This window comes from Xenopus laevis, chromosome 9_10S, assembly GCF_017654675.1.
Source record: "Xenopus laevis strain J_2021 chromosome 9_10S, Xenopus_laevis_v10.1, whole genome shotgun sequence".
Taxonomy (NCBI): Eukaryota; Metazoa; Chordata; class Amphibia; order Anura; family Pipidae; genus Xenopus; species Xenopus laevis.
In genome coordinates this window covers 44,375,456-44,447,544 of record NC_054388.1, presented here as the reverse complement: position 1 = coordinate 44,447,544, position 72,089 = coordinate 44,375,456, and the positions used below count along the sequence as shown (strand labels likewise).

The window sequence follows — 72,089 nt, the reverse complement described above, 5'->3', positions numbered from 1 at the left end:
ATTGTTGCCCCGCAGAAGAGGCGATTAGTCACCAGGAGACTAAATCTCCCTGAATCTGCCCTTCTGCCCTTAGCCTTACTATTGTTTTTCCAGAAATGGCCAGGTCTGGGTTACTTTTCTTCTTAGCACCATGTCACCACGCTTGGATGACCTCTGTGCCGGCCCGGGGTAAGTGCATGGTATAGTATGCTCCTGCTAGTTTCTGTACTGTACATGTGCAAGTGCAAAGGATGCTGGGGCAGAGGAAAAGTATGGTGGCATTAAGAAGAATGGTGACCTGGATTGGTGCATTTTTAGAAGAAGAGGAGCATCAGAAGAAGAGGAGCATATTGTGATATTCAAGAGAACCAGCACTCACATGTATAAAATATTCTCATTTATTTCTGTTGCATCAATGTCCTTTGTCCAATGTCCAGGACATTGATGCAACAGAAATAAATGAGAATATTTTATACATGGGAGTGCTGGTTCTCTTGAATATCACGTTATATATATCCTAAACCTTGCACCCCGGCTATACAAGCCATAACAGTGTGCCTTGGAGTGCGGATACTCACTGGACAGTGATATATATATATATATATATATATATATATATATATATATTTATTGAAGTACACTGTCAGGACCCTAGTGGTCTTTCTGTGCTCCAAGACCTCCCAGAAGCCACTGGGTGTGCTCCTGTCACTCAAGTGACTCCCATATTTGAAACCTCTTAATGCAGAATTGCATAATTAATAACATCTGCTGACTGTTGTGTATTTCTGGTGTTGTTAGGGTACCAACACCAGGGTACAAAAAAAATAACTGAAACTAGATAGCAGAGCAGAGGCACATATAGGGAAGTTAATCAATGATTTTTTGCCATGTTGTGCATATGCCCTGTGATATTGCTGAATGCTATTTGCTTTTGATGATATTGCCCCGAGGCTTTGACCAAATGGACACCTTTATATTGGATTCTGCATGCATTCCTCATTCTGATTGAATAGATCAGTAGCATATGTTCAAAATCATTTTTTATTTGCATTACGTTCTGTCTTTTAAGAAGTGGTTAGAACTACTTCTCAATTTAAACAGAGCAGTGTTAGTTGGAATCTATCTAGAGGGGGAATTTGAATGAAAACCAGAAGAAACATTCTAAGATTCCAAGTCGTTTCTGTAGGGATGCTCCAAGTCCATCACTGGTGTTGGACAAATACTGACTACTCCACAAAAGCTCCATATTTTGCATAGGTTTGTCAAATGTAATATAGTCCTTTGACATCAATAGTTTGGATTCAGTTAAAGGATTCTAAATCAAATCCAACACTTGAATTTCTTAACTCTAAACTGAATGTAAAGCATCTTTTAAAATACTATAATAACATAGATAGGCTTGCCACCTATGCCTAAAGGAATCAGTGGGCAGTGAGATAGAGAGGAAAGAGTCGCCATGGTCTAGATTCCCAACCTTTTTTTACCCATGAGCACATTCAAATGTTGGAGAGCAACATAAGCATGCAAAAAGTTGGATGGGTGCCTGTATCGGCTATTTGGTAGCCCCCATGTGGACTGGCAGGAGGTTCTGTTTGGCAGTACACTTGGTTTTTATGCAACCAAAACTTGCCCACAAGCCAGGAATTGAAAAGTAAGCATCTGCTATGAGGCCACTGAGAGCAACATCCAAGGGGTTGGTGAGCAAAATGTTGCTCACAAGCCACTGGTCTAGATGGATTAGGGGGTGATGTTGGGTGGATCAGGGGCAGGATCAAACAGATCAAGGTATGTGCTACTGGAGAGGGGACTGGGAAATATTAGTGTTCTAATGTGGCAGGCTAGGCCTGTGACTGAGCATAACTAGCATAAGTAGGATAGCTATGGATGGAGTGAATGGACCTACAGTATATTCATATTCTTAGTCCTCACTCAGCGATACATATACTGCGGTTCCCTGTTAGGTCCGTTGATGTGATGTTTGTCTGTTCATGAATAGTATTTTAGTTGTGAATTTTTTTTAAAGAAATACAAAAGGCCACTTTCCTTCCAGGGGGGGGGGGCACATGATGCAAGCAGAGACAGTTCTGGGCCTTATACCACCTGATGCTAGTAAATAGAGTACAATTGCTTTTTATGCTAGAAGAGCCAAATTTCCAGCTAAAAGAAAACAATATTTGGCTTTTTGGGACCCTATTAATGTGCTGAGACAGTATCCTCTTTGCTCCTTGTCAGGAATGGCTCTGGGTGCAGGAGAGCCTTGTCCTTACCACCTGACCTATCTCCTATTCGTTTTTTTTTTTTTTAAAATCTGGTGTGAGGTGTTAAGCATAGCTACTGTATATGCAGGATACAATTGCTAAGTGAGTGAGCACTAAGGGGTGCAATGAGGATAATGCATTAGCACATTAACAGGGGCACCAAACACTCACTCCTGGCAACTGTTAGATTTGTTTTCTTTTAGCTGGCTCAGGGGCAGCAGCATAACTATTGGGGATCAGTAATAGGGCCAGAAAGAACCTGTGACTCCTGCCCCATTACAGGCCATGATCCCTATTCCAGCCGGGGGTACCTGTGTGTAAGGGTGGGTGAAAGCCTGTTGGTCCAGGCGTAATTAAATACCTTCTATGTCCCTTTTAAAAGATCCTCATGAATGTACAAGTATATGGACTCTCGTGTGGATGTACCTGTAAAATGCAGAACTAGGTTTGTGTTTAAATGTCTATTAGCGTAGAGCAATAATATCACCCCTTATTTGCTCCCCTTCACATCTGAGCTGAACCAACACAGAAATGTCTGTATTACAAGAAACATTGCATTTCTGGCACAGAGAAAAAAACTAATGGAAAGAGAAATAAAGAAGTAAAATCCCAGATCTTTTTGAGAATCCATTCTATTTTATCAAACATCTGGATCTCCAGTAGAGTTAAGAGATGTTCTGCAGAACTTCTACCATTCAGCTGTATGAGAAAGGGCCCCGGGAGACCCCCTAGCACCCCAAGCTATTTCCGCCCCCTTCTCCAAGATAGTACGGTTATCTGTTTTCTCTCAGCCATCACCAGCACTGACAGCTCCCAGGCAGCTGTACCACAGAAAATTTACTGGACAATTAAAAGTGTGAACTCCCAAGCATCGCACTGAGAGGTGGAGACAAAAGTCATTGCGTGTGGAATGCAAATAGAAGTAACAGTTTTACTGCTGTTTAAACAACTGATTTTCTGTTCATTTGAGCACATGTTGGAGGTGGTGAGGGGGTTCACCATAGTCTTAGATGCTGAAAAACTCTCACCGGGTTCCTCCCCCCACCCGTCTCTGTTAAATTCGATTTTCTCATTAAGCATGGACGGATTCCTGTACAATATTTATGATGCCCCATTAAACAAGAGTAAAGTTCAATAACAAACCGTTAACTGTGGTTCGGATAATATCAACAAACGGATCAGGCGGTGTTTGTATGGGAGAACATGGCACAAAGAAGTTGTACTACATTACACTTGGCCCACAAAAATAAAGTTCTATGAAAATTAATAGAGCCAGCCCTTTTGGTTAACTTCTTGATTTGGAGAAGGATACCCTTCCCCAAAATTCCTTCACTATCAAGAATTGTGTAACCAATGAGATAACATTTTTTAAAAAATAACTTGGCACCAAGGCCCTCCCTTACAAGTTAAAAAGAAACATTGGGGCCCCAGAGAATATTTTTTTAAAAAATATTGGTGGCAGGGGCCTATAGAGTATTAAAATAATACGTTGATGGCCAGGGGTTTGATAAAATAAAAAAACATATTGGTGTTTAGTAGAAACTGAACTCGTGGCTTCAGGACTTCAACTTCGGCTCCTTTCGTGGCTTCAGGACATCAACTTCGGCTTCTTTCATAGCTTCAGGTCCTTTTGCCGCTTTGGGACTTCAACTTCGGCTCCTTTCGTGGCTTTGGGCGGCTTCGGGATTTCAACTTCGGCTCCTTTCGTGGCTTTAGGCTGCTTTGGGACTTCAACTTTGGCTCCTTTTGTGGCTTTGGGTCTTTTTGGACCTTCAGGACTTCGTTTCTACAGGACTTTGGCTATTTGGGACTTCGGCAGGTGTGGCACGGCTTCGACGCTGTCAAGGGGGGCCTGGCTATTTAGAAAAGTGCAGCACAGCCAGGCCCTGTGGCACCCCAATATATATATATATATATATATATATAAATATATATTAATATGCTGTAAACAAGCCAGGTCTGCTGCTTGACAAATACTGTATAATCTATAACACAGCACCATTGAGGAAAAAACCTTTTTAAATAGCCTTTATTGAATACATGGCTTTTGATCTGTAGCAATTGTTACTAACGGTGCCGTGTTATACATTGAAGTGTGACGATCCAGTTGGTTAGTTGACCACGAGACACGTGCACCGGTTTGTTGGAAGATTGGTGCTGACTAAAAAATACTGCAGATAAAATCTACTGTATATTCATGTAGCCTGGCAATGTAATATATTGAATGTTTTGTACAATATAGTACATAAATTAAGCAGAAAGAAATATACAGGCCTAATCTTCTAATCATTTTAACAACACCTAAGCATGCAAACTGCTCATAATGAATTTATCATAGCTAAACATCATTTAATTAAAAAAAACAAAAACAACTAGACCATTTTGATCCTTTATAATTACTGGTAATTTCTAGAAAATGACTGCCTTTTTGCTGACATTTTTTCTGCCCTCCAGTTTCAGTGTATGTTTTCTGTTCTCTTGCAATTCCCTAGAGAAGAATAATGGGATTCCAAGATCATCGTTTTTATGTGCAGTAAAGTTTTGTGGCCTTGCTACATATATGCTAATATAAAAGACCTGGCACATGTATCAGTTTTGGTAATTCTGCCCCTTGCTCTTTTTTTCAATACAGAAAATGCCACTGGCTATTTAGATTTTAAATTCTCAAAATGCTACAATTGCCTTTAGCTTAATTCTCATTTTAGATTTAAGGCCCCTTTTGCTTGGCATGTCATAAAACATGGGTACAGAATGCTAATGCCATAGATTCTGCCTGGTTTGCTTGGCAAGGTTAAATGGGTGGTTCACCTGTAAGTTAACTTTTAGTATGCAATTGGTCTTCATTGTTTTTTATTTTAGAGTTATTTGCCTTCCTTTTCTACATCTTTCCAGCTTTCAAATGGGATGGGAGGGGGGTGTGACTGACCTGGCACCCAAGAATTTATGCCCTGTGAGGCTAAAAAGTTATTGTTATTTTTTATGACATTTGTGGTATCCGTTATCCACAAGGCCGTCATCCAGAAAGATCAGAATTATGGAAATGCCATCTCCAATACACTCTATTTTATCCAAATAATCCAATTTTTTTTAATTACTTCCTTTTTTTCTTCTGTAATAATAAAATAATATCTTTTATTTGACCTAAGCTATATTTAATCCTTATTGGAAGCAAAACCAGCCAATTGGGTTTATTTAGGGTCACATTTACTTAGCTGGAGTGAAGGATTAGAATGAAAAATACTTCGAATTTCGAAGTTTTTTTTTGGCTACTTCGACCATCGAATTGGCTACTTCGACCTTCGACTACGACTTCGAATCGAACGATTCGAACTAAAAATCGATCGACTATTTGACCATTCGATAGTTAAAGTACTGTCTCTTTAAAAAAAACTTCGACCACCTACTTCGCCACCTAAAACCTACCGAGCACAATGTAAGCCTATGTGGAAGGTCCCCATAGGCTTTCCTAGCAATTTCTGATCGAAGGAAAATCGATTTAATCGATCGATATTCGAAGTCGAAGGATTTAACTTCGATGGTCGAATATCGAGGGTTAATTAACCCTCGATCTTCGACCCATAGTAAATGTGCCCCTACATGTTTAAATGATTTTCTAGTAGACTTAAAGTATGAAGATCTACCAGCACACCTGGTTTTTCCACCCATATAATAATATTGCTATCGCCTGAAAAGCACTTCTTCAAAATGTATAATATATAACATATATATATAATTTGTAGCCTTACAAATACATTTTGCTATGCAGTGTGTATCTACAGATCAGATGGACTATCACAGATTTTCTCTATTAATACTGGTGTTGCCAGTCATTATGTCTTCTTGAAGACAGACTCAATGCAAGTATCAGGTGGCAAATACGAATATGGAATAGGGAGTTGTAAATAACGAGATATGTAGTCACCTGCTTAAACATATATCTCTTTTGCCATGGAGAAATGCTTTAATTTCAATCCCCTGCAAGGGGAGATCTGTACATTTCATCTGAGAGAAGGCAATACATTTGGTTACATTATCTGAGCTGCCACCATAAACAGTAAGAATACCCCCAAAACCCATAGATTCACATAATAAATTAAGATATAGTTTATTGTGTACACCTTTGCATATGTTTACTAAATGAGTGTTGGAACTGCCAGATTCAGGCATTTCCTGATAGCAACAGCAGCAGTATAATCTATGACCACAAGAGGCACTATTGCATTTGCAATCCGGCTCTTGTGGGCCCCCCACCGACCCAGATCTGCACCCAGATCCCATATCCTTCTTCCTGCCGTGGCCTCCCTTTTTGGGTGGTTGCCCAAAAAGGGCAACCAGAAAGAAGCTGATTGGTGTAGGGCCAGATGTTTAGGGGCCCCATAAGGGGACTGTAGCAGTTTCACTATATGTTCATGAAAAATGTTTTATTTAAAATATTGAGGGGGGGGGGACTAAAAATATTTTACTGTGGAGCCCATTACCTTCAGTTATACCAGTATCAAGCAAGGCATAAGCCCTTATGTACAATTGTTGGCCTGGGGCCCAAACTTTGAGATCAGTCTGATTTGACCCACAATTTGCATGGCCAAATAAGGCAAATATCCATTCATATTCATTTGTTGACCTCACAAAACTATAGTGGTTCTTTAAGTGTATAGCCTCCCATAACACAACAAGAGTTACAGTTCAGTTATATACTTACTTTTATACAGGACAGTAAATAGCCTTGCTATAAAGGTTTCTGTATAAAAGATCTGAAATAAACTGACCATAATTTCACTACCCGGGTCAAACTGGGCTGGCAGGACACAGGGAAAAAATCTGATGGGGCCCCGGCTCTTGTGGGCCACGCCGGCCAAGATCCCAGTTCCGGTGGCTTTTTTCCTGTCGAGACCTCCCTTTTTTCGGGCAGTCGCGAAAAAAACAGTACGTGCATGCGCACAAGTGCAATGGCTCGGCGGTGCAGCAGAGGGGGGGCTGGGACAGCACCCCGGTGGGCCCCCGGGCCCTCCAGGCCAACCCTGCTGATACAAATACATTAAAAAAAATATGAAAAATTACAAAAATATGTCCTAGAGAAACCAGAAGAATGAACTGAACGGAAATTGAGTTAAATATCCACGTCTGTAGTTCAAAGTAACACAGAGATGAAGAATAATAGAAAAGCAAATAGTCTTAGTTTCTTGTGTTTTTGCTATAAAGCAAAACATTCACAGATGATGCCTAATAAGAATTATCAGCAGGCCTGGGCACAAAAATAAGGATCATGATGGAATTCCCAGGAGTTAGTGTGAATGGGAATGTCATCTTCAAGTGTTAAAAGGAAATCACCTAAAAGTGCTCCAGTTCCTTTTTCAGGTGAGGAAGTAGGAGAATGAACGAGCAGCCTTGCGGATCCTTTGCTTCAGCAGGACAAAAGAACAGGTGTTTCTCATCTCTTTAATGCTACAGAGAAAGAAAAGAGAGAAAGTCAAGCATTTTGTCTTCAAACGCAGTGCAATTGATAGGTGGCTGTTGACAATGCCAGAAATGGGGGTGAAAAAGCATGGGGGAAGGTTCTGCTGAGCTAAAAAGTTGATATAAAGGATTGTGCTGAATGGCAAAATATGGCTTCTCACTTTAGGGCGCAACACTAAACAAGGGAGGCATTGTATGCAGCATCCATACACAAAAACAATCCCTTCTGGTTTAGGAATAGTGTGCAGCACATTGAGCTTGGATCTCAGTCCAGCTCTTCACTCAACATTCTGGCACTGTGATAGAGTTGACCTGATTTTCCAGTTATGGATACCCGCTGCCACTATAAGTGAACCTCTCGATGTTTAGAGCCTGACTAGCAACCTTGTCCTTCAAACGGAACTGTCTATATTTTTCACTTTTTATATAAACTTATATTCTTGTGGTGAGGTTGCTAAAAAAAATCAAAAACAGAACTTTGCCTGTTGTGAAATCCAGGTGATAAATCTATTGTGTTGATCTAGTGTTTCGCCACTCCAGACCAATGACTGGATTACCTATGGGACCCATCTGATGCCCAGATGGTCTTACTCCGAATAGATTTTCTGTATTTCACATCAGTATCTAGCCCAACACTAATGATCTATATATTAGGAAACTCATTACTTTGAACATACGTTTCCAGCTACAGGTAAATGCTTAAAGGAACAGTAACACCAAAAAATAAAAGCATTTTAAAGTAATAAAAATATAATGCACTGTATTGGTAAAAGTTATGTGTTTGCTTCAGAAAGACTACTATAGTTTATATAAATAGGCTGCTGTGTAGCCATGGGGGCAGTCATTTAGGCTAAAAAAGAAGAAAAGGCGCCGGCTACACAGCAGATAACAGATAAGCTCTGTAATAGAATATAATGGTATTCTGCAGAAAGCATCTGTTATCTGCCATGTAACCTGAGCCTTGAATGGCTACTAGTGATGGGCGAATTTATTCGCCAGGCACGAGTTGGCTACCTACACTGCAGCTTGTTTATATAAACTATAGTAGAGTTTCTGAACCAAACACACCAGTTGTACCAGTGAAGCGCAACAGTACATTATATTTTAATTACTTTAAAGGTATTACTGTTCCTTTAATAATAGCTGGGTGAGTAATAAAATTGGTCTGTGTTGGATTAATTAACTACCAGTGTAAGCCTGTCTGTATTCTGGACCATTTGACAGCGATATAGCCCAAGATAGATTGACACTTAAGCCATTTTGCTATTATTTAGACACAACTCCCTAGTACTAGGGTTGTCACCTTCTCTGGAAAAAAATACAGCCTTCCTATATATTTATCTTTTTCACCCATTAATGACATTGGGATCAACCATAATTTTTACCGGCCAGGCCTGAAAAATACCAGCCAGATGGCAACCCTAGTGCCCACCTATTTTTACAATATGTTAGCAAGTCGGGGATTATACCAGTAAATATCGATAGGGCTGCCATCTTTTCAATAGCTTAACTCCGGGCATGGGGCAGGGGGGTTGACGGCAGGGGCAGGTGGGTGACAACAGGGAGGGTGCCATCAGGGGGCAGGGTTATGATGTGGTGATCAGTGATTGACTGATCACCATGTCATAAACTTCAATGTCCTGTCCTGGACAGCCCTTCCAAAAACCGGGCTGTCTGGGTGAAAACTGAACAGGTGGCAACTCTACATATCGAAGAGGCAGAGGGCTCAATTACCAAAGCTGCACTAAATGCAAAGCATAAAATTCTCAAAATGGAAGTGACAATGAAGCTAACTGATGCCTACATGGCAGAACAAGGCCATAAAAAGATTGCACAATTTTTTCAGCTCACAGTTTTCATGGGAAGTGTGGAAGGCAAGGCCAGAGCTAGAGAACCACCTGTGTGCAGGCCAAAAGGCAAAACCTCATATGAGTGCAAATGAGGTGCAAGAAGGTATGGCTGGTCCAGGAACAAACGTAAAAAAACATGCAGAAGAGGAGCCTTTTTAGAACAAGTGCTATGGGCTGATAAATTAAAAATGGAACTCTTTGGACACAATCACAAAAGGTTTGAGAAAGAAAAAGAGCAGCATTTGATTTAAAAAAAAACCCTTGCCAACTGTTACATATGGGGGTGGATGCTTTGGAGTTGTGCAGCAGCAGGTTGGACTGGGCTGTGCAAGCAGGGGTTCTTCGCCAATGAGGCAAGTTGAGGCTGTCGCCTCAGGCGGCAGCGCCCCACTTGGTACCAGGGGCAGCAAAAATGCTGCTCCTGGTACTTTAAGAGCGAATTTCTGGGGGAGGGGGGACAGCAGCAACTGCTGCTGCCTCAGGCAGCGGAGGGGCCAGGATCGCCCCTGTGTGCAAGGCTCATCCAGGATACTAACCCAGGGGCCCCATAACCTCTATAGGGTCCCCACCGGCTGCCTTCTCCCCTGGGTGTACCGTTCATATACTTACTTTATCCATGATCAGGGGAGGGAGGGCAGCGACTGCAGCTAAAGCTCTTTTTGTGGCCCCGTTTACTTCCCCAATCGCTTACAAGGGAATATAGAGAATATTTCTGCTTTATGTTTTACGGGATTGCCGACTTATATACATTTTTGGTATAGGCTAGACAGCAACATTCTAAGACAATGATTCTTGTAGGTTTCTGACTATATTATTTTGATTTGTAGCTTTGAGGCTCGCAGCTGTTGGTAGGTGTTAATTACCCTAGCATGGATGGTAGATTGGAGAGGACCTGAAAAAGAATAACATTTGTGAATAACAGTAAAACTAAAATGTGTAGCATTAAGTCACCTGGTTTAGTGACCCCCTGGCAACCAGAATGCATTTACAGCTTCCTAATGGAAAGAGGCAGAATAAGGAGACTAAGAAATGAACACCATACAAAGTATATAATGAGGAACAACTAAAAGTTCCTTAGAACAGGTTAATTTGTAACACACTAAAGGTTAAGTTGAACTTTCCCTTTATTTTCTGCAGTAAAAAATATACTTGCTGTAATGTTTATCTCCCATAGACTCCATTTTAATCAAATAATTCACATTTTAAAAAATGATTTCCTTATCCTATGTAATAATAAAACATTACCTTGTACCTGATCCCAACTGAGATATTATTCTATTGTGCAGTGCTAGAAATATGCTGGTGCTTTATAAAATGCATTGTAAAAGAATAAAAATAGTATAATCTTTTGAGTTAATCACTTCTTGTTAGCGAGAGGGATAGCAGATTTATCAACACTGATATTTAAGGGCAGAGACACACGCTAAAATTCCGGTGAGATTAGTCGCCCAGCGACAAATCTCCTCTTATCCGGGCGACTCATATCCACGAAAAGCCTTCCTGTTGGCTAAAATGTAAACCGCAGACGGGATGGCACTTCTTTCTGCAAAGTTGCCCGAACTTGCCTCACGAGGAAACTTTGGGTGACTCAGAAAACTAAAGCTGGCCATAGATGTTGAGATTTTTAAAAGATCAGATCCTGATCGTGAGACCAATATCTTCTCAGAACGATCGTACGATCGTACGAATTTACCATCAACTAAAAAGACCAATTTGGCAGGAAAACAAAGGGGAGCTGCCTGCTTGGCCCTGCAAACATAGAGAGATTGCACTGGGGCCGACAAAGATTTTTTGACCTGGCTGATCAATTTCCCGACAGATGTCGGCTGAAAAATCGTAAGATGTACGATCGTTCGAATCCCACTAACCGCACGATAATTTCGAAGGATTGGTCGGACTTCCCTAAAATCGGTCGTTCGGCAAGAAGAATCGTCGCGTCTATGGGGAGCTTAAGTGTTCCGAATGCCATTCTGTTGGTGATTTACATTCTAGCCGGCATTAAAAGGCACAAAGACTTCTGTGGTCAAAACAATGCAATTCTGTACATAAACTCTCTTGCCCCATTATATAATAATATTGTTTGTATTAAGGCAGTACACAAGCTACTCACATCCAGCAAATTAGTGGATAAATATGACTTAATATGAAGATCAGAGGCTCAGCCATTTATCAGTAGCCTTATTATAGTTGACAGTGAGTTGTTAAAGCTTGTTAATTATTGTTAATTCCAATCTGAGTTCTGAGAAATTTACTGGATTTTCATGTACGAAGTTACAGAAGTAAATAAATTTGGGTTTTTAGCCTTGTGCTTTGTGGGTCATTCATCCCAGTGACTCTTCGATCTGTTTGTCTGTTTGGAGATTGTGATAGGATCAAGGCCAAATGTTGTAACACCACCATGCCCAACAGTAGCGTAACTAGAGATTACTGGGCCCCATAGCAAATTATTTTTCAGTCCCCCAAAATGTCTAGAGGTTGACCAGTTTTACCAATATTTATTGAAATTGTATGTAAATTAGGGCCTCATGGGGTCCCTATACCTCCTGGGGGAGGTCTGTTTCATCTGTTGTTACACCCCTGCCAACAACCCCACACAACAACAATCTATCTACAGTGGCTGCAGGTATATTTAGTTATACTCATATTATTCTCATCATCATTCATAATTCATCGTTATACATCATTCATAAAGTCATAGGCAGCAGCAGATGACTTCAGCTGGGGGGGCCAGGACGAGGAGCAATGGAGGCGCGCTTCGCGCGCCGCAAATTTTTTGCCCACGCCCCCTTTTAGCCACTCCCCTTTGACTCCCGTGTGTTTTGACTGAATTTTCAGGGAATTTCAATTTTAATTTCACATTTCAGGAAATTTCATGTATAAATACCCCCAGACTGAATGGCACAGTGGAAATTTAATGTGACCTGTGGCATAGACCCTACCCCTCACAAATGACACACATAGGCCTTTAAGGATTAACAGCATGTGTGCCCATCACTGTGGCACTGAAAGGGTAAACAGCAGTAGGGCAGCAAAACATCAAAATGCATGCCTAGCGATCCTATGAGCAGCAATGAGGAAGCAGCAACTTCCCAGCAGTTACATTCATTGCACATCATTCACAGCTCCCACCGAATGATGTGCAATGAATGTAACTTCTGGGAAGTTGCGGCTTCCCCATTGTGCTTATTGGATTGCTAGGCTAAAGGCTAGCCTAGCAGCTCTATTTGCACAACAACTCCCAACATCAGGCAGCCTGTAATTAATGGTGATGGAAGTAGGGACTTGTAGTCCTCCAAGAGCTGAGGACAAAATGACCGAGTACCAGTGGCAATGGTACCCTCCCCCGCCCTTTGATTGTCCTAAGCCCACTATTGAATGCACTCATGAAGCAGCTGGGCACCGAGCGGTGGGGGGCTCACTCATGCTGACAGGTGTCGCAACTTGCACCTGTGTCACCATGGCATCATCTTCTGCAAATGTGCAGCCGCAGCCAGAGCCAGCTCACTGCGGTCGTTCCATCGATGAGGCACATGGAAAAGGTGAAGGCAGGGCCAGTCTTAACAACTGCGGGGCCCAATTGGAACCATTTTGGTGGGGCCCCCTAAATGGAGTTTTGCCATCTGGCACAGGGTTCCTGTCCCATGATTATTACTCACTACATTTCACTAATTTTATTTCTAGAGTTCAACTGCATACAAAACGCAGGAATTTATTTTATATGTGCATTTTTAAAGATTTATCCTCAAACCTTCCTGTTGTATGGTAAATAGTACAGGGGAATACCTATGCTGGCATGGTTTTCTGTTATCTCTCTGTACAGACTATGAGCAAACTTAGGGGGCTGTTCCTGCTGAATTGTGCTTAGTACAGGGAATACCTATGCTACCATATTTTTATGGGATCTCTCTGTACAGACTATGAGCAAACTTAGGGACTGTTCCTGCTGAATTGTGCTTAGTACAGAGGAATACCTATGCTGCCATAGTTTTATGGGATCTCTCTGTACAGACTATGAGCAAACTTAGGGACTGTTCCTGCTGAATTGTGCTTAGTACAGGGAATACCTATGCTGCCATAGTTTTATGGGATCTCTCTGTACAGACTATGAGCAAACTTAGGGACTGTTCCTGCTGAATTGTGCTTAGTACAGGGAATACCTATGCTGCCATAGTTTTATGGGATCTCTCTGTACAGACTATGAGCAAACTTAGGGACTGTTCCTGCTGAATTGTGCTTAGTACAGGGAATACTTATGCTGCCATAGTTTTATGGGATCTCTCTGTACAGACTATGAGCAAACTTAGGGGCTGTTCCTGCTGAATTGTGCTTAGTACAGAGGAATACCTATGCTGCCACAGTTTTATGGGATCTCTCTGTACAGACTATGAGCAAACTTAGGGGCTGTTCCTGCTGAATTGTGCCTTTGACCATGTCCACTATAGGAAAAATATTGAATATATAGATAGCTAAACGTTTCTTTTTAATAATACTATTTATTTTATAAAAGACACATTTGCAATTCCATGTATAATACCCCAGAACTTAAAGGATGAATTCCATGAATTTGATGTTTGATGCGGGAGGAAGTCAATTGCAAGATTTTGCTATGGTGTGGGCCCCATGGGCACGGGGACAGATTGGGCCCAATAGGTCTCATTAGCCTAAGACCGGCACTAGGCAGAAGGAAGGTGCAGCAAGTCCAGCTGTCTGTGATCTCTCCCTCCCCTAACACACGCCCCCTCCCATCTTCCGGCTAAACACACACACACGGGAAACCTCTGCAGCATATAATTAAATCTTTAGCAATACATCACGTGTCTGTCTGTACGGAGTTTATTGGAGACGGAGCAGCAGGCAGAATGTCTTCATCCACGCAGAGCCGCACACCAGATCCTCTCTCTCAGCAATCAGTGTGTAAGCGCAGGATCAGCCTATTTGCGCCTAAACGTTTTGGCGACATTATGCAAATAGGCTGAACGCGATTGGCCAGTTTTAGTCATGAGAGCTTTCGGCTTTTTCAGCCCCAAAATAAATGATAATGGCGTCGGGTTTTGGCGCAAGTATTTTGAAAAAGGCTGCTCAAGCTGTTATAAGCAGAATTCTAAAAAAAAAAAAAAATCCAGGAGAATTTTTTTTGGGGAGGCCGTGGCCCCTGTGGCCCCCCTGGTTCTGCTGCCTATGCATAAAGTTACATACAGATATGTTTATTCTAATAGAACCTTGATAGTTTGAGCTGGATTTTGGCTTTGATCTTAGATTCACTTTTATGCACCCCTGCATCACTTTGGTGGCTCTCCACAAGTTCTCTCACTGGGGCAAATTCACTAACCTGCGGAAATTCGCCAGCGACTCCAGCTCACATCGGCGCACTTTGCCAGGCGAAAATTCGCCAGGACAACGCTAATTCACTAAAATGAGAAGTTGCGTCCAGGGCGCCGAACGATGGCGAAGTTTTGCTATCGTTAATTCGGCAAGCAAATCGAAGTTTTCGCTAGCATTGGCTAATTTGCATACTGCGGGAAGTTAAATTTCAATGGACGTATATGTTGCAGCAAATACATTACACTACACAAGCCCAGGGAACCATAATAGAATAAAATAGAGTTGTAATATTGCCCTACACATGAGCCCAGTGTATAGTTTAGGTGCCATATGTTAGGAAATGTAGGGGGAAGCCGGGTACCCTAAAAAATTTACGATCTTTTGCAGCCTATCACCCTGAAAAACTGAAGTCGCAAATGTGTTTTGGGAACAATTTTCAACTATTTGGAACTCCTATCTACTCTATTGCACTTCGCCTGGTCTGAGGTGGCGAAGGCAAGTCTGGCGCAAGAGGTAACGTTCATTAAAATCCGCATCTTAGTGAATTTGCGTAGTTACGTCCATTCGCTAGAGCGAAAATTCGCATGGCATTAGAGTGTGAAGTAGCACTGCAGTCTATCTCCTTCGCTAGCAAATTCATGCCGGCGCCCATTAGTAACTCGACGAAGTGCCAAAATGACGTCACGCTGGCGAATTTTCGCTAACTTTAGTCACTTCGCCCTTTAGTGAATTCCCCCCCCCTCTCTCTCTTTTGCTATATACTGTATATACACCTTGCTGTGTAGAGTATAAGGATATCAGAAGTCACTGAGGTTGGTCATGTAAAGAATGGCTTTATACTTATATTTTAAGTCTCCAAACTGACTTCTATCATCCTCATATTTTACAACAGGGGATACGTAATTTTTTTAAAAAAATATTACACAGGTTTACATGAGTCATATGACATATATTGCATCACGATACACCAATTATTATAACCAATGACATCACTAATCATTGTGTATAAATATACATTTGACAGTATCTTTGTGGCTCTTGTTAGAGATTGTTGTTGCCTTACTTACATCATCAAACTGCAATTGAGCTGCAACCCCAGGGTCCTCTTGCCACCTCAAGGGCCAACCCTCCCCTTCCAATATTCGCCTCATGTCTGCACCGCATAGTGTACCTTTCACCACCTTCCTCCTGCGGCTGTGATTGGGCGAGAGGGGGTGGCCCTGGACTAGGGAGCATATACAGACTAGGGAGCATATACAGAGTCCTAGGTGAATGGCTGCATGTCCCACTGCCCCAGTCTGTACCTGCTTATTTAGAAATAAAATAGTTCATCTAATTATCAAGAGGCTTCTAAACCCCCAAGATATGCATGCTCAGCCATTATGCCCCTTTTATGATATGATCTGATTTTTTGGCCCTTGGGAGACAGAACATAAATGGCAGTGGTATCAAGGAGCCAATGGGTAACAGCTTCTGTGGCACCAAGGCACAAATGCATTTGAAATGTATATCAGTAAACTTATGAGCTAATTGTGATCTTCACATAATTATGGCCAGACATAGAAAAGGTCATTTAACAAGACCCCCTAAGACCCACCAAGGGGCATAAAACGAATGCCAGTTTAGTGCTCATGAGAAAAGTACTGCACTCTGCCCCTCCCAATGGACTAAAATCAGTAGCAGATGGCTGTGCTGATGGGCACAAGGTGGCCCTGGTGCATACAGTAAGAATTGGGCTCCTTTGCACCCTTTATTGTTGGTAGTAAAACATGTTATATTGAGGATGTTGTGTAGTAATGGGTGGAGCTTTAGCATCACATATTTTAACCAATTCAGTTTCCTCAGTTTCAGTTAAATAAGACATTTCTAGGAAAATGTTACTCTAAAACAGAGGCTGAAAATGAGTATGGTATCAAGAAAAGGCTGGCGTTTGGTGAACCATTTCTTTATAGCGACAGAGGCAAAATTACATGGAATTGGTTTTTTTTTGTCTTTGTGTGTTTTAACACATTTACTCAAGAGAGCAGTAGCAGCAACTGAGTAATGAGTCTTCTGTGGAACAGCAAAGAAGACATGGGGCTTTATTATGATTAATGGAAACTTAACAAATCCTGACCATTTTTAATGAATGTGATGTATATTTAGGGTTGCCACTTTTGATCTCCCACAGGTCTGAAAAGGGGGACAGAGCACATGAGGTTGTGGGCTGCTTTGATGACACAGTGGGGCAGGACAATGAAGTTTCATGGCAGTAGGTGACAACATGGGGCAATAATGTAGCAGAAAACAAAATTCACTGGCACGCGGAGGTAGTGCAGCAGCAAAATCCCTTGTTTCAGGGTTACGTCCCCTTTGTCAAGCGTGGTACCATATCACAGCTATGAATACACTCAGTAGTACAGGCGCACAGTACCAAATGCAGAACCTCATCAAAAACATCAAAAACTTTTTTTTTAAAAATTCATCACTATACAACAAAAAAAAAGGCGACCATCCATCCTGCGGCGCTCGATGTCTCCTCCCTGGCTTCCCTCTCTCCTCCAGCTCATGCCGCTCTCAGACGTGGCCACACTGACACTGCGGATCCAGGGACTGAGCCAACAGACTCTCCTCCCAGGCCAGGCTGAACCTGTCACTGCCCAGCGATCATCCCGATTGAATTGCCAGTGAATTTAAAATGTGACAAATCATAAGCGCAGTTCTTAGGCCATATGTGATTTATGATCAAGTCTCTAGTCTAATCACAAGTATAGGTAACAACTCGGCGCAGTCATTATTTCCTTACTAAATATTTTCATTCTCCGTTGCATAGATTGGCAGCGCCTGATAAATGCAGAACTAGCCCAGAAGCAGCTCTTTGGGAATTATACTGCTTATTCTGTATAGAAACATTTAATGGTTTGGCATTATTACTGCGGACTGGAGCCCGAGGTGGTGGAGGAGTTGGGCAGGGACAGGTTCAGCCCAGCCCGGGTGGAGAGGCTGTTGGCTCAGTCCCTGGATCTGCAGTGTCAGTGTGGCCACGTCTGAGAGCGGCATGAGCTGGAGGAGAGAGGGAAGCCAGGGAGGAGAAATTGATCGACGCATTATGGATGGTCGCCCTGTTGCCTTTTCTGAAGAGGAGGGGAAGTGGACTTTCTGTAAGTTATTTCTTAATAAAGGCTTTGCTATTTTAAAGTTTAATATGTCTTGGTGTTTTTTTTAATTTTACTGGTCATTTAAGCAGTTTTAGGTGAGCAGCCGAACTCTCAATCTGTTGCTTTAAATTTCTCTCCAAGACAGACATTTTACTCAGAAAGTCAGTGATGATGCCAGTTTGTAGTCTCCCCATGACTCTGACCTGCGCCTGTTCCCAGTTGTACTTCTTTGTCCTCACTAGATTTAGTGGCAGGTTCCTGTGGCAAAGCATCGATGCTTGACTCCTTGCTCAGTGCACTTTTAGCAGCTTCCATCACTCCATCGTTCTCCCCCACTGCTCCAGTAGCCGACACACTCCTGCTGCCGCTCTCCTGATCACCAATCCCAGAGTTCATGGCACCTGTCTCTGGTTCCTTCTATACCTTAATATCCCAGCCCCCCGCAGACACACCAGTCTGAATTCCAGAGTAGACGATTCCTTACAGACAGATTTGTGGTGTTTTCTGCAATGGCTGGCACATTCACTCCTGTAGCTAGAGTTGCCACCTTTTCTGGAAAAAAATACTGGCCTTCCTATATATTTATCTTATTTCCCTAGTAATAACATTGGGGTCAACCATCATTTTTACCTGCCAGGCCCGTAAAATACTGGCCCAGTGGCAACCCTATCTGTAGCCCTCCTGCTAGAACCAAACTGGTCCCCATTGCCTGGTCTGATGGAACACTAGCCTCATTATAAAGTTTTAAGGGGAAAAGGGATAAAGGAAGTAAAATAGATATGGAAAAATACTTTACCTAAAGTTACCCACCAGACCCCATAAAGGGCATGGGAAGCTACATACTCTTAGCAGCACACACAAACTGCATCATCACAGTATGAGGATATAACATACTGTGTTCCCAGAAAATTCCTTCTCTGTATATTTATACATATGGGATGGAAGTGCCATATTGTTTTTAGACAGTACAATTTGAGTGCATAGCTAATTGTGTGCCCAGATCATTCCTTCTTTGTATATTTGTATTTATACATATGGGATAGAGGTGGCATATTGTTTCCCTTATACCAGGGATCCCCAACCTTTTGAACCCATGAGCAACATTCACAAGTAAAAGGAGATGGGGAGTAACACTATCATGAAAAATGTTCTTGGGGTGCCAAATAAGGGCTGTGATTGGCCATTTAGTAGCCCCTATGTGGATTGTCAACCTACATCGAGGCTCTGTTTGACAGTACATCTGTTTTTTATAAAACCAAAACTTGCCTCCAAGCCTGGAATTCAAAAAAAAGCTCCTGCTTTGCGGCCACTGAGAGCAACATCCAAGGGGTTGGAGAGAAACATGTTGCTCACGAGCTTCTGGTTGAGGATCACTGCCTTAGACAGTACAGTATGAGGATATAACTTATTGTGTGCCCAGAACATTCCTGTTATGTTTTGGTAGCCGACCCTTCTCTGTATATTTGTATTCATACATCAGGGTGTGAGTTGCCATATTGCTTCCCTTACGCAGTTTACTATGAGGGTATAACTTATAGAAAAAAATATTGGCATGTCTTAAATTCAGCCTGTGTGAGTACTTAATCTTGCAGGGCATTTAAACTCATTTATAATATTTAAACCCCCTAGCAACAATGTACATTATGGGGCATATTTACTAAAACTTGTGTTTTTCAAATTTTTTTATTAAAAAAAATTCAACCAAACTCCCAAACACGATCTGACTTAATTTACTAGAAATTCAGATCGCAAACTGCACACGTGGGAAAAATCTCAACTAAATGGTACAACAATTCGAATTGTGCAACTTTTTTAAATTGTCATCTGGAAAACTCGACTTTATTGAGTAGCCACCCAAAAAAATAGACTTTATCGGATTATCGAACGAAAACCAGCATAAAACCGCCCAAAACGATCAAGATTCATGAAGGTAAAAAACATCTTCCAGTTGTTAAAGGGACCTTCGGCCATTGACTTGTACATAACTTTCACAGGTTTTAGCTTGAGTATTTCCAGATTCAGATTTTTAGCTTCTGAGCATAATAAATCTAGAAAATATTAATGTTTCTTTTCCTCTAAAAATTAAGATTCTTTTCCCCTTTAAAACTCGACCAGAAAAATGTGAGGCTTCATAAATAGGCCCCTATATGTGACTGAGTGGTATAACTGTGTTTACTTACCCTTTGTACTTAGGAGCTATAGGGGCACAGTCATTCACTGAACCCCCATCAACAATGTGCTTTATGTACAGCCAAGTGGTGGAACCTTTGCTCAGAAATGATTGTGAGACCAGCATGGAATTTCTTAAAGTCGCCAACCAATGAATTAAATGCACCTGTGCCTGAATCATTTTCCTGTAGGCTGAATGGCAATGTAAGATAGTGATGATAGCTGTAATTCACAAGTCACAAAAGCACAATACAATTATACTCCAACACAATCTGGATCCTTGATCAGTGCTGTCCTGCTATTGTATCTGTAGGGTCTTTCCTCTGCAAATGATTGACTGGCCAGAAATATAAAGTGGTGCAAGGCTTATAATATAATAAGAGATCTACCCTTTTATCTGCTCATCTCCCCACCAATAAGGTTACCACTCAATACAAACAATGTACAGGAATCCTGAGACTAACAATGGGATTATCTCAAGACAATAGGCTCTCTCATACCCGCTATTGTATGCCTATTGTTGTATTTGTTGGATTGGGTTCATTTGGTTGATGGTGTGGGGACCAAAAGCAGTTTAGACCCTCCAGGCTCTGACCCATGCAGCTTGCAATTAGCTGAAATTAGTCAGATGTGTCCAGTGTTGATGTTCTTTGAAAGTACCTAGCTGTGCAAATTCATGCTGCAACCCTTTGTGTCCCTTTGTGCCTCTCTGCTCAGCAGGGGCACTGCTAGTGTCCTTATTCCCTGTCTGAATGATGACAATCATTAGAGGACCAGGGCTGCTCCCTTTGCACATTTTCTCAAATCATTAGCCATTAAAATCACTCATCTGAAAACACAGTGGAAAAAACAGAAGGGGACCTAAATCCCTGAAGCTCTCACCCACATTCTGATTGATCTTAAATGTTTTAAGAAAGATCAAAATGTGGGTGTTACGGATTTGGGTTCCCATTTGACCCCCTTTCTAGTTTTTCCTTACCCCAATATGACTTAAAAAGGTGACTAGAGAACATTCACTTTTCTGTAAACCAGAAGATGTGTTACACCAATGGGTATGTATTTCCCCTCCATGTCTGTGTGGGTTTCCTCTCTACACCCCAAATAAATACAGGCAGGTTAATTGGCTTCTGATAAATCAGACCCTAAGTGAATGGGATAGGGACCTTAGATTGTAAGCTCCACTGGGCCAGGGATTGATAGGAATGATGTATAATCTCTGTACAGTGCCGCAGAACATGTGTCACCTTAAGTGAGGCTAATAACAAAGAAAGCTTCAGAAACTAAAATAAACAACTTGTCAACGAGGAAGAATCAGCCAGATTTGAGGAAAATGCTAACATGGGTTTTGCAAGACTATTTTATGTTCTTGAAGAGTTTATAAATGGATTGAAATGAGAGTCTAAAGTGAACAAGCATTGCAAAGGGCTTTATTTCTTATTATTTGAAATGGAGAGATGTGGTTGGTGTTTAACATACATGGTTGTAGATTACATACACGGTTGGAAAATAACTTGTATGTGAACATCTGTGCTTTGATCTCTCATATGTAGAACCTGTAGTAGTGGCCTGGATCATTAAGTTCCAAATCACACAGTCGCAGGATAATTACTTAGGTAAATGTGTAATGAATGATGGCTTATTGGAGGGTGAGATTTTAATGTCCTTGCGGATGCCTCAGACAGCTGAACGCAGAGGTTTATTCAGGGTACTTGCAATGGGACTCAGGTTAAAATAATTTAGAAGTAAAATACATCATTTTGTTGAAAATCCCGTGGGAAATTGATGGTAAATTAGACAAAGGGTGGTTAAATGCTCATACCATAAGCAATAGTTGGTTTCCTGAATGAAGTGCTCATCAAGAATAAAATATTGTAGTACACCTGCAGTGGACAGGCATTGTAATTCGCCAGTACCATTTGTTGCACACAGGAATTATCACATTAGTTTAGCTGTTGTTTGGGACCGTGGGAAGGGAGAGTAGCAAATCAGCAAGACAAGTGCCATATGTTAAGGGCTGTATTTAGATATAGGCACCTGAGGGACTGTGCCTACTATGGCAGCTTTTTGGGGGCAGCCCTCGGGTGCCTCGTGTGCCCAGTGCAATGTAATCTGGACATGACGTCACATGCACCTATGGGAGCATATTTATCAATGCTAGTGCTTTCTTGTTACCTTCCCATTGTTCTGCAGAAAGGCTGCTGGGTGCAAAGGGAGAGGGGTGATATCACTCCAACTTGCAGTGTAGCATTAACGAATGACTGAATTTTATCAGCGCACAGGTCGCATGACTGAGGGCACTTGGGAAAGTGAGAACACGTCCCATGTCAAATTTTTATTAACATGTATTTATATAGCGCCAACATATTGTGTAGCCAATAGTAAATTTAAAAAAAACATGTTTGCTTTTTGAATTTCAATGCTGAAAAAGCACCTTTGACTGATGCATATTGTAAAAAACATGTATTGCGGCAGAATCCCAATTAATTTAATACTTTATAGAGTAGGTTCTTTTGTATCTGCCCTTTCCCCAAAATTATATTCAATTCAAATTTGAATGTCATATTCACACACATACACAGCATGGTTCCTTTTACTAGTACAGGTATGGGATCTGTTATCCGGAAACACGTAATCCAGAAAGCTCAAATTATGGAAAGATCATTTCCCATAGACTCCATTTTATCCAAATAATCCAAATTTTTAAAAATGGCTTATGTTTTCTCTGTAATAATAAAACAGTGGCTTATACTTGGTCACCAACTAAGATATGATTAGTCCTTACTGGAAGCAAAACCAACCTATTGGGTTTATTTAATGTTTACATGATTTTATAGTAGACTTAAGGTATGAAGATCCAAATTACAGAAAAATCCATTATCTGGAAAACCCCAGGCAGTGTCGGACTAGCCTGGAGGGACACCTGGAAAAAACCCGGTGGGCCCGACCCTCATGGGCCCCCCCGGGCCAGACCCGTTCTCCCAATATTAAAATTTTGAAAAAAATAAAAGTTTTCGGCGATGCGCATCGCCGCTTGCGCATGCGCACTGAGAAACGCCGCTCGCGCATGCACATGGTGGCATTCTTGCGCCGAGTGCCGAATTTGAACAGTCTTAAAGTTCTATTCAATTCTTAGAATTAAGGACTACCAACCCATAGATGATAATTGCATACAATGTGTAGGTACTATATGGCTAAAAATATCTAAACACCTGCTTGCTCAACATATCCTTTCTAAACCAGCAGAATTAATATAAAGTTGCCCCTCCCCAACGTCGGACTGGGCCAGTGGGGCACCGGGAAAAAAACGGTGGGCCCCAGCCCTCATGGGCCCTCACTTGCCCAGCCCCCCTCCACCGATCTCCGGGCCCCCCAAATAAAACTAGTTATTGCACCTTTAGCGCAATTGTACAGTCACCGGCGTTTGCATATGCACCCCACTAACTGTCCACACTCTTCTAGGAAAGTTCCCACTAGATGTTGGTTATCTCAGATTTGCTTCCATTCATATGTAAGAGGTTGGGCACTGATATTGGGGATCAGGCTTGGTGCACAATCGGAGTTTCAATTCATTCTGCAGGGCTTCAGTTGAGTTTAAGGTCAGGGCTCTGTGCAGTCAGGTTATTCCCATATCAGCAAACAAATTCTGTACAGAGCTGGCTTTGTGCATGGGGAAAATATTATGCTGAGAAAGGAAAGAGTCCTAAATGTTCCACAAATTAGAAAGGCTGTTGGAATTGTCAGGAATGTCATTGTGCCCTTTGAATCATTTTTGTGATAAAATGTGTCATTTACATTAAACACTTTCCTGACTGATCTCGATAATGAGTTTTAAATAGGAAATTGATTCCTTGATGTTTGATTCTGGACAGAAGTAGAATTTTACAAAAATGTTGCCAGATGTAAAAAAGACATGTAGGTTCATATACTTTTCTTGTCCCTTGATATGTTAATTCTCTGTTAGATACACATAATAAACCAAAGACTGGTGATTTATTAGAATAAATGATCTGTCATTGCTCATAACAATAATGTTGGTAACAGTATTTCCTAAAGGCTTAAAAGGCCCTGGAGATAGAGGAGATAGGGCTTGTAGCTGTGCAGAGGAGACAAAGGCTGGATGAGCACAATCTTCCACCTCAGTTGAACAACCGATGACAGAACCATTCAGCAGAAGCTTGCTCTGCAAATAATTTCCAATGAATAAAACCTTTTCATATTCCACTCTTCCTGCCCCCCTACATTGCTTCTTCACTAGCCCCTTTTCTACTGATTGGGCTGCTTGAAGGAGCTACTGAGCTAACACCTGTCTAGATCTGATAAGATGGATGAATGCTTTTGCCTTTAACATGTATGTGCTCCTTTGATCAAAGAGAAAGAGACACAAGGGATTTATTTAAAAGCAGCTTACAACTCCAAGCACTGTACAAAAAAAGTGAGCTAGGGGCACAGAATACAGGTTTGTGAGAACATCTGCAGAACCTGGGTGTACAAAAGACTGAGTCATGTTATAATCCCTTAGAACTGGTTACATCAGCATAACACCTGTTGCAGATAAAGGGAACCTGTTATGAAGATAAAGCCACGCTGTTACGTCAAGAAGGCCCATGATACTGTATTTTCACTACTACACCTAAAACCTATAGGGACATCGGCAATTTACTAACGGGTGCAGGCGTCACTTCGCTAACAAAAGAGATAGACACTAGCAGTCATTCGCACTCTTATCGCCAGGCGTCAATTCGTTCTGGCGAATGGACGTTACTCCTCAAATTCAATGAAATGCAGATTTTACTGAACGTTACCTCTTTCGCCAGACTTGCCTTCGCCAGCTCAGACCAGGCGATGTGCACTGGAGTGCATAGATATTCCTCAGTCTTCTGTTACTTACATCATATTTTTTAGTGGAAAAAGCTTCTAAGTCCAAAAAACGTTGGCGCCTTTTCCTTTTTTCAGAGTGATAGCCTGCAAAAGTCCTTAATTTTTTTGTGGTAACCAGGTCCCCCCATACATTTTCTAACATATGGAACATAAACTATACAGTGGGCTCATCTGTAGGGCATTATAACAACTCTATTTTTTTTTATTAAGGTTTTGGCCAAATACTGAGATATCAACTCTGTTGCAGCTTAAAAAGAGACAAAGTGTACAATAAGCTTGCCATGCAGCTTCAGTGTTATAATTATTGACATTCCTGTAATGCTGACCTATAGATATTAAGCAATAGGCAATAAATTACATACTAAATATGACTTATTTTGCCACTTAAATTGTTTTGGCACAAAAATTATTGGACAAATAAAAAAGTAGGCAAACAGAAGACACAAAACATGCAACAAATGAAATCACTGGTTGTCTTGGATCTTCAGGTTCTTCAGCTTTCCACAGGAAAAGAAAACAGTTTTCCAGGTAAGAGGTGAAATAAATCAAAATTTACATCAGCTTGGCAAAACACCAGCAAAATGTTGGAATGTGTCCCACTGGCTTTCATCCATGCTATCTATGAAAACTTTCCACATTGGCAACAACCTTTCACATTGTTTTCGGCTCCTTCTTCCATTAGTGGTGCACAAATCTAGATGTATTGTATATTCAAGGGTTAAGGTGGCCATACATGGGCTGATAAAAGTCAACAGCTTATTGGCCCAGGTATAGTACCCTCCAACTGCCTTACCTGACCAATATCTGGCTGAAAATTGGCCAGATATTGATTGGACAGGTTTAAAAATCCTGTTGGAGTGAGGACCACATTGGTTCATTGACATCGTCCATCTCCGACCATCTGTATTCCAATCATTGTCATGGTTGGTGTATTGGGAAAGGAACTACTCGTTTAGCTACCTCACCAAACGAGCAGATATTTAACTGTATGGCCAGCTTTAGTATGAGAACCAGGTTCGACAAGTAGCAGTAACTGAGGATGAAGCCTTGAAAAGCATTTCGATATTGTTAGAACCAGACATGAGTGAGAGGTTTGGAGTAAATACAAGCAGCAATGTTAAGGCAGGGAAGTCAGCATATACAGGTATTCTTGGCAATACTAGAGTAAAACAATACAGAAGTGCCCTTGGAAGATAAATATGAAAGCAAATGAAAGCAAGCTCTGTTGCCAAAGATCAGCAAAGTAACTGTTTTGGCCCCACCAGGATTAGCATTTGTGAACCTAAATAAAAGATAAATGGGTGAATGTAATAAAAGTCGTTAATTGGAAAAATATTTGCAATGCAAAAAGTTGTGCCTTTGAGTCTACAAATTTTCCTTTGTGTGAATTTAACACAGGTTTTGTGAAACCGGAAACTATTTAGCGACCTCTTCCAACAGAGGAAGAAGGTTTCTGAACTTTATAGTTTCGCCAATGTGCAGCAAATGTAATAAAAGTTCTCACTGAAAAAGTTGTTATGTTTGTTCCAAAAGATTACGACACCTTCAAGCACTTCTTAAAAGTGCGCAATTAAAATTTGCAATGCAATAACATTTTAAAGATGAATATTACATTGCAAAATACTTTTATTACATTCCCCTAAAACATTTTAAAACAAGCTGACTTTGTGGAAACTTGCTTTGCAATGAAAAAGATTGGTGTAGTTATTGCAGTTTTGGTAAGTTTGCACTTCAAACAGACGTAACCATCACCTTTTGCTACTTAGAAAAAAAGTCAGCTTCACCTTTTTAGACCCTCGCATGATAATTGTGCGCAAGGTTCTTGTATTACCAGCAAACCTCTGAATCAGCATGTGTGCACTTAAGAAAAGGGAAAGGGTTTTTTTCTCCCCCACTGACCCATTTTTAAATGAATACCTTAATTATAGAGAAAACCGTTCTGCTCTTTCAGGAGTAAGAAATCCTTAGGTGGTTTTAACTGAAACTCAGCTCATCCTGTTCAGCTGCTTTGGGATAAGGCAGTTTAATTATTCATATGTCCATACTGCTGGCTAATTCCGACTGGCACTAAAACACTGCATGCATTATGCTTCATGAAATTTTGATCCAAACTATAAAAATAGTTGGATTTGCAGAGATAAAATAGCATTAAATAAATGGATTTTACAAATAAACTATGCTCCTGTTCTAAATTATTTGATTTTATTAAAGATTTGACTCAATAACTGTAGTTCATTAACATCATTATCATTTGTATCTCAAAGAACTAAAGCTAGCCAGTTTGTTTGCAACCAGAGCCAATGCAGAGGGAGAGCTTGCTGCCCTTTCTATAAGATAAGAATTTATTCAAGTTGATGTGTCCTGAACTGGCCAGGCCAATCCAGCTGGTATCATCAAATGAACTAGTTATAAATAGTGAAAATGTACTTTAGACATCTGAATAGGAATGGGTGAATTTGACCCGTTTAGTTTCGCCAAAAATTAGCCGCTGTCGAAAAGTCACCGATGCCCCATACAAGTCTAAGGGCGTCCTTTCTGCGGCAAAACTAGGCAAAAAAATTCGCCCATCCCTACATCTGAAGCAAGTCTTTTATTTCTGTGCATTGTGCCTATAAATTATATGTAGTTATGGTTGCCACCTGTCTGGTTTCGACCTGGACAGCCCCGTATTTTGAAGGGCTGCCCAGATCAAAAGTTCCTTCCAAATAAGGAAACCCGGGCAAGATTCCCTTGATTGACACGACGACCAGCCAAACGACGATTGCTTTGTCATAGCCACACCCCCTGATATCACAGCCACTCCCATCTATGTCACAACTCCACCCACCGATGTCACAGCCCCACCCCCTGCCCGGTCTCTATATGTAGTATATACATATATATATATATATATATATATATATATATATATATATATATATATATATATATAGCAGGTCAATGAGATCCGCACTCTCAGGTCCTAAATAAATTCATAAGATTTTTATTTAAAAGGGAGACTAACGTTTCAGCCTCCTCCGAGGCCTTTCTCAAAGTGCATAATACAGTGTGGAAATGCTTTAAATACAAGACATGGCGGGAAAGCTAGTCAAATTAAGATGACGTATCAGCATCATCACAACCAATTACTATTCAGGCCACACACTTTAGAACAAGTTAATACCCAATCTTAGAAAACCCTTTCTGCAAGTTAAAGCAATATGTAATCACGACATTTATATCGAACATGTCACTCTAGCTTTCAAAACATTAAGAACAAGATACTATGTTACCTAATAAACTCAATTATCATTTCCTGTTTCTTACACCTCAGTTTATAACTAAGTGGGCAAAGTAACAAATAGTATCATAAACTTGAGAATGTTGGGAGGTCAGGAGCGGTATTAAATTTACTTAACTGATACTTAATAATGTATGAGCCTAACGGAGCCCTAGAGTAAAAACTTAGCACAGGTAAGGAGAAAAAAACAAAAAGCCAAAAATCCAAAAACTGTATATATATACATATATATATATATATATATCTGTCCAACCAGATCGAACTCCATGTTTAAAACATAGCCTTTATTTAGCTTGTTAAAATGTAGCAAACAATAGCATTATTCGTATCAAAGTAATAGCGTCATTTGTAGCAAGACACTTATCTGTTGGAAGTCCAGCATATACGCTAAATTCATCCACACTCACGTGACGTTTCGGGAAGTATCGGTTCCCTTTCTCAAGCGTATTTCTCGTGTAGTAGCGTGTTGGACTCCATTGCACAAACCGTTTGCTTCCTTGTCAGGTGGAGCATAAGTGGTGAGTAACTGTGATGAAGCGTCCTCACAATAGGGACGGATCTGCACGTCAGTGGCCACATATCTCCACCCTCCCGTTACTATCCAGAGTCCATAGTTACAGCTAAGAAAAAATATGCTAATATACTATTAACAGCAGATTACATGGGCTTTTTCCACTATACCAAAAAGTCACAATCAATTGAACACATCAGACTGTTGATGAAGTTACAAAATTATTTACAAAAAATACAAAAATTAAATACAAAAAAGTACAAAAAAATACAAAAAAGGTTCAAAAAATACAAAAAGTGATACTTGCAAAAATCAGTTGCAAGAGGTATACTTGCTTACAAAAAAGTACTTACAAAAATAGATGCAGATCAAAATCGCGATTCAAACCTTGTGGACTAAGGGTACCTAACCTATCGATCCATTTGACTTCTGCTCTTTTTAGTGCTAAGGCACGATCTCCTCCTCTCTTCAGAGGTGGAACGTGTTGGATAACTCTGAATTTCAACTCGTCAGATGTATGTCCCTTTTCTAAACAATGTCTAGAAACTGGCAATGACCTGTTACCTGTATGTATAGTTGATCTATGTTGGGAAAACCTATCCTTTACCTTTTGGGTGGTTTCCCCAACATAGACCAACCCACATGGACACACCAGCATGTATACAGCAAAATTGGTATCACATGTGTTAAAACCCCTAATTTGATACTTCTGATCCCTATGAGGATGATCAAATTCAGGACCCACAAGTACATAGCGACACTGGGCACAACCTTTACATCTATACATGCCTTCTTTCCTGGGACCCCAAAACATTGCCTTTTTTGGGGGTGTACGTATATCTGCGTTCACTAGTCTACTCCCTATGGTTACTCCTCTATGATAGGACATCATAGGACCTTGTTGGAACTCTAGAATTGAGGGATATGCCTCTCTTAGTAGATGCCAATGTTTGTCCAATATAGATTTAAATTTTGGACTTGCTGAATTGTATTGAGATACATATGCCAATCTGTTCCCCATAGTGCCCCGATCTCTTGATGGACCCCTAAGATTCCCTTCCCTTACTGACTGTTGATTCTTTTGGATTAACTCACTTGGGTATCCCCTATCTCTAAGTTTCCTACTCATTAATTCCAAATCTTGTTCCAAAGATACTGGATTATTTGTAATTCTACTCACTCTAGTGAATTGACTAATAGGAATCGATCTCTTAACTGAGGCAGGATGAAAGCTATCATATGAAAGAAGTTGATTCCGATCTGTTGGCTTCGTATAGACATGGGTGTCGAACCCTGTCTGAGTTCGTGTAACCAATACATCTAAGAAGGTAACTGCCTGGAGATCAGCTGTCATCGTGAATTTAATATCATTATGGGCTCCATTAATTGCATCACGGAAGGCGGCCAAGGAGTCCAGGTCACCCCGCCATAGGAGGAACACGTCATCGATGTACCTCCACCAGGCACAAATAGTATCATAAACTTGATAATGTTGGGAGGTCAGGAGCGGTATTAAATTTACTTAACTGATACTTAATAATGTATGAGCCTAACGGAGCCCTAGAGTAAAAACTGAGCACAGATTAGGAGAAAAAAAACAAAAAGCCAAAAATCCAAAAACTGTATATACTGTGTGTATATATATATATATATATATATATATATATATATATATATATATATATATATATATATATATATATATATATATATACAGCAAGAAAGATCCGCACTCTCAGGACTTAGGCAAAAAGTAAAAAGTTTTATTGCAACATACGAGCCTAACGTTTCTCAAAGTGTCTAATTGTTAGTAAGAAAGCCATATATACACAAGAGTTGGCGGGAAGATAGACAAATTGGAAATTCACATCATCGCCGAAACGTAACAACAATTTACATAACTCTCATTAAAAACATGTAGGTATAAAATTACATAACACTTCTACTATTAGAAACAAGATACTCTGTAACATCTAGGGGCAGATTTATCTAGGGTCAAAGTGAATTCGAGGGCATTTTCAAAGTAACAAAATTCGAAATTCGAAGTCATTTTTTGGATACTTTGACCATCTATGTTAGCCTATGCAAAGTTTTTTGTAGTCGAAGTAAAATCGTTCGTTCGATCGCTGAAATCGTTCGATCGAACGATTTTACTTCGACCGCAAAACGGTCAAATTCGGTAAAAGAACTTTGAATTCGATATTCAAAGTATTTAAATTAGATGGTCAAATTTCGAAGTACATATATATGTTCTATTCCACTAGCGCAGGGATCCCCAACCTTTAGAACCTGTGAGCAACTTTCAGAAGTAAAAGGAGTTGGGGAGCAACACTAGCGTGAAAAAATGTGCCTGGGAAGCCAAATAAGGGCTGTGATTGGCCATTTAGTAGGGATTGTCAACCTACATTGAGGCTCTGTTTGGCAGTGCACCTGGTTTTTGTGCAGCCAAAACTTGTTCAAGCCAGGAATTTAAACATAAGCACCTGCTTTGAGGCCACTGGGAGCAACATCCAAGGGGTTGGAAAGCAACATGTTGCTCACGAGCTACTGGTTGGGGATCACTGCTCTAGAACAACCTAGAGGAAGCAGATCCCAGTCATGTGGGGGTTTAGGCAAAAGTAGGGCACGGACCAATGGTTAGCTCTTTCTGTAGCCGAGAAAATTTTCACACCTTGTGAAACTAAAGAATGGGGAGGCTCCTGAGTTCCTTGCAGAATGCCAGACCCCTCCGATGATTTTTTTGTGGATGCCTGGCTGTTAACACTGGCACCAAGTAGTTATATTGCTGGCTGCTTGTTTTTCACCTACAGTGGCTACAGATTCAGAATGCCAGATCAGGGAGATAGCACATCATTCTAAAATGTCTGAGCCTTGTACGAGACCCTGCTGAACTTCAGCAGATATTACTTATACTCCTTTCAGTGTGGGGTGTCTTCTAGTCTCTAGTGCATCTAACTTTTCTGCTTTTTCCATGGTGCTGGCTATAAATAAAATATCTTGGCCTATGTACATCGATATGTTTTCTACAGTACTTATGTTTTTGAAAAAGCCAAGGCTCTTCCAGGCTAGACTTTCAAATATCTAAACAGGCTTAAAATGTGCCATATGTCTGTATTGCAAGCACTCATCTGCAGCCATACATGTATCATTATACACATTAATCTTGTTCCCAAAACATTCACTTATATTACACTGTTCTCTTCCAACAGATTATCTCATGCAATGACAAAAGGATGGAAAGGATTCACGGATTGGCATGGTTACATATTGCAGGATATTTGTTGCTTTTGCTTATCATAACCTTATACAGTATGTTGTTTTTAGCAATGCATTTTGTTATAATAAGTGTATGTCATTTGAGATAATAAATTACATACTTTTACGCAGTGGTGTAACTATAGAGGAAGCTTCCTCTATAGTATTCAAATCCCACTTCCCCACAGCTCTTTTTCTTCTTCTTTTAATTGACACATTCGTGTCTGTGCAAGCATGCGGTAGGGAAGGGAAGGGGGGCTCTGAATGCGAATGGAGTGGGTTGCGGGCAGCAGCAGCAGCTATGCCCAATGGGCCCTCTGGTGGTGCTGGGGGTGGGCCAGCATGCTGCTGTTAAGCCCCTGCTGTACCATATGATGACTTTAGAAAATTAATTTGAGTTATCTGACCTGTATAACTCTGCCTGCAGCCTCGTGCCTTTATATGGTCTTAGAAACCCATCAGTGACTTGTAATATCCTTATAATTTACAGTAGGGGGTACATTATCCCTTATAATACATGAGTGATATTCAGAGTTCCCTGTATAACTCAGCCTGCAGTCTTGTGCCTTTATATGGTCACAGAAACCCCTCAGTGACTTCTAATATCCTTATCATTTACAGTAGGGGGTACATCATCCCTTATAATACATGAATGATACTCAGAGTTCCCTGTATAACTCAGCCTGCAGCCTTATGCCTATATATGATCACAGAACCCCTCAGCGGTAGAGGTTTCATATGTTATCTTGTATGGAGATGTGAAAATTGCAATCATATTTCTTCATTGGTACCATATCTGGTGTCTAACAAAATAAAACCTTGCAATAAAACACTGTCATGGAAGCCCATCAACAATTACTCTGTGCATTCACTCTGGTTAATAAAGCACCATAAAGCACCTGTTTCGCTTTGTTAAAATTAGCGAAATGGCGAAAGATTTTTTGATGCCCCCGTTGGAGTCTATGGGCATATTTTCTAGGCAAAACTTGGTGAAAAATTTTACTTATCACTAATTTTTTCAAAAACCTCTAAAACCACTAAAATCCAACCTTCAATAAATAAGCCTCTACTATTTGCAAAAACCATCTCCTATTATACTAGATACCCCTAGTAGGAGCATACAACCCACAGCTAAAGGCATCCAGTAAAGTAGTCATCAACTGAGCATATTTCCCAAAGATAAAAATATAAAAACATATTTCCAGACCCACCTCTTGTGGTGGTAGACAACCTACAAACCTAAGGAGATTTATAGTAAGAAGTTCACTTTCACAGCCCAGCATAATGGAATACCCTGCTGTAGAACAAATGATTTAAAACATGCCAGTATACCCCCTCATCTGACAAAATACCAAATCCTGACACATTGGAATAAATGAATGTAACATCCACGCCCACAACATCCAGTCGCCTTCCTACATGGTTTACTAGATAAAGTGCATGAAATGCCCAACGTCTTTTAAAAGGGACCTGTCAGTAAGAAATCAGTTAGAGCCCTAAGTATAGAATAAACAATTAAAATATTTCTGTTACAAGAGCATTTTTGAAACCAATTAATACCAATTAAATGAAATAGTAGACTGCCCCAGTCTATATCAGTTCTGTGCTTCATCTCAGAAATCTTACCCTGTAACTTCTTCTCTCCCTTAAATGGTACAACACGTTCACTATGATTACTATTAGAGGAACAGTAACACAAAAATTGAAAGTGTTTTAAAGTAATTAATGTATAATGTACTGTTATCCTGCACTGGTAAACCTGGTGTGTTTGGTTCAGAAACTCTACAATAGTTTATATAAACAAGCTGCTGTGTAGCCATGGGGGCAGCCATTCAAAGCTGAAAAAGGAGAAAAGGCACAGGATTCACAGCAGATAACAGATAAGCTCTGTAGTATACAATGAGATTCTTTAGAGGTTATCTGTTATATACTGTGTATCGTGTGCTTGCATGGCTCACCACAGAAAATATGCCCCAAAATAAACCCAATAGGACTGTTTCGCTTTTTGCCTGTTTTAGTTGGGATCAAGTACAAGGTTCTGTTTTGTTATTACAGTGAAATAGAAAATCTGAATTATTTGATTAAAATGGAGTCTATGGGAGATAATGGGTTTCCAGATAACAGGTCACATACTTGTAAAATGTACCCATTACTTTTTAAAGTCCCTTTTTATTTCCTTGTCCTGAGTAACTTATCCTGCAGCCTTGTGCACTGGCGTACTTTGATTGAGCCAGGTAAGAAAAACAAAGTTCCAAAGGGTCTGGGGTGGGCAACTACCATACAGCAGACCTCATGATCAAGGCCCTCTAATCCCCCGGGAACAAGGGATAGTTACACCACTGGCCTTGTGCCTTTAAATGATCATTAAAATATTATAATCCTTGTATTATAATCAACAAGTTATAGGTGCACCCTCTGTATATAAACACTAATATTTGGTGTTTGAATCTGCAGCTTGTTGATCGGAAAGAAGAACAAGTCAGAAGTGCTAAGAAACATAAAGATCCGACTGACCCGTCGGAGCCCAGTGCTCCTTGTTGTAATCTGATCGTATAACCCTAGGGCCGATTGTTCAAATTGCACCAATATAGCCCTGCCGTTGGTGGGCATATCGATGAAAGATCCGCTCATTTGGCGATGTCGCCATACAAGCGGATCTCTTCATGTATGGCCAGCTTAAAGTCTTTTTTTAACACAATCGTTTCAGGGGCTCAAAAGAAATTGGACAATGGCTCAAAGGCTATTTCATGGGCAGGTGTGGGCAATTCCTTCATTATTTCATTATCAATGAAACAGATAAAAGCCCTGGAGTTGTTTAAGGGGAGGGGGTGCTTGTATGTGGAAGACAACATGCAGTCAAATGAGCTCTCCATGCAGGTGAAACAAGCCATCCTTAAGCTGCAAAAACAGAAAAAACATATTCGAGAAATTGCTACAATATTAGGAGCGGCAAAATATACAGTTTGGTACATCCTGAGAAAGAAAGAAAGCACTGGTGAACTCAGCAACGCAAAAAGACCTGGACGTCCACGGTGGTGGAAAAATGGCTAAATCATTTCCATGGTGAAGAGAAACTGCTTCACAACAGCCAAACAAGTGAACAACACTCTCCAGGAGGTAGGCGTTTCGATATCCAAGTCTACCATATAGAGAAGACTGCATGAAAGTAAATATAGAGGGTGCACTGCAAGTCGCAAGCCTCTCATAAGCATCAAGAATAGAAAGGCTAGATTGGACTTTGCTAAAAAAAAACATCTTAAAAAGCCAGCACAGTTCTGGAAAAACATTCTTTGGACAGATGAAACCAAGATCAACCTCTACCAGAATGATGGCAAGAAAAAAGTATGGAGAAGGTGTGGAACAGCTCATGATCCAAAGCATACCACATCATCTATAAAACATGGCGGAGGCAGTGTGATGGCTTGGGCGTGCATGGCTGCCAGTGGCACTGGGACACTAGTGTTTATCCATGATGTGACACAGGACAGAAGCAGCCGAATGAATTCTGAGGTGTTCAGAGACACCATCTGCTCAAAACCAGCTAAATGTAGTCAAATTGATTGAGAGGCATTTCATAATGACCCAAAACATACAGCCAAAGCAACCCAGGAGTTGATTAAAGCAAAGAAGTGGTATATTCTTGAATGGCAAAGTCAGTCACCTGGTCTGAACCCAATTGAGCTGCATTTCACTTGTTGAAGACTAAACTTCGGACAGAAAGGCCCACAAACAAACAGCAACTGAAAGCCGCTGCAGTAAAGGCCTGGCAGAGCATTAAAAAGGAGGAAAACCAGAATCTGGTGATGTTCAAGGCCAGCAAAGGGTTTTCAACCAAGTAATAGAAATAAACATTTTACTTTCAGTTTTTTAATTTGTCTAATTACTTTTGAGCCCCTGAAATAAAGTGATTGAGTTAAAAAAAAGGCTTTAGTTCCTCACATTTGTATGCAATCTTTTTGTTCAACCTACTGAATGAAAGCTGAAAGTCTGCAGTTCAACTGCATCTGAGTTGTTGTTCATTTAAAATTCAGTGTGGTAATGTACAGAACCAAAATTATAATAAAAAGTTGTCTCTGTCCAAACTAACTGTATATACAGGTATTGGACCTGTTATCCGGAATGCTCTGGACATGAGGCTTTCCAGATAACTGATCTTACCATAATTTGGATCTTCATACCATAAATTTACTAGACAACCATGTAAACATTAATGGGGTTATTTACTAAAACTCAACTTTTCTCACTGCCACTCTTCTCCATAGATATCATTATAAGGTTATTTTAAGTCATTTTAATTATGAATGGGGATAAATAAGGATATAGATAGAAGGATAGAACAGTATGCATCCTGCCATGCTATGCTGTAGCTTGTCTTAAATAATATCCAGAACTGACCCTCTCTTCTTTTTTCCAATAGATTTTGGTCTCAACCTGTGAACCAATAATGGTTCCCATGTCTTAATAGGCAACACAGCCACATTCCAGTTATAAAAAACAAGGGAAGGCCCCATGCTGCATGTGAAGGGAAGACTTTATTAAGTGGTCTGTCTTAGTGGCAGCCAGTAAACAGGTAAGGAGAATTCCAATGAAGTTAAAGGGGTATTCTGTACAGTGTAGGCAAGAAAAATTCTGTTTTAGCTATGTGAAGTTGAGGAATTTCTCTGTGTTTTCAAGCATGGTCACCCAAACTGGAGCAAAGAGAAGAAGAAGAGTGAGCTCCTTTAGAACAGGATTATTATTTAAAGAGACTACTAACAAGTACATGAGCTGAATTGAGCAGTGGTACAAGTATTAGAATAAACTGTGAAATAAAGGTATCGTTTTAAAGCATGGCCTTCAGAAGTAACAGTCCCACTGCTACAGTTCCAGGGGTATCCATGGCACAAATCAGTACTCACCCTAAATCTCACAATAACTGACCTTCATAGACCATTGAGTGGAGAATTCATTCATTCAAAGGAGAGTGCTGGGAGATGGCAAATAAAATTCATCTCAGATGTGTCTTGTCAGATAAATGCCTCTAAGAATTCCCCAAACCATATAAATGCAATCCGCAAGGAATATTAATAGCTGAGAATCCCCAAGACCATGTGTTTTCACTGAGAGGACAAATCTTGTCTGTTATGTCAGACTGTTGGATCAGACCACAGAATACTTGCAGTGTCTGGGTTGTGGTTTGAGACGTGGTCTGAATCCTGGGGCAGGAACATTGATTCACTCAGTAAACCAAATAGCTGGCACTATTACTCTCAAAACCAAAGGAGTGGCTGATGTCAAATTCACTTACTTTATAGCAAATAGAAACAATATGGCTACTGAAACATTTGTCAAAGGTTGCCTCGCTACAGGCCAGAAGTCGTCAAGAAACTGGAAAACTGGATAGAAAAGCATGATTTCTTGGGTGACCAATTGGGAAATATTTAGTTTTCATGGTTGCTTAGCAATGCTATGGGTGCAAGTGCTGGAGACCAAAAGGGTGCTAAATCTGTAATTTGTACCTTGTAAAAGGGGGGGTGTTGTGCAGGTGGAGGCCATGTCACGTCCACTCAGGGGTGGTCAGGGGGCAGAGGCTTACATTGGGTGCCCTTCCCTCAAGGTCTAGCACAGTATTAAAAGCACAGCACTATATAGACCTTCTATAAGCAATACAGGCCCCCCAGTAACTACAGTGTAAATTTGTCTAAACAACGTCACTTGTGAGTGTCCCGAATAGAGGACTCTTTACAGTCGTCCTACTGTTTCTGATGCATACTTGGCAAACACAAGCATCTTGCCAATCATACAAGTGTTTTTTCCATTGATGATGTTTCATTCAGTACTGCAGTAATACCACCACAGGGTTGCACTTCAATGTCTCTATCACTCACAGTACAGAAGAATTATATATCTCCAATGTGGGGCTGCAGAACATACAGCACATATTTCATGATACAGATTTCATCATTGAACCTCTTGGAAGGGGGTAGTTGGAAGGTATGCATTATACCAGGGTTACCTGGGTGATACAAGATATAATTAGCAGAGTATATAATTAGAATATGTATTTAGCTGCGTGCCCTCCCTCTTGTGCCATTGGCTACCAAGTGATCGCTCCCCTGTGATCCTGTGACACCTGTGTTTGTGCAAATAAACACAGTTGTGCCCTTGTTACCCACCAAAGGCCTGTCTGGCACCCACTTAGTTTTGTAATTACAATGCACAGTACAATATTGTGTTTATTAGCAGAACTTGGGGGAGGGGTTAAATGCTATAAAAATAATTTTCTTTTGATTTTCTGTGCATTGTTACCTGTGTTTAAATATTTCTTTGTAAATCTGATTTCTAGGAAATACTGATATATATATATAAGAAACATGGTTCAGTTAAACATTAAACATGTTTTTCAACTGGGTCACGAGCAGCAATCTCACACAAACAGGTAATGAGTAACCTTCACAGCTTTTTCCAAATTGATGCTGGGTGTTGTATTTTAGTTTGTATATCGGAGAATTACGAAGAGTCAGGGTTTAAAGAACTATTATAGTTTCAGTTTTTATTCTCTTATACAGAGAGATACTGTCACGGTCAGCACCCAAAACCAGAACTAGTGCCAAGCTCCCTGATCTCGGCTCGGCTTCACCAGTAGTGTGACCGCCTTTGGCTTCGGGAGGAGCCCTCAGCGTACTCAGATGCCACCTGGACTTTTCCAGAGGAGCAAGGCGAGGAGTTCTGGCAAGCAAAGGGGCACGACAGTTGTTATAGTCAGTTAGGCCGAAGGTCGCGGTACAACAGAATAAGGCAGAATCGTAGTCAGGCTGGCTGGATCGAGGCAGGCGGAAAACGAGGATCGTCAGGATGGCAAAAGGGTCAAACCGGGTAGTCAATCAGAATAAGATCAGACAGAAGGAGTAGTCAAGATACAGGCTGTGTCGGAGTACGGATAACAGGATGGTCAAAACAGGCAAGGTCACAACAGGAGATCAATATCAAACAGGAAAAGACGCACAAAGGCTCAGAGGCACCAGGAAAACAAGTCCTATCACGGGCAGCTTGTAAAAAGGAAAATGTATCTTTAAATACATTTAAAATTCGAGCCCTTGCATCTTTAAGATGCCAGAGGACGCGGCGCGCGCGCCCTAGGCGCAGAAGAACATTGCGGGCGTCCCTGCTTGGAGTGCGGCGGGTGTCCCTGCCGACCCCCAACACCCCTACTGGGGTAAGTTGTTACAGATACCATCAGAGCTGCTCCTGTCATGAGACAAGGTGAGAACCTTGCCTTAGCCAGCAGCGAGGGGCCAAAAGGTGGCAAACAAAGGTGGCAAAAAGCCACCTTTTGTAACTTTAAGAGCCTAATTTACAGGTTTTAACCCAGAAATTGAGTTCCGCTAGTGTAGAGAGCGATATTGCGTTCAATGCACTAGTGATGCTGCCCCCCTTCAACCCTCTTCAACCCTGATTTTTAAGCGCGGCAACAGCCCGAGAATAGTCCTTGTATACCGGCATAAGCATTGCCCAGCAGGGCCGCCATCAGGGGGCACAGCTGTACCGGGCCTGGTGCGTTAAGGGGGAACGGCCTCGCTGAACTTCCTGGATTAGCCAGGCCCGCCTTGTGTCGCCGAAACCCGACAAAGTCCCCCAAAGTTTCTGAAAGCTTCCGTAAACAGCCGAACTCGGAAGAGCCCCAAAAAAGAACCGAAAAGCCACCGTTTGGAGCCAAAAGCCACAGAAAGAGCCGAAAGCTGCGGAAAGAGCCGTAAGCCTCCATTTTTTTTAAACCCTGGCCACCACTAGTCTTTTTTAACTTTTATGGGGGACAATGACCACCAATGTTTTTAAAAAACTTTAATGGGAGACCCTGGCAACTTGTAGGAGTGCCTGACCACCAATTTTTTAAAAACAAACTTTACTTTTAGGGGGGCCCTGACCACCAATTATTTTTTTTAAACTTGTAGGGGAGCCTGACCGCCAATGTTTTTGTTAAAACTTTTATGGGGGACCCTGGCGCCAATGGGTTTTTTTAAAAAAATTTATAGGGGGGGCGTCTGACCACCAATGATTTTTTTTAACTTGTAGGGAGGCCCTGACCACCAAAGGCTTTTTACAACTTGTGTGTGCGTTTACCGTTTTTAGTGCTGATGTCTGTGTCGCCTTTTTACTGTGGTGTGGGCGGGATACGGGGTGGGGCTTGGGGTACCGGGCTGGGGTGGGCGCGGACCAGGGGGCCCAGAAAATTTTTTTGTACAGGGCCTGTGATTTCTGATGGGGCCCTGTTCCCCAGTACTAAGCACAGTTCAGCAGGAATAGTCCCCTTAGTATGCTCATAGCCTGTATAGCGATATAGATACTTTCCCTGCAATTACGATTGTCCCACTCTCTCTCTGAACCCCCTTTTCAGCAGCCAAGGAATCTGCTTCCCAGGCCCAGACTGGTAATCTGTGGATTTTGGCAAATGCCGGAAGGGCTGATGTAAGATGCCATAGACAGTCACTATTTATTGGGCCAGTGGTGGTGGTGTTTTTGGTCCTCTGTGCAAGGGCATATTTTGAATCCCAGTCCAGGCCTGCTGCTCCCCCTATGGTTACAATATAAAAAATTCATGTGCCCTCTGTATTCAGGGCTGGCTGTATCTTACCCTATATGCCCCCTCTCTTACCCACTAGCACCAATCCTGCCTGCAGCTGCTGTGTAGTCAGAGAGCTATGGATCGTACAATGCAGCAAGCTAGTCACAGTCATTAGGCCACTAACAACAGCCCCGGGTTAGCATAATAATAACAGGCTGGGGGCTACAAAGCTGTGATAATGAGAGTGAGCAGGAAGAATGTTGCCACCAATTTATGAACTAATGTTCCCCCTTGAAACATTGCTGGTATTTTTAGGACCAGTACCCTGCTCTCATAACTAACAGCCCCAGGAGTGTCAGGACCGGGCACTAAAGCTACATAAACATTAAGCAATTGACCCTCCTTGTGCCCTGTGAGGGAAACAGAAGAAAATACACCTGTCTATCTATGTATTGATTGATTGGTCAGTCTCTGTTACTGTATGACTAGTAACCAGAGCATTTTTTCACAGTGACACAGATCCTGTCTGATCCCCATTGTAAGCAGCAGTCTTGCCCTGCTTTATGGCTGAGATTCTAGCTATCTTTATAAGCAGCACTCATAGATGATTCTAGCAACAGCAATTAGAAACCATCTAGTAACCCACTATGGTTGACTATAACCCGGTGATAAAGGCAAACTGAACCTATGTTCTGTGTATAGAGGTGTTTCTAATGTTATCAGATTCTGCCTTGCCTACAGAAGCCATTGTTCTCCTTATCTCCTCCTGTCAATGTCTATTATGATTAGTAATCTTGTACAAGATAAAGGCTAGGAAATATAGACAAACGGTTTATGAATTAGACTGGGGGCATGATAATATATAATTGTTTCAGCATAGTGCATTACAATATACCTGTATATAAACTCTCTGGCCCTCCCAGCTTCATGCAGGAGTATTTGACTCTTCCTTCTTCTCCCAGCTAATGCCCACCTGGCAGACGCTATTTGACAGGGGGACTAGATGTTATTATTTGGTTATTTGCAGAGTCCGATCAGCTCATCCTGTGAAAGAGTCAATATTAATACACAGTAATTGCTCTCATCGCTCTTTTCTCTCCAGCAACAAAAGCTCAAACCAAACCTGTGAGATCCCACACTGAGCAGAATAATGGGATACATGTATGTTTAGTCAATTTTTCCTTTCTTATAAAGAACTAATAGCTGCATTCATACTTATCCTACATCATTTTCCTAGAATATTAACTTTAGCTGAGAGAAACATGTCAGCTCTCAGTCATGTGTAGCCCTACATTCTTTATTAATCATTTTGCCAATATGATGGCACACAATGATACAGCTACTCACCGCAGTTCGAATTCATAAACACAGAATGGGATAATCAAGGGGTACCCAGAGCACAAATAAGCACTCATCCCAAATCTCACCCTAACTGGCCTTCAGGCTGGGCCCCCTTAGCTCATAACAAGGTTACAGATATATAGAAACATTGAGTAACAGTCACCCTGCTATAGTTCCAGGGGTACCCAGGGCATAAATAAGCACTCACCCCAAATCTCCATCTAACTGGCCTTCAGACTGAACCCCCTTAGCTCATAACAAGTTTACAGATAGACACATTGGGGTAACAGTCACTTTGCTATAGTTCCAGGGGTACCCAGGGCACAAATAAGCACTCACCACAAATCTCCCCCTAACTGGCCTTCAGACTGAGCCCCTTTAGCTCATAACAAGGTTACTGATATATAGAAACTTTGGGGTAACAGTCACTTTGCTGTAGTTCCAGGGGTACCATATCATAACATTTTAAAATTAGAAAGAGGGATAAAAAGATCTCCTGTGTGCAGTTTGGTGAAATAAATTTGAGATGCACATACTTTGTGGCCTCGTCCCTAATTGCCACACCCAGTTTATGCAAACACACCCATTCTGCACAAAGGCCATGTATATTCAGATAAATAAGCTGTAAGGGCAAACAGAAAGTGATGTTAATGCCATATTATTACAAAAAATTTCCCAACTTGTCCGCAAAGAGTTCGCTGAAAAGAGCTGAAGTCTACTTGGATGGGGATAGGGCGAATCAGGGGGTTGGGATTTGATAGAAGGAGCTGCTATAAGATGCCACAGACTTTTATTAAACAGTGGTTTAAAAGTTACAATATTTATAAATAAAACTGTAGTCTCTGCCTGTCCCTTTGTGTTTACTGCCCTGGTGGTTCTGACTATTGAAACAATGTAGCCAGCTGATGTGAAAGACCAGGGCACACTTATGCTACGTTGTGTCAGGAGGCAGAACCAGCAGGGCTGAGAGACTCTGCTTCCCATTGCAGATCCATTTGCAAATAACTTTAAAATCAAGTCACTGTAGCTGTACATTGAACCTTGAAATGTGGTTGATTTCCTGTGATTCCAGACTGGCATTGGTTTTATTGTGCCTGTTTATGGCCCAGCCAGGCCTATAGCAGACATAGTGGTTGCTGTAAAGGTTAGTCATCAAGAAAACATGTTGCTAAAACATGGCGTGATTATGAGTCACTCGTATATCAACAGCTCTAATCCAGTAATTACTCGCTGATTCACAAAAACAATTTTGTTTACGTCTTGCCTGTGCCAGTATATACTCAGATATGCTATGACATACCTCTTATTTACTCTGTGTTTTCCCAGGTGCAATTGGTCTTCATTATCTATTTTTTATTGTTTTTTTGATAGTTTGTTTTTTTTTATAGGTTTTTAATTATTGCATTCCAGCTTTCAAAGGAGACATTTTGTGTAAAAAATAAGAATGCACCAGTGCATTATGCTCATTTAGATATAGAAGAATTGTGCTTAAAAAAGTAGTTTCAGGCTGATCTATTGAATATTTCTGCAAAAACCCTAATATTCCCTCCTTTCTCTTCCACTTCGTGCTCCCTGAATTCCCAGGCTGTGCAGGGGAGCCGTCGGCACTCAGCTCACTGCACTGTAGGACAGGAACCAATCAGCAGCTAGCAGGACCTAATAGGGAACTGAAGCCTGTCTTTTTGTGTGACTGCAGGGTTGTTATTGGCTGTCCCCCCAGTCATGTGACTTGTGCCTGCACTTTAGGAGAGAAATGCTTTCTGGCAGGCTGCTGTTTTTCCTTCTCAATGTATCTGAACGTGTCTCAGTGGGACATGGGTTTTTACTATTGAGTGTTGTTCTTAGATCTACCAGGCAGCTGTTATCTTGTGTTAGGGAGCTGCTATCTGGTTACCTTCCCATTGTTCTTTTCTTTGGCTGCTGGGGGGAAAAAGGGAGGGGGGTGATACTCTAACTTGCAGTACAGCAGTAAAGAGTGACTGAAGTTTATCAGAGCACAAGTCACATAACTTGGGGCAGCTGGGAAATTGATAATATGTCTAGCCCCATGTCAGATTTCAAAATTGAACATAAAAAAACCTGTTTGCTCTTTTGAGAAATGGATTTCAGTGCAGAATTCTGCTGGAGCAGCACTATTAACTGATTCATTTTGAAAAAAAAAAAGTTTTCCCATGACAGTATCCCTTTAAATGCCTATATGGTAAACAGAGCAAAGTCCTTGAAGTTGCTAGTGGTAGAAGCATAAACAGGCAAGACTTTGTGGCAATGGATAACTAAGCACTAATGTTGGGAGAAATAGTGTTAGAGGATTTTTCTTTTGCTTTAGCTCAAGACTAAAAGCATCACCACTTAATATCTTGTTATATCTTAATATCTTGTAATATCTTGCTATTCTGGTGGCTTGCGTGTATCCTGCATGCATTTTTCATGTCTCCCACATAGGCTCAGCACAGAGTTCCCACAGGTAATTTTGTTACAAGGTGTTGAGCAAAGGGCACGAGACGTTTCCGGCATGTTCTGACCTGCTCTTCTTACTCCCTTCTGTGATTGATTTGTAGCAGGAATCATTTTATTGGAGCAACATGTTTTCTTGGCCTGAGTTGACTTTGACTTGGTGCCCAAAATGATCCCACACACCTTGATTTTCATGATCCTGTTTCATGGCTCGTGCACGACCCGGCTTTGGGTTTTCTTGTTTGTGTGCATTATAGGGCTCGCCCTTTGGCTACAGAATATTTAGATCTTTAACAGTAGAAATTCCATTTAATATGTAAGTGAGCACTTGTACTGACTGGCGTATAAATATGGTGCCTAGATACTATTAAATTGTTTGCCATCAGCATTCATAAATCCGCCCTTCTATTTACTTGTCGGTTTGTGCTGTGCAATTTGGATGCAACCTTAAAATTGCAATCTTAAAGCACCATATTCAAATTCTTACTAGCACAAAGAAGCCTTGTACACCTATATAAGTAAAAGGCCCTGTCCATGGGCTATTCAATTTCACAACAGAAATCTTACGGGATTGGGAGTTCTATATGTATGCATTAAGGTTGTTCGTGTGCCCCTTCTACCTTTATAAATGGGCACAGGTTTTCTGCTGCACAGGAGCACATAGCAACTGGGGGAAAAAACTGGATTGTAGGAAACCTGATATTAACCCATAACTTTGCTGTTATGGATAAACCACTTCTGCATCTCACATGCACAAAGGCAGCTAATACCCCATAATATTTCTCCATGATTACATGACCCCCTTCCCTCCAGAGACACATAGCAATCCCACTAGGATTATTTATTCAAACAATTCCTGAAGATGACATAAATTCTCTCATATTTATATCTTATCGAATAATAAAGAGTGAAGCACGTACGTGTTCCATACACATCGCCCCTCCTTATAAATCAAGTAAAAAAAAAATCCATACTCTCTTCGTTATTTTGATAAAATATAGTTTTATTTTCTCATACAAAGTCATAGTATGAATTTTCAGGATGCAATATTTTTACTTAAAAAAAATCTTTCTGGTGTAAAATTAAATCTGCATTGTCCATACCACAAAATACCGGATTTACAATGTACATATTTTTCGGCTTCACTTGTGTTCTTATATTTATTTAAATTTTTTTTTGTAAATTTTCTTTCATATACATATATATTTAATATATATATCAATTTGCTATTCTAAGCTATTAGGATACAGAGAGTGGGAATAAAATAGATACAGACTTTAATTACCCGGGCTGAATAAAACTCAACCATATTGTCATATGTGCGGAATCTAAGCACGGATCTCTACTTCGGGATGCAAAGACTCATGGGTGACATGGACCAATTCAAAGTTAGTTGCGGCCAAGTAGTTAGATAGAGTAGGCCTTGGATTTATCAGCCCTGTATCCTCTAGGGCCAGAGAAATGTTATAAGACCTGTATCCTAATTACTAATACCGATTTCTGCATAGCAGTTTTCTTTTTTAGCAGCAGTAAGACAAGTACTTCCTTAGCTGTTGATTAAGCCACTTACTCTTGGTTATTATCAGGGTCCATGACAATCTAATGACTGCACACCCCAGATTTATGAGTCTACAGCACTATTCTAAGTCTCACTGGGAAAGTGACATTGTGATCTTTCTCTCGTATCGTATGAGAAAAATGAGGCACAGTTGCTCAGATGAAGTCAATTCATCATGTTAAAAACCCATTTGTAAGCTCTCATTGCACAGAGTTAATTATAAAGTACGGCGATGGGTGTTGAGAAAACAAGGAGTGCTAAACATTACATGTTATATGATGAGGGAATAGGGAAAATGGATTGGCACATTACAGATTATTCACTTTAATAGTTTCATTGGGGTATAATTCAGTTTGGGTTGTTGTAAGAACCTAAGAGAAGTTACCGATTTGGGGTGCTTTACATGTCTAAGGAAGAGAGCTCGGACAGAATACTATAGCAAAATCACAATAAATGGAAATCGTTCCATGTGTTTGCTACAGTAGAAGATCTGTCCCCCCAAATTCTATTGCAGTTTTATATTATGTTGACACGGAACCATAAGTCACATAAGCAGATGTACACAGGAGTTACACTTGGGACTTGATATATGGCTTAAAGGAATGTCCCTGGGATTTGGATCTGTTTGCTATGTAAATAATATGTGTATGAATCAGCAAGATGAAATTATCAGCAAGATTTTGGAATGGAGCAATCACATCATCAGCATAAGATTTCTTTTCCAATGACCAACTGTGAGTCTGTGACTTATTACCCATTATCCTGTGCAGACAGCAATTTGCAAATGGACTATATATATCTTGATAAATATATATATTATTTTTTTTAAAATATTTCAGGCCATTTTTAATAAAAAAAATATTTTTCTAGCCCATTTTTAATTTAAAAAAAAAATTCTGGGCTGTTTTTAATAACAAAAATAGATTTTTTTCGGAATGAACCCATAGAATCAGAGCAATTCTAGAAGGTCAAATAATAATCAACCAAATTGCCAATATTGCTCTTTAGACAGTCAGATGAAAGATTATGCATCATTTAAAATTGGTTAACTGCAAGATCTATGCTGGGGGATATTTTTCCTTCAATAATAAAAATGACGTTGTATCAATGAATTAATATCGTAAGTGCGCGGCTGCCCTGAAGCTTTGCTGAGCATCCTTGGATCTACAGCGCAGCGAGTAATTTATTGGGCCACTGTGTAATTGAATGCACATCTGTGACATGAAATAAATTAGGCTTTGTAGTAATGAAGTATGGATTGATATGACATTTACTGTATTGCTGGTCGAAAGGAAGGCATTTTGAGAGAGTGAATGGCTTTGGAGACAATATTTGTTTTTTTGATATAAAACTAGCACATGGCCATTGACATGTTTTTCAGGGATTTTTTGGTGGACAGATTTCTTTATATTCACAAAGTTCTGGAGGTAAGACCTCAACCTGACATGTGCAGTTTTGGGAACCTTTTCACTATCGAAGACATCTGAAAAAGTTTGCCACAGGCATGGAGGACTCTTAACCAAATAATGCATTAGTAAAAGTTTTGGGGCAAGTATGACCTGCAGAGGGCCTGTTCTTAACATTCATGGGAAGTGACTCATATTGAACCGCAGTTTTTAATAACCTCAACAACTGCAATGCATGTGCCATGTACATGATATAAAACATCTATACTACAGATCCAAGATCTGGTCAAGATGCTGAATCGATGGGAAATATGTAAGGCTATAAATGTTACAACAGACATTTTCCATCCACAAGCAAGTTACATTGAAGATCAAGCATTATCTAGTAGCAGGACATCTAAAGCAACGGAGTAATAATGATCACCTTTAAGGGTCAGGGCACACGCTCAGATTCGGGGAGATTGGTCCCCCCTTCTACAAATTTCCTCTTCTTCGGGGCGACTAATCTCCCTGAACTGCCTCCCATCCGACAGAATGTAAATCACTGGCGGTATGGCACTCAGAGCGCTTTGTTTTCCGAAGTCGTCTCACAAGGGAAAACGAAGCGATCCGAGTGCCATCCTGAATCTCCCCGAATCTGAGCGTGTGCCCTGACCCTTACTGCTCATGCGAGTAGCTTCTTGAGGTGAGAGATTACTCATCAAGTCCACTTGCTTAATAATGTCTACTAATAGATAATGTATATCATGACCTGGATGAATGAAAAGCATCAGTGTGTGCGTTGTTCCAATAAGTCCACCTTACAGTTATGAAATATGTACCATGAGTCTCTGATGCAAAAAGGGACACTACTGCTAAACAATGTCCGGTTCAGCATGAGGCTAAGGTTAAGTGAAACCCACAATGGATTATCTATGAGGAATAGTTCAGTACCCGTAAACATAAATACCAAAGTAACATTGTGCTTTTCTTCTGTTTCATTTAATGACTATGACAAGAGCACCATTAGTGAATGCGTTAATGGGTTGGGGGCACAAGCAGCAGATACGCCTGGCTTCAAAAAAAAAAAAGATTGTAGAAGAAGGAATGTCAGGACTTTATAAGCAAACAAACGACCGCATGGTTAGGCAGCTTAGTGAATTAATTGCTTACGAATTAAAAATAAATTATAATAAAATAGATCTCTGTACATTTTTACAGGGACACACGTCAACACGTGCGTTTACTTCACATAATACTATGACAATAAAAAAGGGTTCCTAGTCCCAACCAAAATCATGTCCGGTCATTTGGTAGAACTTCATGTTGAAAGGCCGGTAAAATTCCCGCAGTCTTTGCACCACTTTCGGGTCTAAGTTGGGGTGAGTTCTACCCTTAGTTTTCCCTAGACAGTGCGGTTTGCTGCTCCCCTCTGCTTTTTTCAGACAGGGAAAGCCTTTAGTCTTGTTGAAGTAAAAGTGTTTATCGGTGATGATCCTCTTTAACCCCAAGAAATCCTGTACCCGCCCCAACTCTCCTGCAGGAACCGTAATGAGCCTTTCCCCACTCACAAAGAGGATCTGGCTCATGGGAAAATACTGCAGCCAGTTCTCCAAGTGCTTGGCATAGATCCCGATCTGGATGGCACTCCACGATATGTCTATGAGACCCGTAGTCCTGTTTTTGAAAGTCAGGCTCTCAAAACTAGGGATGTCCGGCCGCTTGGACAGCGTTTGTGTATAGTCGGATATAACTCTAGTTACTGGGTCCCTCACCACCACTATCAGTTTGGCATCTTTACACATGGCAGAAATCCGGGCCGGTGCTTCCTTGGTTACAAAGTAGCTGGGAGTCTTCTCCATGGTGATCTGACCATCCAGTGTCCTGGGCATGAGATCCCTGGAAAGCACAATTGGGAAAACTGTCATGATACAGTAAAACCAAGTTGATATTGTATACATTATTAGACATCATTGAGTACATTTTCTCTTTTTTGAGTTATTTAGCTTTTTATTCAGCAGCTCTCCGGTTTGCAATTTCAGTCATCTGGTTGCTAAGGTCCAAATTATCCTAGCAACTGTGCAATGATATGAATAAGAGACTGGAATATGAACAGGAGAGGGCCTGAATAGAAACATAAGTAATAAAAAGCAGCAAAACAATACATGTGTAGTCCCCAACCAGTAGCTCTTGAGCAACATGTTGCTCCCCAACCCCTTGGATGTTGCTCTCATTGGCCACAAAACAGGTGCTTATTTTTGAATTCCAGGCTTGGAGGCAAATTTTGGTTACATAAAAATCAGATGTACTGCCAAACAGAGTCTCCTGTAGGCTGCCAATCCACATTGGGGCTATCAATAGCCAATCACATCCCTAAAGGCCCCCATACATGGGCCGATAGTCTGCAGCTTATTGGCCCGTGTGTGGGGCCATCCGACGGGAGTCCCCGATTGATATCTGGCCAAAAGATGGCCAGATGCCGATCAGGCAGGGTAAATAATACCAATGGATCGCAGCTGCATCTGCACGTTGATGCGATCCTGTGATCCGACCGTCCATATGGCCTCCATTCTGATCGGATCAGCCCAATATCACCCACCTCAATGTGGGAATATCGGGGAGAGATCCGCTTGTTTGGTGATGTGTATGGCCACCTTTATTTGGCACCAAACAGGACCTTATTCCATGTTTGTGTTGCTCTCCAACTCTTTTTACATCTGAATGTTGCTCACGGGTGAAAAAGGTTGGGGACCCATGTCCTAGTAGTCTATGAACTATAACTGCATGTTCTCATATGTTTGTAACCCTGCTATCAACTAAGTATGACCATTGCTAAATGCTGGGCCTCAAAGTTGGGGGCCGGGGGGGGGGCTAAACCAAGTACAAACCCCACTGCTTTAAGCCTTTACACAAGACCTCCCCTACAGAACCTAGTTATCTTAAGCGTTTGAACTGAAGCACTGAATGTTTGATTTCAAACTGGTTTCTAAGCTTCAGAGATAAAAAGCTTTGTAACATTTGAAGTCAGCTGAATTGCAGGTGTTACAGCAAAGAAAAAGAAATGTCTCACCCGAGAGCAACCAGCCCAGACTAGACGGAGAATGCAACTGGTTTCAAAGGGAGAGAGGGAGGCTTTGTACTGAGTGTGGTCCCTCATAAACAGGCAAATAAAATTCCAAACACAGTGTATCTTCAAGCCCAGGTATCTTATTTTATCTCTATAATGAGAGTCTATGTTGTACTACAGACAGAACAAGTCTGGATGGGAAAAGCCATGCTCATCTGCAGTTATCGTCTAGCCTTTATACCTTCAATCCTAATGGCCACACAATATAATTCTCTGGACACAACCAGTTCTCCTAGAATCTAGTTTCATTCAGCTTTATATGCTATTATCCCTCATTAACAAAGCAATTAAAGGGCATCACATCCTTTACAGCTGCCATAAAACAGATAAAGATGACATATCCAGATGACTAAACAGAGCGGCTACAAATGAAGCCATTTCTGTGGCCAATTATAATCTCTTTACTCATCCTCACTGTGATAATAGTGGTGATTGCTGCATGGAACAGATTGTTAAATTGCTTTAACAATTCGCTACAAATCTCAGTGGATTAAAGGGGCTTCTAATTCGTTAGCAAACACGTGCAGACTGGCACTGACTCACCTGCGCTCATTTAATCAGAATGGAATCATTGGCTCGAATGTTAATGAACATAGACTGAATGTGCTGGTCCATGGCATGCTGGGAATATGTGCAAACCTTGCATCCGGATTTTGTAAGGGCTAAATAAGCCCCCATTGGAAGGAGATATCAATTTGATGGAATATCAATTTGATGTTGCAAAATGTACATTTGGGTCATTATGAGGGTCAAACAAACATGTTCCCTTACACAACCTCCAAACAACCACACAGGAGCACAGTATAGTGGCCGGTCAACAGCAGGATTATTTAGGCATGAAACCAGCCAATGGGGTGTAGTACACCCTGGACAATGGGTCAGAGGCAGCATTTGAAATACGTGTTAACCCATTAAGGACTACACAGGAAAGACTACAGTGCACTCAATACAAAAAAAGGTGTCCTTGTGCGGTACATTTTGCTAAGCTTGTTGTCTGAACCATTGCAGCGCCTGCTCATCATATGACTCTCATTAGCAAAACCCGCAGGTCAGAGTCATTTGCTGCTTCACAAACCTTCCAAGTTTTTTTCTTTTACAGAGCAGCATGAGTGGCTCGGAACAATACAGGATGGCTGCCCGTGTGTGCGGAAGGTTCTGGGAGGCATAAAACCTGACATGTTAGATCCTGCGGGGACGAACGATGTTTTGTTCTAAGATGCAGCAGGAGATTCCTGTACCCCGCAGGTTTGTTTTCTCAACTGTTGCAATCTGTATTCAGTCCGACTGAATACCTGCCCCTCCTCCCTCACCCCAGTTTCTCATCCGCACTGTCAGGCTCCCCTTTCTTTTTTCTGTCTGCGTGTCTCTGTCTGCTCTGCATGGTCCCCACACAATTAGCCTCCACTGTTCCCATTAAAAGACACCCTCCCCTCCTATTCTGGCCTCTATAAAAAGTCTTTTTCCACCCCCCCCCCCAACCACTTGAGCCATTGTGTTCACTTAAGAAGCTGGAACTGGATTGGTCAGGGCTGGATGAACCATGTGAGGACTCCCCACTGTTCACTTTTTAACAGCTTAGCTCTGGGCAGACACTAAATGCTGAGTGAGCAGTGAAAACTCATATTTTAATTTAATAGAAAAGCCTTTTCTCTTTGTTTTCTCACCCGCAGCTTAACAGCTCAACAGGCATTACACTAAGTGTTCACTGACCATTTCTGAGAAACTGCCTTTGTGTAGGTACCTTGGTTCTGTCTCTTGTGGCTCCACAGTTCCTGTAGCTAAACACAATAGATGGACACTGACTTGGACACTGGTTAGGTCTGAGGCTGATGGTACTTTAACTCTTTCAGGCCTTTGTTTATTTCCCAGAATTGTCATATTCATATAGGCTAGTCCTTTGGGTTTGAACCCCATTTTGTAGACTAACATATAGTTAAAGTCCCTTAACAAGGGTTACAGATATATAAAAACATTGTCATGTCATGGTACTAGGGGAGAAGATAAATCCTGGGAAATGCCAGAGTTGTTTTGCTAGCAGAGGACAAGAAACAAAAATAGTGTATTTTCCCAGTGCCCAGGGGCTGTTCCCTTGTCTCAGCAAAATGACCCCATTTTCATTAGGATCATGTCAAATCCCACCTGTGGGATAATCCTTCAAAGCCCACTAATTGTAAATACTGCTCTCCCTGCCCTGTAATAAACTACAAACATGGCTAGACTCTTAAGCAGCAGAGCCAAGATGGGCCTCTAATTATCAGTATCGGAAATAATGGAACCTGCAGTTTGTTTAGGGTTTCTTGAGCGTTTGCAGGTGATTACATGGATCCTGCTGTGCATTAGGCTGGGGCAGAAGCGTCCCTCTTTCTTAACCATGAGTTCTTAGATTTTGTATAAATTCCATAGCTATTCGATACTCTGCCTTTATCACCTGCACATCAGGGAGCATGCAGGTAATAAAAAAATGGCAGTGTTTTGGTAACAGTTGCTGCTCTCCCAAAGAAACCTCGTTGGATGTCTGTAAAAAAATACAAAATTTGAAGCAAATTCCTTCCAGGAATATTGAAACATATATAGGATGTGTGAAGTCAGAACATTCCTGCATTAGATGCATGCTATCTTAAATTACCCTTTGTGGAGAGCAACCATCAATTATTGCAGTACTAACTCTGCTATAATAGTAGCTGAGAAGTACTAGCAGTACTAGTAGAGGTGTGAATTAAAGTTCTGAGTTTGGAGACCCTACTGTAGGCATATTCTTCATTTTGGCTTATCAACATTAATGAAGTTTCAGCAAAATTTGAGTTGGAGATAAAGAGAGCCGATACATGCACACCACAAGCACTGTCAGTAATGATTTACTCTATAAATGTCCCATTTGTTGGATGACTCTGCAAACAAAAGCATTTTTATGATGGAATTGATATTATTCCCTCTGATCCCACAGTGAGAAGCCCAATCACGCTCATCGGTATTATCAAAGCCAGCTCAGTCAGGCCAACTCCAAAAGTCAACGTCAAACATGCCAATGTTTCTGGACAGTTCAACAACGCAACAGGTGAAGGAGGCTGAGAAACTCGACCCAGAGAACAATTACATCTCTCCCCGCACAGTACTTGGAGACCAGAGACAGTGTGCTGGGGCAACAGGCTTTTCCCCCCCATGACCTGGATTATCCCTGCCATCTGTGCTGATATTTCACATCGTTCTAGGGGCAAATGAAAGAACATAAGAACTCTGCTGACAAGTTATCCAAGATCCTTCCTCAACTCCAACAAGATGGTCAAGTAAACTTTAAAGACCAGGTTGACGTCTGACTTATAAACCAAACGCTGATCATAACTGAAGTGTATTAAACAACTGGTCAAATGAATGTGGAACATCCCTGTGCAATTTACATTTAGTAAAGGGAATGTTTGTGGAGTTTTGCATGGGGGCATATAGAAATGTTTTTTGTTGGTGATGATCCTCAAGGAAATCTAATTACCCTTAAACAATGACTAACAAACCGACAACCCAGCTATTGGCCATCCTATGCATGTAAGACATTTCTTTCGAAATACACGTTTCCTCCTTTCTGCTTGCGGTCTCAAACCCTGGGCTCCTACACTACACTATAGGCAATAAATAGTAACTGCTTGAGCCAGAAAGCCCTGCAAAATGAAACACAATCATATTAAAAACACCCAAAAGCGTCAAAATGATGCTGAATTTTTGAAAACGTTGCAGTGTTCAAATGATAAAAATCCTAGAACATTATGTTTCAAAAAACAAGTAAGGATAGCAAGGGCATTTGCATCGTTAGCAGCAAATAAAGCTTCACGATCACTGCATTACTTTTCATTTCACAGAGGACGCATTGTCTGTGCTCGGTTTGGCGATACAATGTACAACAACTGCGAAGGAACTTTGTATTTCTGTACAACAGCGTTGCCAAGTGTATCACTGGAGGATCATTACCCAGCTCTACCATCTACAGATTTATAAATAAAAACCATTCTGAGTCAATTCGGCTACGGCTGTATTTACGTATCTGCTTTCTCTTTGTCACGGTAAATATATATTTCAAGTGGGGAGGTTAGATTTGTTAAGTGTGAGAATTGCCTACTCTTGGGGCTAACACTGTGAGTTGTGAGCCATGTGCAGCTATGAGTCCTCTGAAACATCCCAGAAGCACGTCCGATGTGCAGAGCCGAAAGAAGGGGGGTAAAAATATTTACCAGGAGAAAAATAATCTGATTTAATTGAATGCTGCAACAGGAGCCTCTATGGGTTTCTGTAACAGCACAGGATTTATTTTCCATATCCAAACCCCTTTATTAAACATTTATTTTGGAATCAGAAAGTTCTAAATTTATAGCTATGTTTTAACATATATATACGGATATACAGTGCATCAAACTCATCTCTGCACAGATCTCTATTCAGCTGCATTGAAAACTTGGGTCAGGAAAGAGTTGGCATGGGCTGTATTAGTGCGACTGCATACGGAGAATAAAGAAGTGTTTGTATTCTTATGGGAGAAAAATAGAACAGAAAAGTTAGAAATAGTTCAATCAACTTTGAACAACTTTGTTTTATTTCTTTTTTTAGAATTACATTTTTTTTCCCCAATTTTATTTGATATTTTAGATGGAGAGAAGAATAATAATGATGATATATGTGTTAGTTAAGGATCACTAGAAGGGTCTTGGCATTTTATTTTGCATTATAAATATTATAATTACACTACTAAAAAAAGCTTATTAGTGAACATTCGTTATTAAACTAAAACTATAGATAAAAAGTAAAGTGTACATGAAAAAAGTGTGTGCACCTCTAGTACTACAGAGGGATTCAATATCAGTGCAGTGAAAACTTCACCCACATCCTTTTTGAAATTTCAAATTGGGAAACTTATTTTTCCCTCCTAGGAAAACATTCTGTGAAAATCAGAAAAAAGATTTGATGCTCGGTCTCTTTCTAAACTTGTTGAGGTTTCAGAAAGATTATCGAGGAGACGGGAAGATTTTTTTTTTCTGATTATTGTTTTTGATTTATTCTTTTCTAAATTAGGATTTCCATGAAACAAAAAAATGGAAGGAAAATTATTTATTTGAAAACTAAATCTAGAATATGATCATTTAAAATTTATCATTTGTGCTTCTCATCAATAAATGACTCATTTTGCAAACATGAATAAATCAATATTAAGGAAGTTATTTATCAAAGTCCGAATTTATCCCAATAATATTAATTACTGCGCATTAAAACATTACTAAAAATCGTTTGGTACCATGTAAAAATGGGGAATGGATTTGGTAGGAGTAGCACACTGTATCCAGCATCAAAAAAAATATAAACGACTAAAAAAAAAACACAATTAAAGTGTAATTAAAGGAGTTCTGACACTTTAAATAATGTAACAGGAGTCAGGTCTCCTCTGGGTCCTTTTTATTAGCTTTAATAATCTGGCTTGCAACACTTTCAGAACTCAATGACAGGAGTTTCAAAAATAGACATATATTGCTTGCTATTCCATTTTTAAATACATGTAAAAACATTGGATTTTTTTTTTAAATACTTTTAATAAATTGTATTATTTATTTTTCTATGGACATTGGCTCTTACACATATGAATATGGTTATTTATTACTTATGTAAAGAGTACATTTTCCCTTTAAGAATATGGTTGTAGAAATTCACCAGCTGCCCATTGGATGTCAGATACTAGTTCAGTTGCTGCCTATTTTCTTCAACATGATTTTAGTATTAGGTGTCCCAGATAGAAAAAGAACTACAAAACTGACACTTTCCTTTTAGTTAAAAATGTTATTTTTTACTCATTTGGAACAATTTATGATACAGGAAAAATAGTTCCAGGCCAAAGAAAGGTAAACAGAACAGGGTAGCAGCCTGCACCCCCCCCCCAATATACCAATATACTAAATTACCAAATTATTCATAATTTATAACGAATTATGATCTGAAATCTCATGCAGTTTCACTCTGAAACTATTGGATCATACATCTTTGTGGCCACTGGGCATGTGACCCTCATTCACGGATTAAGTCAGCTGTTTTCCTGGAATAGGGTTCCATAAAGGTGACAGCATCCAGGACCTTTTAAGGGTATAACAAGCGACTGGTTCACCAGCTTTAGAGAAGGCCTGCAACTAATTTCTCCTTCTGACAGATTGTCGGAAACCGCTATTCCCAGCATTGGACACACAAAGTTATCAGATCTGGCTGTCCCGCTACTGAATAAACGCAGTGGTGCTGCCTCGGCTCACATTCCTACTATCAGCGTAGGTGCTAATAATTTGTAAAGAAAGCTCCTTCCTAAATACCATGGCCTGTCAACTGCTCAGGGCATCAAGTCCCCATACGTGGAGTGGCTTCAAGTTATTTGGGTTCAAATGCCCGAGGTACCCTTAGACCATAAGGGGTTCTGATATAGTGTCACCCTAGCTGCCCTTTAGGATGGGCCCCAGGGTACAAATATATACTTATAATACACAAAAGCCATGAATATCCTGTAAATTATATCCTTATAAACGGTCATGAAACTCCTTGGTAACTTATAATATCCTCATATTTTACAAGAGGGGGTACTTTATTCACTAGATAATACACAAAGGCCATGAATATCCTGTAAATTATATCCTTATAAAAGAGTTCTGATGTCATTTCTGTCACATGACTCATTGAAACTTGTGTACTATAATAAATAAAGTACCCCCAGTTGTAAAATATGAGGATATTCGAAGTTACCTCGGAGTTCCATGACCTGCATAATAACACTCGGTAACTCCTCTGTAACTTATAATATCCTTATAATTTACAAGAGGGGGTACTTTATTCACTTAGCTCATAACAAGGTTACAGATATATAGAAACATTGTGGTAAGTCAACCTGCTATAGTTCTGGGGTACCCAGGGTACAAATAAGCACTCACCTCAAATCTCACCCTAACTGGCCTTCAGGCTGGGCCCCCTTAGCTCATAACAAGGGCACAGATGCATCATACATTACTTTGTGCCAGACTTGCAGTTTGGGAAACTTATGGCAGAAGGACTTGGCTTAGTTTGTATTGAACAGCATTTGAGTGGATATGTGCAATTATATGTTTTTGTGAAATATTGCTTTTCTTAGGTTAATCTGCTAAATATACAGATATCTAGTATAGGTCAATCTATAACAACTGGAGTTTCTTCAGATGTCACCTCTTTGAAGAGTTACAATGTGCCGTTGTGATTGGATTAGTGGAAGAGTTTATATGCCGAGAACTTCCCACACCAGTCAGTTGAACTGAAGAAGCTGCTCAGATGAGTAGTGAAACGTCTTCATTGATTATTCAGCAAGTCCAGTTGTTTTAGATTGACCTATACTAGATATACTATGACCAGGGGTGCTTCGCCAATGAGGCAAGTTGAGGCTGTCGCCTCAGGCGGTAGCGCCCCACTAGATACCAGGGGCAGCAAAAATGCTGCTCCTGGTACTTTAAGAGTGAATTTCTGGGGGAGGGGGGGGCAGCAGCAACTGCTGCTGCCTCAGGCGGCGGAGGGACCAGGATCACCCCTGACTATGACCTGGATGAATGAAAATCTTCATAGTTAAATATACAGATATTTCTCTTGTTAGAATAGCTTTACTAAGGTAAGCTATCTGGCAGCTCATACAAGGCTCATGCAGCTATGAGAGATCAGACCTATTTCCTGCAAGTCACTGTAACAAGAAATCCGTACCTGCCATAGTACTGCCGTTCAGCTTGTATTTTACTGTCCTATTAAAGGAAAGTTATTATTCATGGGTCTGGGTGAAGGCTGTTTATCTTGCTTAACACTAGTCTTAAGGCTGGCACCATCCCAAAATAACTCATTGATTACAACTTGCAGCTTGGAGAGCTGAATTTGGCAACAGGGAAATGTGGATCGTTAAACTGCACCCCACCCCACACAGACAAGGCATCTGTTAAGTGTTATGGTACTTTAAATGTTTATAAAAGTAAATTAGATTTGTAATAATATAGTGGGGATTTTATAGCTCAAGCTCTATATAATGAGCCACAAAATAGTCTCTTCCTTCACATGGAATCAATACCCTGCAGATGTCAATACTGAGAGTTGTACATCAACAACAACTCAATGGCTGCAATGCTTCTAGTAAGCTTCTCTCTCCCTACTATACCTTCTATCCAACAGCCACAGTCCCTTCCCAGAAACTATTATCATACTGTTACTATTGGCACAATCTCTTCCTACTATACCTGTTATCCCAAAGTCACAGTCCTTTCTTATAGACTATTATCCCACTGCTACTATAGGCACCATCTTTCCCTACTATACCTGCTATCCCACAGCCACAGTCCCTTCCCAGAGACTATTATCCCACTGTTACTATGGGCACCATCTTTCCCTACTATACCTGTATTCCCACAGCCACAGTCCCTTCCCAGAGACTATTATCCCACTGTTACTATGGGCACCATCTTTCCCTACTATACATGCTATCCCACAGTCACACTCCCTTCCCAGAGACTATTATCCCACTGTTACTATAGGCACCATCTTTCCCTACTATACTTGCTATCCCACAGTCACACTCCCTTCCCAGAAACTATTATCCACTGTTACTATAGGCACCATCTCTCCCTACTATACCTGCTATCCCACAGTCACAGTCCCTTCTTATAGACTATTATCCCACTGTTACTATAGACACAATATCTCCCTACTATACCTGCTATCCCACAGCCATAATCCCTTCACAGGGGATATTATCCCCACTGCTACTTACTTGTGATTCAACAGTCATGGTTCCTGCAACACAATTTAGAGGCTATTGTTTGTACCATACACACAAGTCATTGACAATTCATCACCAACAATTCTAACAAGACACAAAATAATGTTACCTACCCAAGCTGCACTGATATTAATAACTCATTCTACAGAGAGCAGCAGAAGGCTCTAGTCTGTTGTAACAGGTCTGGTGTTTGTTGGCCCCTAACAGCCCTGCTTAGTAATTCTTGGTACTGGAAGTTGCCTTTATCACCTGCACCACATTCCTCACTCTCAGCCAACCTGACAGTCTGTTCTACTACACTCAGCAATACATGAATTTGTAGTAGCCACCGGGAGTAATGAGGGGCTGACACTCTGGTAACAATGGTCGCCACTGACTTGTTAAACTTCATTTAGGCTGAGAGCCAGCTAAGATTCACTAATAGCCAGAATCGTAGAAAAGTACACTGCAAGCCACGTGAGCGATTTGTAGCTGGAATAGTCATGTCCTCCAAGCCTCCTTTTTATGAGCCACAAAACTAACCCGCATGGTTTCTTTACTGTATTAACTTATTTATGCATGCAGATCAGAAGTGACTAATTGAGATCCCTGTAAATTGCACTTCTGGCTAATGTGAATTATTGATCATTTTCTACAGGAAAATTCTGCCCTGGATGAACCTAATTATTCCATTCAACATTCAAACCATCCCCTTTTCTTTTACCTCTCCTTCCGTCATGTCTACTTTCCCCTTCCATTAAGGCTGCTCCCGGTGAGGATGTTGTGCAGTAACCTCCATTACCAAGGCTACTAGAATTCAAAAGGATTAACCTTTTCCCAGCCAGAGATAATCTGCCCGACTTTCAACCCACATTTAACTTTTTTTTGTTTTTTTGTTTTAAAAGGTCTAATGTTTTAAAAGCCTCCTAAAAATGCTTTTGAGTGTAACACTGGTTTCTTTATCTTTCCCAACACTATTTTCATCCATGTCACATTCTCCTTGATGAACGTCACCATCCCCCCCCCAAGCAGCCGCTAAAATCCCCCCATTCCCATACGCACATGAAAGCCAACACTTTACATTAAAAGGCAAAACTTCACATCTTTGATGGATTTTACCTATATATATATATATATATATATTTATTTAAGTTTAGAATTAAAAAAATACAATTGTGACACTATTTATCAAAATCTGAATTCTTATCATGTTTTAAATAAAAAAAAAGTCAGACCGAACTAGAATACACAATTTACGCTTATTTATCATTAAAAAAAAACACAAAAAAATCGGATTGGGAAAAAACACGAGGTTTGCGGATTGTCGCACGAAAACCTCAACTTTTTTTTGTCTTGTGAAAAATCAGAATTTGACGCTCGAAAAGTCTGTATTTTTCATGAAATTGCCAGAAAAACCTTTGGATTACTGTACAAATCCTAGCGCAGACCATAATATCTTCAAACTGCAAATAGGACCTCTGCCATTGACTTTTCCAGGACCTCGACTTTTTTCATCCTCAGGGTATAAAAAACCTCAAAAAAAATCTAGTTTTTTTCCCCACTAAAAATTCAGATTTTCTAGCAAAAAAATAAATAAAATATATTGAGTTTTTAGCAATCTGACTTTTATAAATAACACCCTGAATGTCTCACTTCAAAGGGATTTGATTTTTACCTTTATAAAATCGTTTCATAATAATGTCTAAAAAAATATATGTTGTCGAGATCTGGCAGATTATTAGTTATCAGTCAGATCTGAGCGCCGTGTGGCAGTTCAAAGACAATATTAGGAGAATATATAGGCTGCCTGGGCAATGTGTGAAGCTCAATAATGGGACAAAAATGGCACTTTTTAAAAAAGAAACAGTCGGCACCAACAAAAAAAAAAATTAAAGGGAACTGGCAACATAGATTATAAAATAAATATTAATAAACGACTGAAATGAAATTGAAATGTATTCTATCATTTTTCACTTTTAATTGTAAAACATATTTTCTTACTTCAACTGTCAGTTACAACATGTTATAATCAATTTTGCTCTGTTATCATTTCATTTTTTTTAAATGATTGTTTTTTTTTTTACTTATTTCAAATTGTTAACACATATTTTTACTCTGCCAGGTTTATTTCAATTTGCCCATAAATCCTGAACCTCTCAAAAATAACCTGTATTTTTCTGTAGTTTGTAAAAACTTCTTCAAAAGTTTAAAAACAGTTAAAACGGATTGAGGCTTTAAAACCAGAAGTGTAGCTGTTATAGAAAATGAAGTTGCGGGTCTCTCCTTTACTATGATGATTTTATTCACCCAACCCCAATATTGAAGCTGTCGGTTTATAATCTCAATCCAATTTCAGAGATGAATTTTAAGAACATAACTACTTTCGTACACAGACAAGTTTGATGACAATCGCAGCTTTCACTACTCAGACTTCCCAACAGAGGTCACTGCAATACTATTTTCTCACGGTCTATCAGCAAGCTGTTAGGGCTCTGCACAAAGATTTCACCATTTATTTGCCCTGTGTCCCGATATAAAAATCAGCTTCTACAAATAATGGCAGTGTTCTGCTTGCAATAAAAATTTCATTCAACTTTTTTACAAATGTCAGAATTTTTAAAAAATATCAGAATTTTTAAAATATATCAGAATTTTGAAAAATTTTATTTGAATTTTGAAAAATCTAATTCGAATTTTGAAAAATTTCATTTGAATTTTGAAAAATTTCATTCGAATTTTGAAAATTTTTATTTGAATTGTTAAAAATTGAATTCGATTTTTTTTTAAGATTAAGTTAAATCCCACTCCCAGCCTTGAGCTTGTATTAAAATGATCCTACAGCTAAATTCATGCAAAACTGATGCTCAGTGCTAATAATGCCCCAATACTATGACCGTGCAGCTCAGATACTCAGTTAGAGGGGATGAAATGATAAGACTGCAGTCAATTTACTAACGCTGATTAGGATTGCATGTAAATACTGTTTGGAAGTGAGTGCACTTACAAAATCAATAGTTTGTTGCTTCATTCACGGCGGCTACTGAATTCTGCTTTTGATTAAAGCCTTTAGATCTCCCCTTTAAACGACTGAGTATCTCTAAAGAAATCAATATTTTTACATTTAAATTTCAGCTGTGTTTTTTTTTTTTGGTGTATTGTACTTTGAAGGTTCCTTTGCCCTCAGGGAGAGAGAATATGTTTTAAAATAATTCTTACAAAATCTTCTTGGAATAACATGAACACGTCCCGTCGAGATCAATAGAAAGTGGGATTTTTGTTGTTGTTGCTGTGAGTAGGTGACCCCCTCAGTGGGTGACAAGAGGCAGCTGCTAAATTATGAATCTGTACAAGGAGAACAGAGGAGAGCGCTGACCCCCCGCCTGCACCCTTATTTTTCCAGAGCGAGCTTTTGTATAGGTTATTAGTCAGAAGGGTCTCTCTAAGAGGCGGCAGAGAACACCAGTTTCTCTCAATGAGGATCTGGATATGACCCTTTACTAAAACCCTCTGTAAACAAAACACCAGACAGTAGGTAGTCACAGCAGGTGAGTGGAAGCCCAGCCGAGGTGGCCAGATAGTAGAAAGCTCTGGCACTTAATGATGTAGAGAAGTTCTGAGCATATACAGAATGTACGTCATTAAACAGCATTAGAATGAGCTCTCTCTGACTCACTCCCTATTCTCTTTAATTGGGGGTTCTGCATAATAATCCATTATAGTGTATTATCAGCACAATTACCATAGTAGCCAGGGGAAGATTCTGCGACCCCAAAACATGTTACATTTTGAAAGTCTTGGGGGGCTTAAAGAATGAACTGTGGGCTTGAGTATCATGTAGTTACACCAGTGATACTATCAGCCCATTGGTACCTGGGAGTACTGAGCAGGACACTATTGGGGTTATACTGTGACAATGTCCCTCCACAAACTGCTCAGGGGCCCATGTGAAGCTGAGGGAGGTGCAGGGGTGGGTACAATGTGAGGGTGGAATTGGGGAAGAGGGACATTAGGATTATGTGGCAGAAGAATGAGATGTCAGGGGGAAAGGGAGAAGGATAAATAGGGGTTGTGGGTAGAATGGGCAATAGATAGGAAGCTTTTGGCTCTATTGGGGGGACTCACCTGTACCAGTCTAGTCCCTTGTCATAGTTGCGATCGAAGAAGTGGGGTTCAGCCCCCACAGCCCTGATGTCTGGGTGGACCCTGAGAAACTCCAGTAGGGCTCGGGTACCCCCTTTCCTCACGCCAATGATAATGGCTTGGGGCAGTTTCTTGGTTCCAGAGCCGCTGTAGAAGCTGGAGATGGACGTTTCCTCGCCGGGAGGCCGGGGCTGGGCGCGGAGCAGCAGTTGGGAGAGGAGCCCGGGTTGTTGGGAGGGCGCGGAGCCCTGGAGGGAAGCGCAGGAGCCGGCGCACGAGTAGAACATGTAGAGGCAGAGGAAGATCATGGTGCACACGGGCAGCACGAACCTTCTTCTCACGAGGGACACGGGGCTGACATCCATAGGGGCATCATTCAGCTGCAGCACCCCCACCCCGGGACGTAATCCTTCCGCGCCTCTGGCCAAATCCAAGCGGAGCAGCCCTTCCGCATCCCTGGGCACAGGGCGGGGGTCAGAGCCTGCCCCGGAGGTCTCTCCATAGATCCGGGGACATGGGCACCCTACTGCCAGCTTCCCTTGGCCACACAACGATCCGGGGGCATGGGGGGTAAGTGCACCCTAATTCCAGTTCTGTACAGGCGCAGACTTATCCATAGCCTGTGGCGAGTGGAAGTTACTGTTGGATCCCGCCAGTCATATATATATATATATATATAGTCCGACGCGCCAGCGATTAAACTACGACCTCCCTGAGCTACTGCCTCGCACACACTGTCCGCTCCTTCCCTGCCCTCGCTCATCCCTCAGCCCTGGGGAGGGCCCCGCCGTCACAGGCATCGCGCCGTCCAATCACAGGAAAGCTCTCTATGCTAATTAGCCATTTGTTGGTACAGGGCAGCCGTAGTGGGAGGGGACTTGGCGACTGGATTGGCCGCAGATTCTATAAAGAGCCGGGGACCCGGGGAGCCTGACCACTCAGTGCGGAGAGAGGAGCGGCAGCAGTAGGACCGTATGGAGCCCCAATTTGTATCTTTGTACAGTGGTAGAAACTCCAGTTTACAACAAAACTGGTGTAAAATGCGGCAAAACGTTATGGTATTTAGTGTATGACCTGTGTGTTGCTGTATCTTTATTATCTGTCTGTCTTCTCAAAGAAATACATGTGTATAAGCACTGGGACTGGCCAGGTCACTGTTTATTCATTCTGCCAATAAGGTTATATACAAACTTAACCCCTCCTTTTACATCTACAATTAATAGCCCTGTATACAGCATGTATTAACCCCTGCATACTAATAACCCCCAGATATACAGCCAGAATTAACCCCTGCATACCAATAATCCCTGATATACAGCCAGAATTAACCCCTGCATACCAATAATCCCTGATATACAGCCAGAATTAACCCCTGCATACTAATAATCCCTGATATACAGCCAGAATTAACCCCTGCATACTAATAATCCCTGATATACAGCCAGAATTAACCCCTGCATACTAATAATCCCTGATATACAGCCAGAATTAACCCCTGCATACTAATAATCCCTGATATACAGTCAGAATTAACCCTTGCATACTAATAACCCCCAGATATACAGCCAGAATTAACCCTTGCATACTAATAATCCCTGATATACAGCCAGAATTAACCTGTGGATATACAGCCAAAGTTAACCCCTCAACATACAGCCGACATAACCCCTGGATATGTAACCAGAATAACCCCTTCTATATAAAGCCAGAATTAACCCCTGCATACTAATAACTCCCTGATATACAGCCACAATAAACCCCTCTACATACAGGCAGACTTAACCTCTGGATATATAGCCAAAGTTAACCCCTCTTTATACAGCCAGACACCCCCCTGGATATACAGCCAAAATAAACCCCTCTACATACTGGCAGAATAAGATTCTGGATATTCAGATAAAGGTAACCCCTCTACATACAGCCAGACATAAACCCTGGCTATGTAACCAGAATAAACCCTTCTATATACAGCCAGAATTAACACCTAGATATACAGACAGACGTAGCCCCTGGATATACAACCAAAATAAACTGGTCAATATACAGCCTGAATTAATCCCTCTATATATAAGCAGAATTAATTAATTTATACACAAAGAGTTCAAGTCAAAATCTACAATAAATTAGACTGGACGGTGTACAAACTGCCAGCAAATGAGTTGAATAAAATACTGAATCCCAAACCCTCATTTGCATATTCACATTAAAACAAAAAATTGTATACAATGAAATTAAAGGAAAATATGGAGCTGTAACGTGCCTTCATTTTTTCAGTTGAATCCGAATTCTGGCAGAATTGCTGGGGTTTATTTGAGTCCCAAACCACATTCAGCATTAGATACACAAATACACATCCCTGGAGATTCAGTCACTTAATGTATATACACTGGTCCAGTAGATCAGCAGCCCCGGGTGCGTATATATATATATCTATATATAATATACAGTTATATATAGGTGCACTCCACAAAGGTGCCAAGAGACAAATACTGTATGTAAATCAAATGGTAAAAACTGGCACATTCAGGGTTTGTATATTATCCAAAAAAGAAGATTTTATTTAACATTTTTTTGCTGTTCCTGAGAAAGGTCCTAGTTTAGGACTGAAAGGTAGAATAAAAGCTAAATTTTTGCATAATATACAAACCTTGAGTGTGCCAGTTTTTACCTTTTGCTTTACATTTATATATATATACACACACACATACACACACACACACTGATACCCTGTCCCAGGCACACCAACCCCCTTGCATCACTTTCTCAGTCAACCAAAAAATAATAGTGACCCCAGACCCCCCACGGGGCATTGAGTGAAAATAACCCCCATTTCCCCTGAGCTCTGAGCTGTGGAACATACATTGGGCTGTCAATATTCTGCCATTGTCACAGAGTGTGAAATGGATCATTAAAAAAAAAAATAATAGGACTTGTGGCTAATAACGTGCTCTGTGGGGTAGTAATCTCATATCTTGTTTAACCTACACTGGGGGGCACTCCTGGTGTTTATGTCCTGTAAAAGCCTTGTGTTACCAAACTTTGTATCAGTGCTGATATCTTGGGGAGGGGGCAGAATAATTGGGGTGCAATGTTATGGGGTGAATAAAATAAAGAGAAAATGAATATTTAGGAACTGAAACCCCTGAGCCTCTCCTTCTGGGGTATTTTTTTGTATAAAGGACAAATATCTGCACACAGACAAGTCACACATTTAATAATTTACTCCCAGACCCCCCCCCCCACTTAGTGCCTGAATCAATATGGGAAGGAGGGTTGTTTCTCTGTGTAAAGGCAGATTTTTCCTCCTTTCTTTGTGAAGAGCTTTTAAGCCCCGAGCAGCTGCCCTGTCCCATGATCGATGGCTCCAGAAATGGACAATTATTTATTTGAAGTGTCTGTTGGGATGTGACAAGTTCCGTTTGGTTTTATTCAGAGCAAGAATAACAGCGACATCCAGGATAGATCAACTGACAATTATGGGGCGGAAATGCAGCAAAAGTCTCTAAATGAAAACAAAAATAAACATTTTACTTCTTTTAATTAGTCCAAATAGCTTAATTATAGAATATTCATTAAATTAAATTTTGTATATTTAGGGTTGCAATGGGTATTGGTCTGAAAACAAATATGTGCTCAGCAGTGTTCTCCTGCTTTATGGCTGAAATTCTAACTATCTTCATAACAAGGCATTCTGTCACATTTGCAAAGATCCTATCTGATTCCCATTGTAAGCAACAGTCCTGTCCTGCTTTATGGCTGAGATTCTAGCTATCTTTACAAAGCTAATCAGTCCAGCAAGTATGAAATAATGGTGAAAAACAGATAATATTCTAGTACTTTAGGAAACCAAGAATATACTGAATTGCAGAAGGTGTTTTCCTAAACTTTTGCTCTGGCATTTTGAGAAAGAATGCAGTTGGTCTTCATTTTTCCTATTGTTTGTGCATGTGGGTGTTTAAATGTCAAAATGTATAGAAGGATAAGCAATAAACACAATAATAATAATAACAACAACAATAACAGCATTATACTCAATCAGGTTTCTGGGGTCAGTGACTGAGCACAAAACGTTTATTTAAGAGTGAACTTTGCCTTTAAATTAATTTATACACACCCAATATCTCTATATTTTATAGAAAAAAGAATTATAATAACGATTGTTAATCGTAAGAGAAAATTCATAAGGAAACAGATTTTAGCAAAAGGATTTTTAATAAGGGGTCAGACCTACAGGGCAATCTGCACTATTACATAGGCATTTGTTTCCCTTCTGAGCTGTAACAACCTGAATTTTAATTTTAATAGTGAATAAACCCCTTCACCCTGCACTCTCCTTGCAATGGAACATTCTGTTTGTGGTTTCAGGAAACTAAGGCCAGTGATTGGGTTTCACTGAAGGAAGGTTTCCCATCACGCTTTCTCCTTGATTTAAAGGCCATAAACCCCTGATGCATTTTATAGTTTGTTAAACCTGACACTGCGTTGTCGGCATTAGGAAAATATACATAAAATAACCACAAACTCTGTGTTTTCTTTGGGTTTCGTTCCTTTTCCCTGCACTGGGGGAAGTCAGGCATGAGATCTTCTGGAAAATCCGCTCGTGTTCTGGATATTCGGATTATTCCAAGGCTTGTGCACTACTTGCAGGGACACGACTACAAATTTCATAATTAGACTTCGTGGCTGTAAAAGTTTTTTTGTGCTTGGCTGGTGCATGATCTTCCAAATTTGTGTTACAGATTAGAATTATGGCAATTTGCTTGGATATTTGCTGGGCCAGGTGTCGGTGGGTTCTCTTACTTGGTCTATTTCATGGTCATTCCCAATTTCTTTATGGGAAAAAAGAGGCTTAATAATGGAAGAATAGAGTATAGTGAGTAGAGTTAAAAGACTAGGAGAATAAAGAGGTAGAGTGAGGAGAGGAGGAAAGAGTGTCCAAGGTCTAAGGTTTTCTGGTGGGCCCCTGGCATCCCAGTCCAAAACGGTAAGGAGGTGACACAAAACAAAGCCCTAAATTAATGAAACAGCGCCCTCTATTGGACAAATTGTAAGAAAACCTCTGGGTTTAGAGAAGTCACTGCAAGATGTCAAAACTGTATAAAGGAGAAATGCTTATAGGTCAGGGGCAGTGGCATAGCTACAGAGGAAGCAGACCCTGCAGCTGCAGGGGGGCCCAGGAGGTATGGGGGCCCCATGAGGCCCTAATTCATAAACAATTTCAATGAATATTGGTAAAACAGGTCAACCTCTAGATATTTTAGTAATTTGCTGTGGGGCCCAGTAATATCTAGTTAGGCCAGTCAGGGGAATCCTAAGTTCTAATATCCTTATAATTTACAGTAGGGGGTACATCATCCCTTATAATACATGAGTGATACTCAGAGTTCCCTGTTTAACTCAGCCTGCAGCCTTGTGTCTTTATATGGTCACAGAACCCCTCAGTGACTTCTAATATGCTTATAATTTACAGTAGAGGGTACATTATCCCTTATAATACATGAGTGATACTCAGAGTTCCCTGTATAACTCAGCCTGCAGCCTTGTGCCTCTATATGGTCACAGAACCCTTCCGTGACTTCTAATATCCTTATAATTAACAGTAGGGGTACATTATCCCTTATAATACATGAGAAAGTTCCCTGTATAACTCACCCTGCAGCCTTGTGACTTTATATGGTCACAGAACCCCCCAGTGACTTCTAATATGCTTATAATATACAGCAGGGGTTCATTGTCCCTTATAATGAGAAAGTTCCCTGTATAACTCAGCCTGGATCCTTGTGCCTTTATATTGTCACAGAAGCCCTCAGGGACTTCTAATACCCTTATAATTTACAGTAGAGGGTACATTATCCCTTATAATACATGAGAAAGTTCCCTGTATAACTCAGCCTGCAGCCTTATGCCTTTATATTGTGACAGAAACCCTCAGTGACTTCTAATATCCTTATAATATACACTAGGGAGTTCATTATTCCTCGTAACCTCCACCTTATTTAGGAATTGTTCAGGAATGAGAGATGATATTTCAGTATCAATAAACTTCCATGTAACACAAGAGCCCTGCTGCCCTCCGCAAAACCCTACACAACCTCTCTGTTGATGTAATGTGTTTACTATGTGACATCATGTAGAAAAACATACCCCGGTGTGTGCAGGCGCCGCACATTTACAGGCCTGGAAAGTTCCACTGCTCTGGGATGAGTCAAAATCCAATGTGTGAATAAATCAGTTTGTCCCTATGAGAGGCAGTGCTTCTCCCCAATCAGATTTTCCAGGGTGAAATACACAGTGTATTTAAGTTTCAACGAGTAGAGCCTGAGATGTTAATACACAATAACATTATACTTTATAATAGCCCCTCCAACAGTCACAGAATGATAGTGATACTCCCTTGCCTTACTATACACATAATCCAGGAGTCATCTTGCCTCACCATACATGAAATATCCCACAATTATTGTCCCTATCTAGAAAAGAAATACATTTGTTGTATGCACAATACACCCATTTATTTATTATAGGGCGATGGGCAAGAGGGGGGGCAGTTGGAGTTCTGGTGCATAGATGGGGGGCTAGTGTGTGTTTAAGTTATACAATGTATAGAGTGTCTAGCTGAATAGATGTGATGATGAACCATGCAGAGCCTTTGGAACCCCATAATGTTAGGGCACCCCAGCAGAAATTCAGCGGGGAGGTCTCTGCATGTCGATCATTATCTCCAATATCTATGCCCCTGAGATCCCAGAGCAAAGGACAATGCAGCCATAAAAGTGAGGAACTGGCTCAACATGTGGCCTAATGGCAGGGAGGGGGCCACACAAAGGGCTATTAAGGCAATTAAAAGCCCATGTTATCTGTCCCTAATAGTCACACACTCATATCCCAGAGCCCCCAGCACAGGGCTCATTTCCCACCCCCATCAGCACAATAAAACCACTTTCATACCCAGCGCTGCCTCCACCAAAGCCATTCATCAAAGGGAAATGGGATTGTTGTGTAGTGGAACTCAGCAAATTGCCTCCCCCCCCCCCCCGACACTCCCACTTTTATAAATACCATTAGGGACTCATTCACCTCCCATGTACAGAGTATATGTACAGCCTAGCTGGACATTGGGGTCTCTCTAAACTCCCAGTAACTCCCAATAATATCCGCTTGGGCTTGACAAAGGGCCTGCGTAGCCCGAAACGTTGCCTATGGCATTTGAGTAAAGTTTTACAAATTTTCAAAAATACCGGAGTGCTGCTGCTTTATTTGTTACATGTTCCCAATAATATCCGCTTGTGCTTCTGTCTGGGACTCGGTTTAGATGAGGCCCCTTCCCTGAAGAGCTAACAGTCTTTAAATTGTAGCAGGTTGTCTGCCCATGCCTGTGTGGGTTCTTTTCCTAGTTTATTCACAAGTCTCATGTTATTTCCCCTTTGCCAGTGTTTACCCTCCTGCCTGACAAACTTGCAACCCTGTTTGTTATGATTGAAGGTGCAGTATACTTGTCTGGCTCTGCACAAATAAACACACAGTTCTAGGTGGCCACACACTCACCCCCAGGTGCTGTCCCCCCACCCCCGGGCCCCATCCAGGGACCCTGAAGCCACACAGAGGGAGGGAGAATGAGTTTTATTTTGCAAACTTGGTGGTTTATTGGGGAACCCTGTGCAGCGCAGGTAAATAGTAATATGAATGCAATCATCAGCCACATGATCCGGTGACCCCCATAGCGCAGCCAGATGTAAGCAGAACACATGTGCTGTGAGGCTATTAAACAATACGCCATAACAAAATCCATGTGTGGCTTAAGCCCAGACAATTTCATTCAGCCCAGGCAGCACAGAGGGAAAGTGGAAGCTTCCATGCCCCCCAACTGCAAACTTCTCAGTGGCCAGTTCTGCACTGTGTCTGTATAATCAGTATGCACACATTAGGGCTCATTTACTAACATGGGGCGAAAATATAATCTATATAAGCACCAGAGCACTTTGTGTAGTGCAGGGTCCCTTTGTACACTTTAATTATAAGTGTGCACCAGTGGAATAGGCTCCCACTCCATCATCGCACCCATTTTGGTGGCTGCACAATTTACAAAATAATTCAAATTTTACACCTGCACATTCACCAGAACCGGAAAGGTGGCCAATGTAGCCGACACTGCTAGATCTACTGGATCTGTAACATCAGCAAACAAGCGGATCAGGCCCCCATTTCATCACACACTGTAGCAGACAGCACCAACGAGAATATTTGTTTAAAAAGCCTTTATTGTGCTTTTCTTAGGCTTTGCGATCAGGACAGTTACAACGTTTCAAGCCAAACAATGGCCCTTTATCATTTCACTATCCATGTGCAGGACCAACCCAGGACCAGGATACACTGGCGCCTATAGAGATGAGGAACACATCAATGTGCAACTGTTGTCCTCTTCCGACAGGATTTTCTGCTGTATTTTTTGGCAGATATTGGTGGGCATTGCCTGTCTATGGGCCCCATACACTCTGGGTCTGGAGTCAGCAGCAGTTATCAGCCCGTGTATGGCCACTGTAAGTAGCATGTAGTGCAGAGGAGAGAGAGAATGTGAGGGTATCAGTGCCCAATACTGGGGGAGGGGGGTACTGCCTGGAACAAGTTAATAACATGGGAGAGTGGAAATTGCTGATAAGAATCAAAAAGTTGCCGCTGGGAGCGCAG

At 40.8% G+C, this 72,089-nt stretch overlaps 1 protein-coding gene across 1 annotated transcript; it reads right to left on the bottom strand.

The window, feature by feature from the left end:
• Positions 1–45,412: 45,412 nt before the first annotated feature.
• Positions 45,413–64,155, bottom strand: hs3st3a1.S (heparan sulfate-glucosamine 3-sulfotransferase 3A1 S homeolog). The gene is made up of 2 exons (XM_018238575.2): positions 63,387–64,155; positions 45,413–49,272 (listed from the first exon to the last, which is right to left on the bottom strand). Exons 1-2 carry the CDS (start codon positions 63,767–63,769, stop codon positions 48,654–48,656), a joined length of 1,002 nt encoding a protein of 333 aa, XP_018094064.1. The 5' UTR covers positions 63,770–64,155; the 3' UTR covers positions 45,413–48,653.
• Positions 64,156–72,089: the final 7,934 nt, after the last annotated feature.

Bases quoted from the DNA above. Each gene is read 5' to 3' on its own strand.
- hs3st3a1.S (XM_018238575.2), bottom strand. From the start codon at position 63,769: ATGGATGTCAGCCCCGTGTCCCTCGTGAGAAGAAGGTTCGTGCTGCCC. The intron at 49,273-63,386 runs GTGAGTCCCCCC...TGTGCTTTCCAG, and splicing joins AAGGGACTAGACTGGTACAG to GGATCTCATGCCCAGGACAC.